General features: G+C 35.0%; 1 long non-coding RNA gene across 1 annotated transcript; it reads right to left on the reverse strand.

Moving 5' to 3' along the window:
• Positions 1-1,779: 1,779 nt before the first annotated feature.
• LOC136040223 (uncharacterized) lies at positions 1,780-48,093 on the reverse strand. The gene is made up of 3 exons (XR_010620646.1): positions 48,022-48,093; positions 17,841-17,921; positions 1,780-2,029 (listed from the first exon to the last, which is right to left on the reverse strand). It is a non-coding gene; the product is annotated as an uncharacterized LOC136040223 (long non-coding RNA).
• Positions 48,094-72,089: the final 23,996 nt, after the last annotated feature.

Below are 72,089 nucleotides of genomic sequence, written 5' to 3' on the forward strand. Positions count from 1 at the left end.
TAAAAAGGGATACTGACGAGGGGAAGAACCCACTGATATACGTCATAATTTCTATTCGTTTAAGTTTTAATATTGTTCCTTATTTTCAGCTGAAAAAAAAACTTTTTTCACCTCTTTTTTACACTTCCTTAATGGAAAATTCTATTCCTCCGTGAAAAGATCCTCCCACGTAATCTCTTCTTCCCGACCCCCCACGAGAAAAAAATTCCCCTTAAAAACGTCTGTATACGTCCCGATAACCAATATTATATGTAAACAATGGAGAAAGTTCATAACTTGCAGCCCTTCCGCTAAGGACTATGGGAAATTAAGTCGTCCTTAAAAACGTTGTTATTCGATTTTTCGACTATGTAGAACAAAATGGCTATCTCAAAATTTGACTTGGTGTCTAGGAAAAATGAGCGTGGGAAGGGGTCTAGTTGCTCTCCAACTTTTAATCACTTAAAAAGGGCACTAGAACTTTTTATTTACGTGATAATAAGCCCTCTTGCGAGATTCTAGGATCATTGTGTCGATAAGATCACCCCTAAAAAAAAACACGCATCCGTGATCTGAATTCTGGAAAAAAAAATACAAAATTCCACATTTTTGTAAATAGGAGATTGAAACCTCTTTAGTAAGGTTTTGTGATACGCTGAATCTGATAGCGTGATCTTTATTAAGCTTCTATGACTTTCGGGGTGTTTTCTCCTTTTTTCAAAATAAGGCACATTTTCTCAGGCTCGTAACTTTTGATTGGTAAGACGAAACTTGATGAAACTTATATATTTAAACTCAGGATAAACATCCGCTTCTTTTAATATATTTATTGGTATTAAAGTTCCATGTTTTAGAGGTTCGGCTACTACTGAGCCTTGTCGCTCCTTACTTACAGTTTGCACTACGAACTGTTTCATAGTATAGACAATGTACTTACTACGTAATCAGAAATATCAAAATTAGAATTTTTTTCTGTTTTAAAAAGTGAATGCTCTTTTCAGGAATGCCTACAATACAAAAGCTTTTTAATAATTTTTCTAACTTTTTCTAACTTTTCTAACTTTTGTTTCTGCAGACCACTCTCTTCTTTTTTTTTATTATCAAAGCGCAAGAAAAGTTTAGTACGCATATACACTCCCCGTGGTTATCTAAATCGGTATAGGGTTATACACAGGCCATTTCTACTAGTGCTGCATTTTATTTTGCCAATTTTAAAATTTCATCAGTTTGCCTTAAGCCTTTGGTGCTAATTGCAATGCACAAACATAATAGTCAGGTTAAACATCACCACGAAAAGTGCAGTAAGAGTCACGTGGTGTCTATATTGTAATTTGTTGTACACAAATTGTGGAGAACAGATCCTGCCTTGTTTTATTTCATGCATAAGATGATTGGAAGAGTCCTTTATCATACTCGCCCCTTCTTAGCATTCTTATTACCTGTGTTTTCTTTATTGTTGTTTCCTCTATTACTTTTCTCCCTTTTCTCTCTCCTTTACGTCCAAGACAATCTTTATCCGTCAATTAAAACTAGCCATAATACCTACTACAGAGGGCTTTTAGCTGTTGGAAAACTTTTATTAGCCTCTTTCACTGGCACTGAGTCGCTTAAGCCTTGAACATAAATAATAAGAAAATGTATGCCTTGAACAATTATGTTTTGTTTCGTTAGCTTAAAATTTTTCACTTTTATTTCAAAATAATGATGTAAGTATAGCTTTTATTATCACTGGTTAAACAAATTAAAAGTGTCACTGTATCGTTAGCACGTACATTGAAACACATTCCATGGGTTTCGAAACATACCTTTTTTGTGTATTCGTAAAAAACAAAAAAACAGTAAAATTGTTGCCTTCCTCCATTTTCGTGAATGGGTGCCCCTGGAAACTCTTAAAATTATTATTAGACGGATCTACCTAGGATACGTACCTTGCTGGGTAACAGAAAACCGTTGAAGCTTAACTCTTGCCCATTACATTTTCCTCTCTTGCCCCTTCTATTACAGAGACTTATCTGAATATTCTGGAACAAGGGTTTCCATACGATCACTCCTGAAAAAAAAAAAAAAATACAAATGAGCATGAATGTCTCATCATCTTTCCCTGGAAAACACAGAATTTCACATTTATGTACACAGGAATTTGTAATCTCTATTGTTGAGTTCTCTAATATGCTGAATTCGATGGCATAAAATTCATCTCGTGACTTTTGGTGGGTACCTATAGACTCAATCAGTATGTTTGGAATAACCATTAAAAGTGAATTCTTTTAATGTATCCATTGTTATGCAAACTAATTTCTTTGAGTTTTGCTAACTGTTAGCATGACTCACTTCTTCTTTATGCGAACTGTTTAATTCACAAAAAAAGCCATAAAACCTAATACATCAAAATTAAACGTTGATAAATAAACAAAGTTTCATGCAACTGTTACTTTGTCCCTCCTGGGAACCTCCCTTACGGCACGCATGATGGAATTTTCCACCTTTTGTACTCGGAATCATATCAATAGATCCTTTTCTGTTATAACAAAACATATTTCTGCAATAAGAGGAAAGCTATAACCCCACAACACCCATATTCTGGCTCAGTCCAATTGAAGGGAGACTGGTGATTAGTTCCCCTACCTCAGACAACATGTGTTTTAAGGTTTACCGAGAGTTAGAAAACTTTTGCACAAAAGTGTTCCTTTGAGGCATGAGGTACACCACCTCACTCACTTTCAAAATGATAAACTGACCCTCCTCCATAATGGCTAAAACCGAAGCATGCTTAACAGTAAATAATTTCTTCCAGTATCAAGTGAATCAACCTAGTTAAATGACGGTTTAAAAATTAGTGCCTACATTAACCGTTTATTTTATATGGACTTCGTTACACTTAGGCACAAATGAACCCTCGTACGGCTTGAACTTATACTTTTGTATATACTTTTTCAATAATTTTGAATCAATTGGCTACCTCAGAATTTTCAAGCGATAGTAATGTGGCCCTCTTTGAGGCAAAATTGTAGTTTTGTACCGCAAAACGGTAAACAATACCGCTTTGCTGAGGCGAAGAATCCAGTGGGCAGAACGCTCCTTGACTTCCCCCTCCAATTCGTTCTACTGTGTCGTTTACTTTTAGTCTGAGTATCTCCTTCGTTGATGTGTAGTGTTCGAAAATCAATCAGGACTTCAACTTATAACTACATAAAACATTGTGCTATTGATCTGGTGCAGAATCGGTTTACGCACAATTGCAGTGTGAACTTTTGAAGAAACTTAAACTAACCGCTGGAATCAATATTGAAATCAACAAAAAAAAAAAAAAAAAAAAAAAAAAAAAAAAAAAAAAAAAAAAAAAAAAAAAGTAAAAAATCTGAGGCGCAAAAACTGAACATGTAAAATATTTATTAGTCTGAGTAAAGTTTTTTTGCGTTCAAGCTGGCTTTTTTCTTTTTACGATTCTGGCCAAATCAGGAACTATGGCTTTCGTGTTAGCTTTCCTTATAAAGAAATACTTGCTTGATTGATTGGATGTAGTAGCTTTTCTGAAATGTCAATCACTAGCTTTGAACCTATGAATAACGATTGCAGCTTACGCTCTCACGGTTTTCACCTTAGAACAATCAGGGTAATGTTTGTAAAGCTAGAAAAGGAAGTTAATGTACATGACAAAATACATGAATATTCATAATAAAAAGAAGTTTTTAATGAGTGATTACGGCTCATCAGTTACCACTTAACAGACAGAAGGCAGTTTGAATAACTGGCTTTCCAATCACACATCACTTGTTGTTTTGATTACATGTCAGCTTTCAGATGCCTATTAATTACTAAGTGTTTAAAAACATAACAAATGCAACGGATGTAGCTTAGGAGGTGAAAAAACCGCAGAAAAGAAGAGTGTAGCCCCGATTAATTTTGGACGGGGTCATACTTTTAAGCCAAAACGTGTTCAAAGAGAGGTATTAATAGACAGTTATCCCTCTTTTCGTTGGAAATATGGATCTTCCTGTTTCAACTTAGGATTTCTCTTTGATGAGAAGTGACAAGAAAGAATATTTTAAGAGATATTTAATGCTTGACGTCTTATTACTTGACGAAAGCGTTATAAAGGCCGAACAGAAACTTAAAATTTCGAAAGGTGATCAACTTAGTCTGACAAAAAAAATTATGATTTTAACCTGAGTGAGACCCATAATACACAATAGCTTACATAAACGACATTACGGTATCTACTTACCCTATCACGCTAAGGTTTTTCCACATTTTAAAAAAGGTTAATTATTGTTCTAATTAAATAACCCTTGTGTTTCAGGAGTCGTTTTTGAAGAATTAGAACACATTTAAACTTTAGCGTAAAGAGTGAAGTGCTGAAGAGGGACCCCTCGCATTCGTAATAATTTCTGTTCGTTTTAAGTTTTAATATTGCTCATTACTTTCAGTTGAAAAAACTTGTTTATTTTATTTAATGTCTGATCTTTTTTCAAATAATGCCAGGAAATCTGGCTCCACCTCCACGGGAAAATCCCCCTCCCGCGGAGGTGTCCTCTGGACAATTCAATCTAGGTGAAGATTTATCCCTGACAATTACCCTTAACAGCTCCACGTGCAAAATTGTTTCTCTAAAAACAAAGCAAGACATTTAAAGAAATTTCGTATAGAGATTCTGGCAAATTCCCCCAGTTTACAATTTCTCTTGAAAAGTTAACCACACAGATAATTCCCTCTCCATGTAAAATTCTCCCCGTGCAAAGTCCCTCCGGCAAAAAATTTGTCTTCCCTTCCTCACCCCAAAAATATATGCATACTTTCCAAAATACTAATACTATACAAATACTATTCGTAAACTCAGTATGAATCAGTATGAGTTTAGTATCTGAACAGTATAAGTTTAGTATCTGAACTAAAAGGAACTAGCTTATGAACCTAATCGGATTACTTTTTGTACTGTATTGTGTTAGATTGCGCAATTAACTTGCGGACTTAATTGTGAGGGATTGCTCACTTCATACAAAGTGAGTTATTATTAGTGTATAATTGAATATATTGGTGTTATCGCTGATTAAGACTGATTAACAGTTTGTGAATCTGCAGTATCTCGTCGGAATAAATGACGGGGAAAAAAGCCCCTAAGGCTACCACCCGAGAAGGATACTCCCACTGAAACCCTTAGCCGGTCGCCATTCCAACCTACCTATAAAACTCTTCCTAGAACCCCCCCAACTACGTGATCCAAAACTGTTAACCACTTGTCAGGAATTCAGGCCTTAGCCGAAACTAACTCTAATGAAAGAGGTGAGACGCCTGGCAAAAAGAGGAAAAAGGATGAAGCTCGCTCACCAACGATAGTGCAACCCCTCTCTTCAAGTGTCCCAGAAACAAGTGCTAACGATCACCCCAATTATTATACTGTCTCAATCAAGAAAACCAATGGCCAACCCTTTTCAATAGATCGAATAATGCAAATTAGGAAAGCTGTTTTCTGATCACCAAGGTGAATTTTGAACTTGTTTTCAAGCAGGACGAGTCTATTGATATTTACTTTATGTCTTCTCAGGCGGCAGACCATGTCCTGTCAAAATCCAAAGAAATAATTCTTGATGGCTCAAAAATTTTAGCCACAAAAAAAGATGTGGAAAAGTTACACAAGTATGTGCTGTATGGTGTTGATACCAATGTAAAAGTGGAGGAAATACAAACTGAACTAATAGATTCTTCAGGTCTTCTCATCAATCCTTCAACTGCTATAAGGCTAAGTTTAAACAAAGAAGGTTTTCTTCATCCTAGCCGTTCAATCCTCATTTCCTGCAAAGTTGAGCTAAGTGGAGAAATTTTCTTGTACGGTATGTCTCTTTTTTACAAGATTTATAAGCCTAAGCCCCTACAATGCTCCACTTGTCTGGCCCTTGTCTGGCCTTGTCTGACCACAGCAAAAAACACTGCAAACAGTCCCATCCGTTTTGCCTTAAGTGTGGGAAAACAGGCCACGCAATTAGTGAATGCCCTGAGTCAGACCCTTTCTGTAGAAATTGTAACCGTAAGGGACACACAGCCCTCCAAATACAATCTTTCCCAGCTCACCAAAAGCGAGTTGTAATCCTTAGAACATCTGATAAAATGAACCTACCCTACTCAGTTGTAGCTGCAAGAATCCCTTGGCAACCCACACCCCATCGGCCCAGTAGAAGCCAAGCAACAGTTGCTGTAGCAGATGCAAAGACAGTATCATTTCCAAAAGAGGCAAATAATGTTCATACTCAAGGTTCTAGTCATTCCCCCCATCCCTTACCTAAGTTTACTTCAACATCCTGCCCTCCAAAAGATTCATCTAAAAATAGCCAAGAATGGCAAAGGCTTGCAACTTATCTCACAGTCAGTCACTTAATTGAGGTTAGTAATGAAGCTGAGGAAACCAAAAATATTCTCAAGAAGAAAACTATCACTAGACTCCTAGGTGATGACATATTAGAAACAGCTATGGCTCAATTATCCTCCATGAAAAAGGACATAGATTCCACATCAAAGCTAGTTAAGCCTGTAGACTCAACTGCAAATCAAATCAATGCAGGCTCTGAAATTGCCACAACCACCAAGACGGTAGTCAATGCCACTGCCCTAGTCAAAGGCAAGAAATCTAAGAAAAAAACGGCAAACTTTCCATCCCAGTCCAAAATTACCACCAATGATATTTCGTTGGCTGAAGAAGATTTCCAATATTCTAATCAAGGAGATGATGAAACTCAGACCACAATGGATGTTTAAACGTGCACCGTACAAGATTTTACGTTTCTCACGAATTTATCACTGTGTAATAATGTTGTTTTTAACTATTACGATGACGAAAATAATTTGCCCACCAGCCCCTTAGCTAGCCCCGATAGCCCTTTAAACCAAATTAACTGTGAATATCTCGACACTTTTGATTTTGTGAAAAATATGAAACCTAAGCTAATGGAAGAGACCAAACTTAATGTAATTTGCTTTAACATCAGAAGTATACGGGATAAGTGGGCTAATTTTAAAGACTTAGTTTTAATTAATAGTTACTGCCCTTTCGACGTAATTGGAATAACGGAAACGTGGCTTTCAGAAATTGATGATAAGAATGAATTTTCCCTCCCTGGTTTTCAAGCAATTCATATTGAAAGAAAATTAACCAAGTCCTCTGGCGGCATTTCTCTCTACATCCGGTCAAGTCTGAAATTCACCAGGCTATTAGACTGTGAATCCTTATTCTCGCAACCTATAAATAATAGATGCATTTATTCAATAATCGTAGACATAAGTGTTGACGAAAATTCTTTTATTTTTTCATTATTTTATAAGCCCCCCTCATTTCCGACCCCTTTCTTTTGTAACCTGTTTGATGATTTTTCTAGTTTTATTAATTTACCACAAAAGAAGGCAATAGTTTTTGGGGACTTCAATTGTAATTTACTAAATGTTAGCAATAATAATGATTGTGATACCTTTTTTGAAACATTCACCTCAAGTGGTCTTCTTCCCACAATCCTTTTTCCTACTAGAGTTGATCCTGTGAGGTCTACAACTGTAATTGACAACATTTTTGTATCCACTTCCCTGGGAAACCACCTGTCCTCCAAAATAGTATTTTCTGACCTGTCAGATCACTTTCCAATCTATCTCTCGCTACCCTACCTACCAACTACTCAGCCCTCTAGAACTAAAACCCCTACGTATAATAGAATATATAATACTGTGAATATGAACAGGTTCACGGATCGTTTGAAATCCTTCGACCGGTCCAAGGTTTTGGATTGTCAGGATGTTAATTCAGCCACGAATGGTTTTACACAGGGACTGAGTGATCTTATCAGTTCAACCTTTCCAGTTCGTAAATCAAACCAAAAAACTACCCATATACGCCCCTGGATGTCTAATAGCCTGATAATCTCATCATACCGAAAAGATGACCTATATATGTTAGCTTGCAAAACCAGTAACGTTATTGACCTGACTAATTATAAAAATACAAAAATTTATATACCAAACTTGTCCGGGAAGCAAAAAAAAAATTATTATTATTCGAAAATCTCTCATTGCAAAGGGAACTTGCAAAAAATTTGGTCAACAATAAATGAAATTCTTTTAAAAAAAAGAAATTCAAGATCTGCACCTCTTAACCTTAAGGACATCAGTGGCAGATTAATTGACCCAAGTTCAGTACCGGATGCTTTTAATAATTATTTCACTAATATTCCAAATGCTAACTCCTGTTCCTTCTCCCAGTCAGTACAGCCTAGCAAGAATCCTGGATCCATGTTTTTCTCTCCAACTGATCGTAAAGAGGTGCTTCAAGTTATCAAATGTCTCTCTAATAGTAGTACATCTGACTTCTTTGGCATAAGTGATAAGCTTCTTAGGACCGTATCTTCCTATGTTTGTGAACCCATTGTGCACATAGCAAACCTGTCTATGACCAATGGAGTCTTCCCAGAAATATTTAAATCAGCAATTGTTATGCCGATTCATAAAAAAGGCGATCCGTCTGAGATAATTAATTATCGTCCAATCTCACTTCTCCCAGTTATATCTAAAGTGCTCGAGAGAATTATATTCCGATGTGTTTCTCCCTTTTTATTTGGGATTCATTCTTCAGATTCGTTGATTTCTCCTCATCAATATGGCTTCCGTTCCAAATTTTCAACTGCTCATGCACTAATAGACGCCACACAGTTTATACGTTCCCAACTTGACCTTAAAAATACTGTATTGGGCTTATTTCTGGACTTTTCTAAGGCCTTTGATATGGTTGATCACAGTGTTCTATTAAGTAAACTCAACAACTCAGGGATTCGTGGAGTTCCTTTCTCATGGTTTGGCTCTTATCTCTCTGGTAGAGTACAGAGTGTGAGTCTGGGCGGGTTGACTTCACATCCCCTACCTGTCCGAGGGGGCGTCCCACAAGGCTCTGTTCTTGGTCCAATACTTTTTCTCCTTTACATTAATGATTTGGTTACGGACCTGGGTCCATCAGTGCACCCAGTACTTTTTGCTGACGATAGCAACTTTTTCATCACCGGTCCTAATTTACCATCCGTCGTCGCCTCTACTCAAACCCTTCTGAATAGAGTACAGGAGTGGTGTCTAGTTAACTGCATGACCATTAACATCAAGAAAAGTCAGGTTGTATTATTTCGAACCCCTTACAAAAAAAATGAAGCTCAGCAAGCACTTGGCCTAAAATATTCTACCAATCTCCTCTCACAGGTCGAAGTTGCCAAGTTTCTTGGTGTCCACATAGACTCCTCCCTATCATTTGCAACACACGTGTCCTACATTAGAGCCATAATTTTGCGACAGGTAAGTATGATTAATCGTGCGAATTATTTTCTTCCTCCCGATATCCTTGTCACCCTTTATTACTCTTTTATTTACCCATATATCTCATACTGTGGATCTGTTTGGGGCAACACTTTTCCTTCAGTTACCAATAAATTAAAATCTGCCCAAAACCGTGCCATCAAAGCAGTTTTTCGGCTGCCCCTACTATATCCCACCCAGGACTTGTACTCCGATTTTGGTATTATCCCTTTTGAACAAATCATCCAAAAATTAAATCTATACCTTGCATACTCCGCTTACCATAAAAATCTTCCTCCTCAATTATTATCTTATTTTAATATTAATAATTCTGAAGGCCTCTGTCTCCGTTCATCCAACCATTCCTTCATTGTCCCCAAGTGTGTCTCTAGTTCCGCCCAGCGATCCCCCATTTATAAATCTACTAGCTGTTGGGGTGGCGCTTCGCGCCACCCCAACACCTAGTTGGTGGGGGCGCTTCGCGCCCCCCCAAGCCCCCCCGCGCGCGTAAGTCGTTACGCGCCATATTAGTTACGCGCCATTGTAGTTGTGTCCCTATGTCCCACCTGTGAATATTGATAGATATATTATATATATGTTTTTAACTACGTAAAACTTGCGAATATACAACATTCTTTGCTGTCCCATTGTCTGTGCATATAAATAGATTGTCAGGTTTACCGACTCTTGAACATGCAACATATAATGGTCCATGGGAAAACAATCCGTATTCAGATCTATACCTCATGATTCTAATGATTGCCCTTGAGCTTTGTTGATGGTGATTGCTAATCGACCATTCCCTGTCCCGGTGTCCTGATCGTCATTTATATCCCCCTGTGCCCCCCGGCGTCCCCGTTGTAGTTGTGTCCCTGTGTCCCGGTCGTCATTTATATTTTTTACTTATGTCCTGGTCATTATGGCTTATGTATGGTCATTTATATTCCCTGTGTCCAGGTCGTCATTTGTATCCCGGTGTCCCGGTCTGTATATACATTCGTTTTTTAGTTTTGTTTTTCTCCTTTATTTTTTTCCTTTTTTATTTTTTTTATTTTTTAGTTTATTTAGATTTTTAGATTTTTAGTTTTTTTATTAGTTTTTGTTTTTTTTTTTCTTTTTAGTTTTTTCGTAGTTTTTACCTTCTTTTTAGTTTTTTTAGTTTTTTTTTTACTTATGTCCTGGTCGTCATTTATACTCCCTGTGTCCCGGTGCTTTGTTGATTGCTAATCGAACATTCCTTTTGTCCCGGTCGCTTTCTCTTTGAGTGTCGTCATTTATTTTTTTCTTTTTTAGTTCTTACCTTTTTTTAGTTTTTTTTTAGTTTTTTAGATGAAATTTTTTTTTAGTTTTTTTCCTTTTTTTCTTTTTAGTTTTTTATTGGTTTTTACCTTTTTTTTTAGCTTTTTTAGTTTTTTTTCGTTTTTTCTTTTTACTTTTTTTTTAGTTTTTATCTTTTTATTTTTTTTTATTTTTATTCTTAATTTTATTAGTTTTCTTTTTCTCTTCTATTTTTCAGTTTTTTCCTTTTTTTTAGTTTTTAGTTTTTTTATTTTTTTACCTTTTTTTTAGTTTTTTTTAGTTTTTTAGCTTTTTTATTTTTTTTATTAGTTTTTAGTTTTTTTTGTAGTTTTTGCCTTTTTTTAGTTTTTTCAGTTTTTTGTTTAGTTTTTAGTTTTTTACCTTTTTTAGCCTAACCAGGATTTGAACCTGGGACCTTCATTCTCCGTTCTGACACCCTCTCTCACCGAGTGATTACTCCAGCATGTTCATTTTGGTGTTTTAAATGGTATATTATTAACCAAATTAATGTGTTTTACAATATACTAAGCATCGTCATAACAAAAATGATGGCAACTAATTTCATGACGTCTGCCGAAACATGACGTCACCTGATCCATCCACAGATCCACACACAGACAACTTATTTTTATATATATAGATACTTCAATGGAACATAATACCCTCCAGTGTCGAGCTATCCACAAGTTTTCGCACGCTGTATAACAATGTACTAAAATTTTGATATTATAACTCTCTAAATTCTTATTCAATTTGCTTTAGTTACCCATGTTTTCTCTTTTCTTTTTTTTTCTCTCATCTTCATTTTCAATTTTTTGTGGTTATGGTCCTCAACAAGTTCGCTTCCAGGATCTTTATTATTATTAAATAAAAAAAACAAGTTTTTTTAAATGAAAGTAAGGAGCGACATTAAAACTTAAAACGAACAGAAATTACTCCGTATATGAAAGGGGCTTTTCCTCCTCGACACCTCGCTCCTTACGCTAAAGTTTTTTATTGTTTTAAAAAGTAGAGTTACGAGAAAGAATCAAACTTTAGCGCAAGGAGCGGGGTGTCGAGGAGGAAAAGCCCCTTTAATATACGGAGTAATTTCTGTTCGTTTTAAGTTTTAATGTCGCTACTTACTTTCATTTAAAAAAACTTGTTTTTTTTATTTAATTTCTGAAAGTTTTTGAATTAATACATGTCTGATTTTGGCTCTCCGTACATAAATTATTAAAATGAAATTTGCATATTAATTATTTTTTTGGCTAAATGGCTTTCTCTTAGTTTTGATCAGACGATTTTGAGAAATAAGGGGTGGGGAAGGAGGTCTAGTTGCCCTCCAATTTTTGGTTACTTAAAAAGGCAACTAGATCTTTTATTTTTAACGAACGTTTTTATTAGTAAAAAAAAAATACGTAACTTAAGAATTAACTTACGTAACAAACTTTTATATTCTTATATTTTTGATTATATATATGAGGGGGTTGGTCCCCTCGTTAATACCTCGCTCTTCACACTAAATCTTGTTTTATCCCAATTCTTTAAGAATGACCCCTGAATCAGAAAGGCCGTAGAATAAATAGTTGAAATTATTTAAAAAAAATTTTAGCATAAAGAGTGAAGTGTTTATCTCCTCCTAAATACCTCGCTCTTTATGCTAAAGTATTTTTAGAACCCCTCATATGCGTAATAATCTCTGTTCCTTTTTAAGTTTTAATGCTTCTCCTTACTTTCAATTGAAAAAAACTTTTTCATGTTTATATTTTCATTGTTTTTTTTATAGTAATGCTAGAAAGTCCTGCGCCCTTTTCATTGAATTTCTCTTCCCCCATGAAATATTCCTCCAAGGAAAGATCCTCCCATATACCCCCCTCCCCTGAACCCCACACCCAAACCAAAAAAATCCCCCTGATAACGTCGGTACACTTCCCAGTAACCATTACTGTATGTAAACATTGGTCAAAGTTTGTAACTTGCAGCCCCTCCCCCAGGGACTGTGGGGGGTAAGTCATCCCCAAAGACATAGTTATAATGGTTTTCGACTATGCGGAACAAAATGGTTATCTCAAAATTTTGATCCGTTGACTTTGGGAAAAAAATGAGCGTGGGAGGGGGCCTAGGTGCCCTCCAATTTTTTGGTCACTTAAAAAGGGCACTAGAACTTTTCATTTCCGTTAGACTGAGCCCTCTTGCAACACTCTAGGACCACTTGGTCGATACGATGACCCCTGGGAAAAAAAAAACAAAAAAACAAAAAAACAAATAAACACGCACCCGTGATTTATCTTCTGGCAAAAAATACGAAATTCCACATTTTTGTAGATTGGACCTTGAAATTTTTGCTATAGGGTTCTCTGATACGCTGAATGCGATGGTGTAATTTTCGTTAAGATCTTATGACTTTTAGGAGGTGTTACCCCCTATTTTCCAAAATAAGGCAAATTTTCTCAGGCTCGTAACTTTTGATGACAAAGACTAAATTTGATGAAACTTATATATTTGAAATCAGCATAAAAATCCAATTCCTTTGATATATCTTTTAGCATCGAAATTCCGTTTTTTAGAGTTTCGTTTACTATTGAGCCGGGTCGCTCCTTACTACAGTTCGTTACCACGAACTGTTTGATTAGTGTTATATTTTAGTTTTATTTGAATAAATTGAATTGAATTGAAATTGAGACAATGGGCAAATTTTAAAATATAAAGACTTTTTCCCAAGGGCTATGAAGGGTCGTGTCATCTCCAGAAACATAGTTACTAGGCCTTTCAACTATGCTAAACAAAATGGCAATCTCAGAATTTTGGTCGGACGATTTTGGGAAAAAAGTGGCGTGGGAGTGGGCGTAGTTGCCCCCCTTTATCTGGTCACTTAAGAGGGGCACCATAACTTATAATTTCCGTTAGAATGAGCCGTTTCCTGATATTCTAGGCCCACTGAGTCGATACGATCGTCCCTGGGAAAAAATAATAATAAAAAAATAAAAATAAACACGCATCCGTGATCTTTCTTCTTGGAAAAAGTACAACATTCCACATTTTTGCAGATAGGAGCTTGAAACCTCTACGGTAGAGTTCTCTGATACGCTATATCTGATGGTGTGATTTTCATTGATATTCTATGAATCTTAGGAGGTCTTTCCCCCTTTTTCTCGAAAATAAAGCAAATTTTCTCAGGCTCGTAACCTTTGACGAGTATAGCTAAATATAACAAAACTTTAACAAAATTCCGTTTTTTAGAGTTCCGGTTACTATTGAGCCCGGTTCTCCTTATTTAGAGTTCGTTCGCACGAACTGTTTCATTATTTTTTACTGTGAATCATAGTAGGGGAGTATTTTCAACAAGTGTCGACAACAACAGGCATTAGGTTTGTGACCTTTGGATCAAAGGGCATTGCTGGCTGTTGCTCACTTTTTGCTCACCCAATGCGCTGATTGATATTGTAGGGATAACCATGGAAAAGATAGCACCCATGCTCTGTTTGCATGGAAAGCAAACAAACCCCCTTTTCTTCCTCGCTCACTACTCTGGATCGGGAGGAATTATAACCGTGTTTCCTCGTCATCAGTTAGTTCGTCTAGTATGTAGACAGCGTCTTTATCAGATAAGCATCATTTGGAAGCAATCTACAAACTAAAATATACCATCAGTTTTATATCTACAAGACATTTCGTGGTACCAAGACATCTAACGTTCCCATTTGGAAACACTTAGTTATCCGATACTGTGTCCTTACTCTGTGGGTATTTTAATAAAAGCTCTTCATAAATTCTAAGGAAGGTAAGGATAGAGCTTTAAAACACCAAAGTAACATTGTTCAAACGCTATTTTCGGTGGTATTTCACACCCAAAACTATGGTAAAAAAAGAACTGAAATTTAGCTAGATTTAAAAAAAATCCTGAAAACTCAACCGATTGTTTACACATAGTATTGGTTATTGGGCAGTGTACACACAATTTTCAGGGGGATTTTCTGGTGGAGGGGGAGTTAGGCTGGAGGATCATTTTGCGGAGGATTTTTTCATGAAGGAAGGGAATTTTCAATGGAGGGGGATCCGTGTTTCCCAGGATTATTTAAAAAATGGTCAGAAATTAAATAAGAAAAACGAGTTTTTTCAACTGAAAGTAGGAGCAACATTAAAACTTAAACGAATATAAATTATTATGTACATGAGGGGGTTATTTTCTACTCAACACCTCACTCTTTACGCTAAAGTTTGATTTTTGAAAATTCGATTCTCTTAATGTATCTATTGTAACCAAAAGTCTGTTTCTTAGAGTTTCTGTAGCTATTGAGCGACATCGCTCCTTACTTACACTTCTTTACCACAAACTGTGTGACTATGAGCAGTATGGTCGCATGGGAAACATCACGATATTTTTCTTAGAATGGTGACATCAGCTTCACAGTGACATTTGAAGAACTTGACTGTTTTCTTGCGAATTATGCTACTATCAGAATATCATCGCTTTCCAATTGGTCACCGTCAGACAACCTAGTTATTCCTATAGGTGGACAAGTCATGAGGCGCAGCATATTTCTAAGACCTGAACTTTGTAAATAATAATGAGCTATAGGAAAGTGACGAAATGGCTGAAGCGAGGTCATTTTTAGGTACCATGAACAATTAAATTTAGCAAAGTTTCCATGGGTGTAGTTTTTTCCCTGAAGTTTTATTTTAATACCCTTAGCCTTTTCTGCATCACTCAGGATCAAACATAACCGCTACCTCCCGATGATAAATTCTGTAAGCAAACATTGGGTCAATTGCACAATTTAAAACCTTTTCTGAAGGGGCTATGGGCAGCATTATATTCCCAGATGCAAATTCAGTGAATCTATCAGCTAATATGAACAAAGAGGCTATTTTATAATGTTGGCCAGTATTTAGGTGGGTCTGAAAAGGACAAGGTGGGCCCATTGCCCTCTAAGCCCTGTTCAATATGCCCTGAAAGTTTCAATTTAATGCCTCATTCGTTCTTGAAACGATGCTGATGCGCGATTTTGATACACATAATGCACGCAGTGTGTTTTAATTTTGTTCAACATTTGCCTAAATATGCCCTGAAAGTGGTAACAAGTAGATCTAATAGCAGTTGCAAGCTGTCGTAGTCAGAAGTAGTTACAGTCGCAGTGGCAACGAGCCGCATTTGCAGCCGTAATAGTTGTAGAAGTAATAACACTGAAAGTTTCAAGTTAATACCATTACTCATTCCAAAGCTAATGCAGATATGCCTTTTTTATTAATTGGATGCAAATAATATCTTTTGATATAGTTTAATATACCATTTAACATTCCCAAAATTTTACGTCTAGTAACCCTAGCCTTTTTGGACACAACAAGGGCCAAACATTTCCCTTTTCCCAATGGTAAAACCTGCATTTGTAAAAAAGGATAAAAATTGCACAATTTACGTTCCTTACCCCGGGATTATGGAGGCATGGCTTCCCCAGATGTAAAACTATTAGACGTTGTGAGTATTTTGAATGAAATGGCCATTTAAGCTTTCTATCAGCGTTAAGGGGCCATCTATAAGGGCAAGAGAGGGGGGCTGTTGTTCCTCCGTTCCTTTTTCAACTTCCCTATCAAAATGTATGTAAAGTCTCAACTTAATGCCCTTTGCCGTCCCTTAGATATTACTGCAGTGTCCTTTGGACAACCCCTATACATATAGTGCGCTTTGATTTTGTTTGAGATTTCCCTGAATATTTTCTGAAACTTTTACCTTAACATCCTTAGTCTTTTTGGAGATTCAGGATCATGTATATAGCTTTTAATAATGACCAACTTTGTATATAAGCAATAAGCAATATATATAACTCACAGAGGCATTTTCCCCAGAGGCTGTGGGAGGTTTTGTCATTTTTCTTTGTGTTTGCCACAGCAAAAAAATTTGACTGTTTACCACAATTCTACTTTTTAAAACAATTAAAAACTTTAGCGTAAAGAGCGAGGGATTGCGGAGGGGACAACCCATTTCATATACGGAGTAATTTCTGTTAATTTTAAGTTCTAATGTCGCTTGTTACTTTCAGTTAAAAAACTAGTTTTTTTATTTAATTTCTGAACGTTTTTGAATTAATGCATGTTTGATTTTGGCTCTCCACACATAAATTATTAAAATGAAATTTGCATATTAATTCTTTTTTTGGCTAATAACACAAAGAAAAAACAACTCCAAACAAAATTAGTTCAAAGGAAAGTGAAGATAACGAAAAAAAAAAAAAACAGCTATGTTTGAACAATAGAGAAGAGTCCGTCAAATAAGTTAACAGGAAAACCATCAAAGAAATTCCTAAATCACAGCATTCTACACAAAGTGTCTTCATAAATATAGTCTCTATTCTATTAAAAGGAAAGATGTCACACGAATTTTGCACGGTTTTGGGTAACTACTAATAGACTAAGCTATTGTAAAAACGAAACCCGTTGCAAAGATAGACATTGAAGTCAGGACAAAAAGAAGTGTCAAATGTTTGAATGGCATGTTTATGCAAATATAGTCATTGACATCCTTTAGATAAATCTTGTGAAAACTTTAAGATGGTAGTAGTACTTTGTAACATTAGTTCAGGTATAGAACTGAAATTCCACAACATTGACACATTCTAGTTACTTGTGTGTAAATATGTGAAAACAAACTAGTAACAAAAAGTTAGTCTACTTATGATTCCATTTAAATTTGACTTATTCATTCATATTTTTCATAAGTGACGCAAGAAATATCTGTGAATATATTTTCAAGTGATAACTTTTTGACCGATGAAAAAAGAAAACCAATATTATAGCTCAATCCATCAAAATTTAGTATAATTGTCAGAGCATTCAGCATTTTGTAGAGGAAAAAAGAATGTTATTTTTTTTAGTTTCCATTCTTTTATTTACAACAAAAGGAAAAATCGGTTCCACGTTTATCTTCAAATGCTTTTTTTTATCTTAAAATGAAGATTTTAGGAATTAGAGTGGGTGCTACAGTTTATTTTTTTCACCTACCAATGATAATTTATGGGAAAAAAAATAATATGATCATATTTGTTTGTCCTGCTCACGAATAAAAATATACAAGTCATTACTAAATGTGTATATTACTGGGATTCATATAGGGAATTGTTTAAGAAAAAAAAGCATTGCATCAAAACCAATGGATATTCGCCTTGATAAAAGCATCGTATCTAATTTTTTTTTTTAATCCTAGCCTCGTCATAGACCATATGGTCCTAACAAGTTTCGAGAACAATCGTTAGATCGTGGAATAAAATTTCCAGTACCTTTTTTAGGAGCTCCAAACAGAAGAATGGCAAGCATCAACCATGTCAACACCTTTCGTGTGATACGGTGCCCTCACGGTCCTAAATTACAATGAGACAAAATTTGAATACACACATCTTAATCAAAACAAAGCAAAAAAGTCGAAAGACTGCTCACTTGGGGAAAAATTATTCCCATAGCCCCTGGGCAAGGACTCATAATCCTTATAACTGCGTGATAAAAGGAAAATCTGAGAAATTCATTTTAACAAAAATGTGGATTGGTTGCACCTTTTCAAACAGTTCGTAGTAACGAAATGCAAGTAAGGAGTGACACGGCTCAATATTAACCAAAACTCTAAAAAAAAACAGAATTTAATATCAATAAGTATATTAAAAGAATCGACTTATTATGCTGATCGCGAAATGCAGATTTATTATGCTTAGTCTTGCCAATAAAAGGCCACGAGCCTGAGAAAATTTGCCTGATTTTCAAAAAAGGGAAAAAACACCACTAAGAGTCAAAGAATCATAATGAAAATCATACTCTCAAATTCAGTGAATTAGAGAACCGTACTGTAGTTTCAAGCTCCTATCTGCAATAATGTGGAATTTTGTATTTTTTGCCAGAAGAAAAATCACGGATATGCATTTGTTTTCTTTTTTGTTTCTTTTTTTTCTCCCTAACCAATGATCCTAGTACACCGATAGAGGGCTCATTTGAACGGAAATTAAAAGTCACAGTGCCCTTTTTAAGTGACAAAAAATATTGGAGGGCAGCTCCCCACGCCATATTTTACCCCAAAATCATCCAATCAAAAGTTTTTTGATAGCCATTTTATTCAGCACAGTAAGTCCCAAAATTATACCTTTAAAGATAAAATGACCCCCCTATCCTCTGGGGATAAGTCTGTAAGTTATAAGGTTTGCCAATTGTTTACGCATAGTATTTGTTATTGGGAAGTATACAGACATATTTCGATGGGGGACTTTCTGTTTGGATGGGTTTCCATGAGGTCAATTTTTCATGTGGAGAGAAATTTCCGGGGGGTGAACTTTCCATGGGAGATTTTACACTGGGGGATTTGACAGATTTCCTTTACGAGATTATTTTTATTTATCTTACTTTCTCTTTACCTACTCAATTGTGTATGTGAAGATGTTCGACGGGAATTGTCCGGGGGAAATTTTCAGCGTGTTTAGATTTTGGGAAATAGTTTGCACGGAAGGGAGATACCTAGAGCGATTGGAAAAACGATTAAAACTTAGTCTTTTTCAAATGAAAGCATGCTAACAAAAACTTTTCAGGCTTGATTATCTGGAAGAAATTTTACGGAGGGGGGGATTTTCAGCGAGGTGGAATTTTTCGAAAGGGATTTTACAGAAGGGGGATCGTATTTTATGTGGGGAAAGCTCTATATGGAGGAGTTTACCGGGCCGCTAGGGGAGGGAATTTTCATGGAGGGTGATCCAGATTTACTGGCGCCATTTAAAAAACGTTCAGAAATTTATTTAAAAAAATGGCCGTTTAATTAGAATAGGAAGCTATGTTAAAAGTCTTTAAAATTTTAGCGTGAAGAGCAAGGTATTGACAAGGTGGGAACCCCTTCATATTCGGAATAATTTCTTTTCGGTTTGAGTTTTAATGTTGCTCCTTACTTTTAGTTGAAACAAACTTTTTTATTTAATTGAGATCAGAGTCAAGCCAATATATTGAAATCTGTGTCGTTGAAGGACCACGATTATATGCACAATCCAACATCCCTTCTTTCAGTCACTGAAAAATACTGTTGGTACTCTAAAGTATTTCAGACCATCGTTTTCGGCCAAATCCTCGCCTGCAGCCTCCAGGTCAAGGCCCAATTAATTCAAACAGCTTATTTTAAGGCAATGACTAATTAATAAATCCTTCAAAAATCACCACTTGAAATTCATATTTTTTATTTTTACAAGTCCGCTTTCGACATTCTTCGATGACCAATTTGATTCAACTACTGCCTATGAAAAGAAAATCAAACTTATGACTATCAGTTGGGTTTACTTTTTGATAGCGTAAATGCTTTATGTAAAGTACTAGCAAGAGGTTAACACAAAGAACGGGGCTAGAGGAGGGCTGGATACCCCCTTCCACATACCCTAGACCTCCCATTGTTTACACTAAGTATTACTTTCTCGCGCCTGTGCCTCAAGGACGAATGTACTCTAATGTCTAACGCAAGAGCAATGTGATAAAAGATTAATTAATTGTTTTCACGTTGTCTCAAAAATGGGGCTGACTTGCTCAGTCATAATTGTTAATAACAATAATATTTTTTAATCCAATCGTTTTGAAAGGCAATCGGTAAATAATATACATGATTGTCAATTGCCTTAAATTAAGAAAATAAAGAAAGAAAAAATCAACAAGAAATCGACGGATACGAATTAGTGACGAAAGTAACAAACGACAATTTTTGGAATAATAAAGTAAAAAAAAAATAACGAAAATTGTTTTTATTTTTTAATTTATTTACTACCTTAGAAATATTTTAGCTAAAACTGTTTATCACCAAAATTGTCTAATATTGACAAATTACAGAATACATTGCAAATTCCCAAAGCAAGCTAACCTTTGATAAGAAAATTGCTCCTTATGTAGATCGTTACAGGGAACCAAAAGGGTTGTTATTATAACTCTTGTAGCTTGACAATTTGACAACTATGTAGAAATGAATAGTTAAATAAAGTTTCCTTGACACGTTTACTACCAACGAACAATACCTTATACAACATTTTAAAGAAATATATCCTTTTCTTCTACTAGCAATGAACATTTAGGCCTTTACCCTTAATTTCTATATGCAAATCTTGGCAAAAGCAGTTAATCTCAGGTAAAAGTAAAAAAGAATTACAAGTCATAAAACGTACTATCTTTATGAATCATAACATTTAAAAGCTGAAGTAATCAATTACACATAAGTGGTGCCATTAGCATTTGACGAAAAAACATACATCGAACAGTTCGTGGTAACGAACTGTAGTAAGGAGCGAACCGGCTGAATAGTAAACGAAACTCTAAAATACGGAATTCTGATACTAATAGATAAATCAAAAGAAGCATATTTGTATGCTAATTTGAAATATATAAGTTTCATCAAATTTAATCTTACCCATCAAAAGTTACGAGCTTTTGAAAATTTGCCTTATTTTGGAAAATAGGGGAAATCACCCCTCAAAAGTCCCAAAATCTTAACGACAATCACACCATCACATTCAGCATATCAGCGAACCCTACTATAGAAGTTTCAAGCTCTTATCTAGAAAAATATGGAACTTGGTATTTTTTGCCAGAAGACCGACCACGGGTGGGTGTTTATTTGTTTGTTTGTTTTTTGTTTAATTTTCCCCAATGGCCATCGTATCGACCCAGTGGTCCTAGAATGTCGCAAGAGGGCTAATTCTGACGAAAATTAAAACTTATAGTGCCCTATTTCAGTGATCAAAAAATTGGAGGGCACCTAGGCCCCCTCCCACTCTCATTTTTTCCCAAAGTCAACGGATCAAAATTTTGAAATAGCCCTTTCGTTCAAGATAGTCAAAAACATAATAACAGGGGTATTTTTTTTGGTTGGGGGCTGAGGGGAGGGGGATACATGGGAGGTTCTTTCCATGAAGAAATTTGTCATGGGTGAAGAGAAACTCCATAAAGGGGGCACAGGATTATCTTGCATTATTTAAAAAATGAAAAAATAAATATGAAAAAGTTTTTTCAACTGAAGGTAAGCAGCAGCATTAAAACTTAAATTGAACAGAAATAATTACGCATATGAGGGGTTCATCTCCTCCTAAATACCTCGCTCTTTACACTAAAGTATTTTTGGTAAATTTAACTATTTATTCTACGGCTTTTTGTGATTCAGGGGTCATTCTTAAAGAATTGGGACAAAATTTAAGCTTTAGTGTAAAGAGCGAGGTATTAACGAGGGTGGAAACCCCTCATATGCGTAATAAAAATATACGAATATTGACGTTCGTTACGTAAGTTAATTGGTGTGTTGCGTATATTTTTTACTAATAAAAACGTCCGTACAAAATTTGAAGTTCTAGATGCCATTTTAAGTAACAAAAAAATTGGAGGGCAACTAGGCCTCCTCCCCCACCCCTTTTTTCTCAAAATCGTCGGATCAAAACTAAGAGGAAGCCATTTATCCAAAAAAAATTAGTATGCAAATTCGTTTTAATTATTCATGTGCGGAGAGCCAAAATCAAACATGCATTAATTAAAAAACATTCAGAAATTAAATTTACAAAATAAGATTTTAACTGCAAGTAAGGAGCGATATTATAACTTAAAACGAACAGAAATTATTCCATATAAGAAAGGGGTTGTCCCCTCCTCAACGTCTCGCTTTTTACGCTAAAGTTTTTTTTTATTGTCTTAAATAGCAGAACTGTGACAAAGAGTCAAACTCTAGCGTAAAGAGCGAGACGTTGAGGAGGGTACAACACCTTTCATATACGGAGTAATTTCTGTTTGTTTCAAGTTTTAATGTCGCTTCATACTTGCAGTTAAAAAAAACTTGTTTTTTTTGTTTAATATAGAGAACAAAGACAGACACCTAGAGACTAACTTCTACAGCTTACCAAACAAATAATGATTTTACTCATTAACCTTTCCAAAAATAATCTAGACCACGCTGCTTTTCATACAATTCGTTGCAAGTGAACTGTAAGTAAGAAGAAAACTTTTATTACATACACAGGTTTTTTGTAGATTGGTTTTTCAATAAATAAATTAGTTTAAAAAAGCAACTTCCGATACACCAATTCAATATAAAAAGCAAATCAGTTTCTCTGCTAATCCTGCCGGATCAATTTACCATTCTTGACAATTTTGTGCCAGAAAACAACGATTTGGCTAATATTTTGGCAGCCAAACTGGTTCTTCTGGGATTCTGTAATAGTTTTACTTTATTCGTTGTAAGTTTTGGAAGTTTTAGGTTTGATTTCTTAATTCATGGCTATTTTTGCAAGCCACACTAGCACTCGTGGGGCAAGCAGAGTAGAGCATTTCTGCCTCATGTTTTTTTGAAGGTTTTTTGAAGAGCACTCTTGTAATAAGAAACTCGTTTTATACCAATTCAGTATACTCTTGAAAATGTCACTCACTTTCTACAAAGTAAAACGCAGCCCAGTCAAAATTTTAAATTATCTCCGAAAAAGTATATTAGGTTGAATAAAAATGTACTGATCAAGCTATTGATACAATGCGTTACATAAGTTTGATCCTGGCTGAGACCTTTTAAGTGCCAAAAAGTAATGAAAGAAAGATTAGAAATTAATTGACAATTTAATAGCAGAGGCTTGGACCGATGAATAATAATATCTTTAGAAAAATTTATTCTTGTTTATACATACTGCATAATTCTTTGCATAAATTTAATGTTCGTACAGGTAATGTGGGATCTTTACCACCCTGTCTTATTAATTTTTACTCGAAAAATCCAATTTCTATAAATTCTAAACATTTTCCTGTCATAACGTAAAAGACCCATTTTCAATATTACACAGCTGGTAAAATACAAAGGGAACTTCCATCCGCTCTATTTTATAATAACGGCAGTATATCGATCCCTCCTGTGAGAGGTAAGTTAAACCACGAAAGGACAATAAAACACCTTAGCGGGGTTTTGTTAATAGAATTCTCTATCTGTCTCCTGCTTCAACGCTCCTGAAAAATAATATCTAATTCTATACAATTGTGTAATAGGCTGAAACACTTTATATCAACAAGAATGGGTGTTCACTTTATTCATTCAAGAAAAACAGGAAACCAAAACTCTGGTTCACAAAAATAAGAATATCAAGTATTTTTCAACTGAAGGTGTGGAACAGCATTAAAACGTAAAATGGCCAGAAATTATTGGCAGTCCTGAAAGTCTTAACTCAATACCCTGCGTCGTTTTTCAGATGTTGCTGAGACGTCTCATAGGCAACCAGCATACACATACAGCCTTTTGATTTAGTCTTAAAGTAACGTAAGCTTTCAGTGAAAGTTTCTATTTTATACTCAATCCTTTATACTATTCCTGCCTGGATATCTTGAAATCCTGGTTGTACTTAATCTATTTTGATTTACTCCGATAGTAGCAATAATACTAGCAATAGTAGCAGTAAAAGTAGCAGCAAAAGTGAGAGTAATATTGGCACCCCTGGGAGTTTGAGATTAATACCCTATGTCGTTGCTGGAATGTTGCTAACACACCCCTTCAATAACCCATATGTGCACAGTGTGTTTCGATTTAGCTCTACACCACCATCACCGTTCTTCGAAAGTTTGACTTGTAACCATAGCATTAGCATTTGTAGAAGGCACAGTAGCAAAAGAAATAGTATGAGCAACAGGAGTATTATTAGGGATAGCAGTAAATAGTATGAGTAGTAAGCAGGCACAATAGTATTCTTAGCATCAGTAGAAATAGCAGTAGTCTTCGTCGTAGTTGCAGCAGTAATAGTCCAAATAGTAGTAGTAGCTGCAGTTATAGAAGAAGTCCTTGTCGCAGCTCCAGTAGTAGTACCAGTTGTAGTAGTAATAGTCAGATTCGCATTTAGCTTTTTCAACGTTCCCCTTAACATGCCCTGAAAGATTCTACTCAATACCTTAGATCATACATGGGATATTGCTTATAGGCAATGCAACATGCATGCACAGGGTATGTTTTGATTCAGTTCAACATTCCCTCAAACATTCCCTGAAAGTTTCACCCTCCTACCCTCAGCCACAGTAGTTGTGGTCTCAGTAATAGTTGTAATAGTAGCACAAATAGCAGCAGAAGTAGTAGTAGCAGTGTGTACAGAGTACCTTTTAGTACCTGTACCTGTTAGTACCTGTTAGCTCATCATCCTTCTTAACACGTTCAGAAATTTTTAACTTAATACTCTAAGCTGTTCCTAAAACATTACTCATACATTTTTTTTGACAACCTGAATGCACACTATGGGCTTCAATTTAGTTGAACATCCTCTGAAATATTCCCTGCAAGTTTCACCTTAATACCCTTAGCCTCATAGATAACTTCGAAGACCACACTGCCTTTCCATGACGAAAGTAAAACAGTTCAAAATAGGGATGATACCTTTTTATTGACAGTGAATAGATATAAAATTATTTAACTGGATATTTCGAACACATATACTGTGTTCATCATCAGCAGTAAAACTCTGCTGATGATGAACACTGTATATGTGTTCGAAATATCCAGTTAAATAATTTTATATCGATTCACTGTTAATAAAAAGGTATCATCCCTATTTTGAACTGTTTTACTTTTACCCTTAGCCTCAGTAATAGTAGTTGTCACAGCAATCGTGATGGTAGCAATAGTGGTAACATGCACATATTGCCTTTTGGCTAGTTCAATATCCCTCTCGCCATACCAGTAAATTTTAAGCCTAATATGGCTAAATTCCAACTTTGTACCCTGAGGCATTCCTGGAAGACACCCTTTTGACAACCTGCATGCATATAGTGTCTTTTGATGAGTTCAACTTTGTCCTAAATATTTTCTTAAATATTTACCTTTATACCTTTAGCCTTAGTAGTAATAGTATCATATTAGTTGTAGTAGTAGGAGGGGGAGTAGAGTAGTAGAAGTAGTAGTGGTAGTATTGTACTAGCTGTAGTAGTAACGGTAGTAGCAGTATCATTTGTAACAGTAGTAGTGTGTATATATTGCCTTTTCATCAGTTGAACATCCTCCTCGTAATGCCCTGAAAGTTTCAGCTTGATACGCTAAGCGGTTCCTAAGATATTGCTGATGCACCATTTGAAAATCTGTATGCGCATAGTTTGTTTTGATTTAGATCGACTTTACCCTTAACAGTACCTCATATTTTACCTCAATATCCTCAGTCTTCGTAATAATAGCTAAAGAAGCATTAGTTTTAGTAGCAGTAGTAGTAGTGGTAATAATAGTAGTTGTAGTAGTAGCGTACAAATGTTGCGTTTTGGTCAATTGATCATTCCCTGAAAGTCTTAACTTAATACCCGTGGTCAATCCTTAGTTACACTCGTTTTACAACCTGTATGCGCATAATTTTTCTGATTTAGCTCAACACTTTCCTCAACATTCTCTAAGAGCCTCGCCTGAATTTCCTTAGCCTTTTTGAGCATCAAAGGTGAAACTTGTCCATCTTTCCCAAAAACAATTTCATAACTAACAGCCCTTGCCGTGAGGGCTGCAGGGGGCTGATATCCCCAAAGACATAGTTTTTGGACCTTTCAACTATGCTGAACAAAACAGCAGTCACGGAATTTTGATTTGATGTGTTTGGAGGATAAAAGAATGTGATAGGAGTGTTGATTGACCTCCAATCACTTTTGATTCTTAAAAAGGCCATCAAAACTTTTAGTTACCAATCAAATGAGCTCCTTCTAAAGTTTTGTACGACAGCTCCTTCTAGACAGAGCTCCTTGGTGAAAAATAAATAAATAAATGAAAAAAAAAATAATACATTATGCATACTTCACTCTTTTATTTGATTACCTTTTTGTTAGTTCAGCATCTCCCACAACAATCCCCGTAAGTTTCAATTTCACATTTCAAGCCGTTTCTAAGATAATGTTAATACACCCTTTTGGCAACTTGCATGCACACATCGTGTTTTGATTCTTTTCAGCTTCTCCGTCAATATTCTTTAGGGTTTTCATTTTCATACCCTTAGCCTTATTTGTAGTAGTAGTTGTAATAGCAGTAGCAGGAGTACTAGCAGTAGTAGTAGCTGTAGGATTAGTAACAGCAGTAGCTGTAGTAGTATACTCATAATTCCTTTTACTTAGTTGAAGATCCCCCTCACCAAGTCCAGGAAGTTTCAACTTAATACAATTTGCCGTTGCAATGATAGTGCCGATATGCCCTTTTGTTAACCTGCATACCCATAATGTTTTTTAATTTAGTTCTAGTTCCTCCTCAACATTTCGTAAAATTCTCATCTTAATACTATTTGCAATAGTAGCAATTGCAATAAAATTAGTCGTTGGAGTAGTAGTATTTGAGGTTTGGCAGTATTAGTACCCTATTGTTTTTGGTCAATTTATCTTCCCCCCAGATTTTCGTTCAAAGTTTCAACTTGATACCCTAAGCCATTCCTTACATACGTCTTTTTGACAACCTCTGTGCCAATAGTGTGTTTTTAATTAGTTCAACATTCCCCACAACATTCTCTTAAATCTTCAACATCATACGCTTAGCTGTAGTAGTGCTAGTATCATAGCGGTAACAGTAGTAGTAGTAGTAGAAGTAGTAGTAGTAGTAGTAGTAGTAGTAGTAGTAGTAGTAGTAGTAGTAGTAGTAGTAGTAGTAGTAGTAGTAGTAGTAGTAGTAGTAGTAGTAATAGTAGTAGCAGCAGCAGCAGCAGCAGTAGTAGTAGTAGTAGTAGTAGTCGCAGTAGTCGTAGTAGTCGTAGTAGCAGCAGTAGTAGTAGTAGTAGTAATAGTAGTAGTAGTAGTAGTAGTAGTAGTAGTAGTAGTAGTAGTAGTAGTAGTAGTAGTAGTAGTAGTAGTAGTAGTAGTAGTAGTAGTAGTAGTAGTAGTAGCAGCAGTAGTAGTAGTAGTAGTAGTAGTAGTAGTAGTAGTAGTAGTAGTAGTAGTAGTAGTAGTAGTAGTAGTAGTAGTAGTAGTAGTAGTAGTAGCAGTAGTAGTAGTAGTAGTAGTAGTAGTAGTAGTAGTAGTAGTAGTAGTAGTAGTAATATTAGTACTAGTAGTTGTAGCAGAAGTAATAGCATTAGTAGTAGTAACAGTAGTATTCCTGAGTTGCACCCTTTTGACATCCTGTATGCAAGTAATGCGCTTTGATTTAGTTCAACATTCTCTCAAAGTTTCAGCTGAATTCCCCTGATAAGGTTTTTATGGAAGGATCTTTAAAATAGTCCAAAAATCAGATAAGGCATACCCCCCCCCCCCACACACACACACTCAGAAAACTTATTAAAAATATATATTCCTAAAGTTAAGGGAGCTGACCCCCCGGCCCTCGCTGCATGGCCTAGCCTTCCCCCTCCAAAAACAGCTTATTAGCGACATTTTATTCTAAAAGGAAGAATATCGTTATTTTTTGTTATAATTTCTGTAATACTGCTATTACAAAAAAATTAATAGCAGTAGTAGAAGTAGCTGCAGTAGTAGTAGCAGTAGTAGCAATAGTAGTGTTGTATAGTAGCAGTAGTAGTGTGCACATATTGTTTTTTGGTCAATTGATCATCCCCCTCATCAATCTCTGAGAGTTCCAACTTAATAGCATCAGTCATTCCTGAGTTCTACCCTTTTGACATCCTGTATGCTAGTAATGCGCTTTGATTTAGTTCAACATTCGCTGAAAGCTTCACCTGAATTCCCCTGATAAGGTTTTTATGGAAGGATCTTTAAAATAGTCAAAAGATCAGATAAGGTAGAACCCCACCCCCACCCCCACACTCAGAAAACTTATTAAAAATATATATTCCTAAAGTTAAGGGAGCCGACCCCCCGGGCCCTGCTGCATGGCCTGGCCTCGACCTCCAAAAAATAACTTATTAGCAATATCTTATTCTAAAAATTAAAGGAGCTGACCTAAGACCCGCGAGGCCCCTCTCCCCCCCCCCAAAAAAAAAAAACATTAAAAATATTTTATTCCAAAACTTATGCAAGCTGACCATCAGAGCTCCATGGTCCGATCCCTCTCTCCCCAAAAAACTTATTAATGATAGTTTATTCCAAAGTTTAAGGGAGCTGACCCCACTTCCCCCCAAAAAACAAAAAATTACTAACGATAATTTATTTCAAAACTTATGGGAGAGTAGTTCTAGCCCTCCATGACCCAATCCCTCACTAAAAAACACTATTTGATGATATTTTATTCAAAAACTTAAGAGAGCTGACTCCTGGGCCTAAATCGATATAACGATTTATTATTCAAGTACTTCTTGGACTAAACTATTCTTGCCCTCAATGAACTCCCCCCCCCTCAAAAAAAAGAAGCTAGTTAACCATGTTTTATTTCAAAACTTATGGGAGATGAGCCCTGGTCTAAATCTTATGGGAACTGATCGCTGTTCCTCCTTGCCCCCCCCAAAATAAAAACAATTCTGAGCTATATTTTATCATAAGAGTTTCGGGAGCTCACCCCCTGCCATCTATGGCCCATCTTTCCCCAAAAAGTGTTAGCGGTAATTTATTTCAAAACTCATGGGAGCTGATTCTCGGCCCTCCATGGCCCAACCTCCCCTAAAAATTATTAACGATCATTTATTCCAAATATCACGGGAGCTAACCCCTTGCCATCCACGGTAAGACCCCCCCCCCAAAAAAAAAAAATCTCAACAGCATAAATATTCCAAACTTGTGGGAGCTGACCACTGGCCCTCCAGGGCCTAACCCTGCCCCACCACCCCCAAAAAAATTTATCAATATTTTCTTCCAAAACTTAAGGAGAATAACCCCAGACCCTTTATGGCCCAAAACTCCCCCCACCTTATCCCCAAAAAATATTAACGATATTTTATTCTAAAACTTATGTGACCTGATCCCTGACACTCCATGTCCCTACCCCCCTTCCCCCTGTCTTCCAACAAAAATATATATTTATGCCCCCCCCCCCCCAAAAAAAAAATATTAAAAAAGTTATGGGAGCTGAACCCTGGCCGTTCATGGTCCGACCCCCTCCTTTCCCCAAAAAATTATTAACGATATCTTATTCAGAAACTTATGGGAGCTGACTCCTGGCCCGCCATGGCCTGACCCCCCCCCCCCAAAAAAAAAAAAACAACAAATATCGGGGATGGGCCAATTGCGAGACATACTAATTGAGACAACTTCACTCTTTTCAGCATTAGGCTCAAGCCCTATTTTCCTGTATTCGGAACATAAAATCTCAAATTTTCCTCAATACCAGAAATGGTCCAACTAAGGTTCATGACATCGTCAGCCTAATTTGAAGAATGTCAAATCAAGGTCTCGAAAAATAAACGATGTCTGAACTTTCTTCTGACCCTCTAGCACACTGTCATTATAAAATGGAGGTGATGATACCCTGCCCTGCCAAATACCTTTCCAAACGCGAATTATAGCTTTTGAAACAAAACAATCTTTTTGAGTAGGCACTTTGACAAAAACATCAGGTTTACTATACATATGTTTGTGGACACGTAGGATTGAGCTATCAAGCCCATGGTGGCTGGTACTATGCAGTAACTGAAGATGCATTCCCGAATCAATATCCTTATATTCTTCCACGTCTAACAGAACATTTGCAATAACTTGATGGATATGTTCACGACTGTAGCTTTTTTTAAAAGGGAAACTAATTGTCTGGTTTAGAACAAACTCGGGTAATATCATCAATTACAAACAGCTCTAATAATTTAAATATACTGGTGAAACAGTTATAGGTCGGTACGAACTGCACTTATTTTTAACTTTTCCTTTCTTAAGCACAGGGGTCACAACAGCAGCACAAAAAACATGAGGAACTAACCCACTATTAAAAATTATCTGGAACAGTATTCCCAGATTGTGTAAGAGATCTAAATGTCCATATACTAGATGCATGCCACACAACTGGTCAGTTACACGTGAATATTTCTTTTAAGTTTCACAATACGTTGACTAATTTTCTATAGGTTTATCATGAACCCTGGACGAGATTCATAGTCGTCCAAGGCCATGTCCAGCGCTGAGAAAAATTCATCTTGTAAAGTAGTATCAGGGGGTGAGGACTTACTTGTGTAATATTTGACCCATTTATGTTCAGAGGGTGAGGTATACTCATTTGAGTCCCATTGGGTATTCATTTTGCCAATGAACCACCATATCTCATTAGGGTTTCTTAACAGCCTATCACTATATTTATTTATAACACCTGCATGCTTACTAAGGATCGTAGAAAAATAACGCGTAGTATAAAGCCTAACATCGTTAACACACCAAACTGAGGTCTGCCACAATCGTTCCCAATGAGATGCTAAAATTTAGAAGTTTCACATTCTCGTACAAGTTTGGAGTTAAGTACCATTTAGGAACTTCAGATGCAACGCGTCCTTTACGTTTAGGTACAGCAGCAGCTTCTGCGCATTACATGGTATGGGTAAGCTCAGAACAGTGTATGTTTAAGAGAATCTGTTTCTCACAAGGTAATATTTCTGCATTCTGATGAAGGAGCTGGAATGGAATTTTAATTTTCGTCAAAATACTGTCAAGAACACTTGATTATGAAGTTAAGTCAGTTTTGTTCCATTCAGACTTAGAATACCACTTTTTTACTTGGGGACCTATTCTCAACATGAGTGATTTCGAATGGACAGGTAATTGGAAAATAATCAGAAACTAATGCGCCAATGTCAACGTGACAATTATCGAGCGCTTTTATATTGATAGAGTAGAGAAAGAAATCCAAAGAGCTAGTAGAGCCTGAATTATGGACATAGGTGAAGCAGCAATCGTTCAATACAGGTTGCAGATCAGCAAAAGCAGGTAAAAGGATTTGAGTCCTTGCCTTAGCATTATCATTCAGATCACAATTAAAGTGTCCCAAGACGATCACCTAACCATGCTTATCTAAACATTCCCTGACAGAGCGCACTAGGTTGAAACATGCAGCAGTAAATCGCTCTTCTGAGGCAAGGTCACGGTAGTCGGTTGGGTAGACGGAGAAAACATAAGTATGCCCATTTCCCAGCTATGTAATGTTTGTCTTTGCCAACCAGCTGGGTGGCAAGGGGAGAGTTGACAAGAATGGCAACCTCACCTTACGGTCTCCCTCTTCCCGAATTGATAGCAGGCACAGCAAATAGTTGGATGTAGTCAGTTAATTTCAGTAGAGAGACAGAGGAAGCTGTAAGGAAATGCTCCTGTAAACACAGCACATCATTACAGCATAGGGAACTTTCAAAAATGGGAAGTTTTTCAATTACATTGCCATTTACATTCCACAAGCACACCTTTAGCTGAGGAGCTACCATTTATTTGACATTAGCTTCATTTCTACTGGAAATTTTACACTATAGCGGGGATGGTCATAAGAACCACACAATGCATATTTTACACCCTTAGAGCAAGGGTTCTCTCTTGAGTTCTTGTGGTCATCTGCGCAGCGAGAACATAGAATAATGTTTTTACAGGTTTGAGATAATTATAACATCGCATTAGTAAATATCTGTACTCCTGAATTCGATGTTCCTCATAGCCGAAGGTCAAAGGCTTTTCGAGACTTTTCAGTAAATCAGCCTTACTTTCGAAAAACAAATTAAACGAATGAGTGTTTCGTATCCTCTCTGCTTTCAAACAGTTCTCAATCATACTGGAAAGATCCATGACTGTGTCATCATCAGGAATGTGGCGTACAATGCCAAAGTGCAAGGGGCATTTTATTTTTGCATCCTTCACAGCATTAACAAGAGTAGCAACATTCTTGTCATCAAGAATATGTATATGTATACTAACATATAGTATATGTTAGGCACAATTATTCTGCATATTACGAAGTAAGAATTGGTTTTTTACTTCAAACTGTCCAAATACTTTACCCCTCCCCCTCTCCCCCCTTATGTGCAAATAGATAGCCCAAATTATATATTTCCCGTATATTCTGTCGCCTGTATTTGTCTTGTGTCACGCCAAGCTGAAAGGAACTAACTAAGAAACCGGTTTGTTCTCAGTATTTTCCGCTGGGGATATTTTCCAGGGGGGAGGGTATTTTCCACGGGATGTATTTTCCACGGGGGTATTATCTGGGGGGGGGTATATTCCGGGGCGTATTTTCCGTGGGGGTGTGTGTGTTTTTCGGGGGGTAAACGCCAGAATGGTAAACGCTGACCACCAGAATTCAGTTACCATAGTTATTTTCCATTTTAGGTAGGATTTGAGGATTCATGTTGGGGATCCAACAGGGCCCTTTTTTAGCTTTATTTACAGCTCTGGCCCAAGTATACATAGTTGCCCCCTAAACAGAGCCTTACCCCCTCTTGGGATTTAGGATCACAACAATGTTAGGATTTCACCTGTTGTGAAATCGCAGGTACGAATACTGTATTTTGGCACATTTTAAGACTGAGGGATTCCAACTATTGAAACCCCCTGCTTGCACACTTTCTGTGTCCCCTTAGTGCCTCCTATTACAAATACTATCAACCATCTTATCATATAGATAATAGAGCATAAGCCATAAAATAGAAAATATCAATAGATAATATAAAATAGAAAATAGAAAGAAGTATGCTATACCTAGTATAGATATCACATCACAGGCATAAACAAAGAACTACGTTTTGTGAGGTTATGCCGTACTGATGGCTTAATATGGAGGTAACCAATGCGTATTATTGATTCCATACGACAGGCTCTCACGCAGAAATTGATTCCTGCTGATTCCTGCTTAGGACAACTGAAACACAATAAATGCGCAATAAATGGCATATGCATCACGCTCCCAAGTTAATACTAATTCATAGATTCTGAATCAATTTATTAATAAACTTGCAAATAGAAACGGCTATAGAAGACAGGAGAAGAATAAAATAAAATCAGGTACATTGCTTTTTGCAGCTGAAATTTCAGTCCAAAGTTTGTATAATATCATTGTTGCTAACAATGAAAAGTAAATCTATATATATATATATAAATAAGTTGTTTGTTTGTGTGTCTGTCTGTCTGTCCGCATCAAGCCGAAGTAGCTGAGTTGGTAAAGCGTTATGTTCCAGGTTCTTGGTCCGAGAGGTTCCAGGTTCGAACATTGGCTTTAGCATTAATACAAAAGAAGAAAAAAACTAAAAAAGGTAAAAACTACAAAAAACTAAAAAGAAAACACTAAAAAAACTAAAAAAGCTAAAAAACTAAAAAAAAACTAAAAAAGGTAAAAACTAAAAACTAAAAAAGAAAAAAACTAAAAAAGGTAAAAACTACAAAAAAAAACAAAAAAGAAAAAAAAACTAAAAACTAATAAAAAAAAACTAAAAATACTAAAAACTGAAAAAGAAAAAAAACTAAAAAAAGGAAAAAACTGAAAAATAAAAGAAAAAAAACTAAAAAAATAAAAATTAAAATTAAAAAAACTAAAAAAGGTAAATGTATTCAAGCCGAAGTAGCTGAGTTGGTAAAGCGTTATGTTCCAGGTTCTAGGTCCGAGAGGTTCCAGGTTCGAACCTTGGCTTTAGCATTAATAAAAAAAAACTAAAAAAGGTAAAAACTACAAAAAAAAACTAAAAAGGAAAAAAAAAAAATTATTTCCTAAAAAAACTAAAAAAAGGTAAAAGCTACAAAAAACTAAAAGAGAAAAAACTAATAAAAAAACAAAAAACTAAAAACAGAAAAAGAAAAAAAACTAAAAAAAGGAAAAAAACTGAAAATTAAAGGAGAAAAAGAAAAAAAAATATAAATAAAAAAAACTAAAAAAGGTAAAAACTACAAAAAAAAACTAAAAAGAAAAAAGAAAAAAAAAACTAAAAAAGCTAAAAAAAGGTAAAAACCAAAAAAAAAACTAAAAAGAAAAAAAAGGAAAAAAACAAAAATTTATTTCATCATATACCAATTCAAAAACGAATGTATATACAGACCGGGACACAGGGAATATAAATGACGACCGGGACACTCAAAGAGAAATTACAGACAGGGACACCGGGACACAAATGACGACTGGGACGTGTGTGTCGACTGACGTCATGTTTGTGCGTCGACTGATGTCATGTTTGTCGACTATAAATGACGACTAGGAGTCAGGGACACAACTACAACGGGGACGCCGGGGGCACAGGGGGGATAAATAAATGACGATGGGGACACAGGGAACGTTTGATTAGCAATCACCATCAACAAAGCTCAAGGGCAATCATTAGAATAATGAGGTAGAGATCTGAATACGGATTGTTTTTCCCATGGACAATTATATGTTGCATGTTCAAGAGTCGGTAAATCTTACAATCTATTTATATGTACAGACAATGGGACAGCGAAGACTGTTGTATATTCGCAAGTTTTACGTAGTTAAAAACATATATATATATATATATATATATATATATATATATATATATATATATATATATATATATATATATATATATATATATATATATATATACTAGCTGTTGGGGTGGCGCTTCGCGCCACCCCAACACCTAGTTGGTGGGGGCGCTTCGCGCCCCCCCCCAAGCCCCCCCGCGCGCGTAAGTCGTTACGCGCCATAATAGTTACGCGCCATTGTAGTTGTGTCCCTATGTCCCACCTGTGAATATAGATATATATATATATATATGGTTTTAACTACGTAAAACTTGCGAATATACAACATTCTTTGCTGTCCCATTGTCTTTGCATATAAATAGATTGTCAGGTTATCACCCTGTTTCCCCCGGTGTCCCCGTTGTAGTTGTGTCCCTGTGTCCCGGTCGTCATTTATATTCCCTGTGTCCCGGGTCCCGGTCATCATTTGTATCCCGGTGTCCCGGTCTGTATATACATTCGTTTTTTAGTTTTGTTTTTCTCCTTTATTTTTTTCCTTTTTTTTTCTTTTTTAGCTTATTTAGATTTTTAGATTTTTTAGTTTTTTTTATTAGTTTTTAGTTTTTATTTCTTTTTAGTTTTTTTGTCCCGGTCGTCATTTATATCCCCCTGTTTCCCCCGGTGTCCCAGTTGTAGTTGTGTCCCTGTGTCCCGGTCGTTATTTATATTCCCTGTGTCCCGGTCGTCATTTGTATCCCGGTGTACCGGTCTGTATATACATTCGTTTTTTAGTTTTGTTTTTCTCCTTTATTTTTTTCCTTTTTTTTTCTTTTTTAGTTTATTTAGATTTTTAGATTTTTTAGTTTTTTTATTAGTTTTTAGTTTTTTTTTCTTTTTAGTTTTTTTGTAGTTTTTACCTTCTTTTTAGTTTTGTTAATTTTTTTTTTTACTTGTGTCCTGGTCGTCATTTATACTCCCTGTGTCCCGGTGCTTTGTTGATTGCTAATCGAACATTCCTTTTGTCCTGGTCGCTTTCTCTTTGAGTGTCGTCATTTATTTTTTTCTTTTTTAGTTCTTTTAGTTTTTACCTTTTTTAGTTTTTTTTTAGTTTTTAGTTTTTTTAGTTTTTTACCTTTTTTTTAGTTTTTTTAGTTTTTTAGCTTTTTTATTTTTTTTATTAGTTTTTAGTTTTTTTGTAGCTTTTGCCTTTTTTTTTAGTTTTTTGTCCTGGTCGCTTTCTCTTTGAGTGTCGTCATTTATTAGTTTTTTCCTTTTTTTTTTTAGTTTTTTATTGGTTTTTACCTTTATTTTAGCTTATTTTTCAGTTTTTTCCTTTTTTTTAGTTTTTTTTTATTTTTTATTTTTTTTAGTTTTTTACCTTTTTTTAGTTTTTTTAGTTTTTTTAGTTTTTTAGCTTTTTTACTTTTTTTATTAGTTTTTAGTTTTTTTTTTGTAGTTTTTGCCTTTTTTTAGTTTTTTCAGTTTTTTTTTTAGTTTTTTATTGGTTTTTACCTTTATAGTTTTTTTAGTTTTTTAGCTTTTTTATTTTTTTTATTAGTTTTTAGTTTTTTTTGTAGTTTTTGCCTTTTTTTAGTTTTTTCAGTTTTGACGTCACCTAATCCAGTTTTTTCAGGTGACGTCACCTGACACATCCATCCACACATCCATCCACACATCCACAGACAGACAACTTATTTTTATATATATAAGATAGATATATATATATATATATATATATATATATATATATATATACTAACTGTTGGGGTGGCGCTTCGCGCCACCCCAGCACCTAGTTGGTGGGGGCGCTTCGCGCCACCCCCAAGCCCCCCCGCGCGCGTAAGTCGTTACGTGCCATATTAGTTACGCGCCATTGTATGTCCCACCTGTGAATATAGATAGATATATGTATATATATATATATATATATATATATATATATATATATATATATATATATATATATATATATATATATATATATATATATATATATATATATATATATATATATATATATATATATATATATATATATATGTTTTTAACTACGTAAAACTTGCGAATATACAACATTCTTTGCTGTCCCATTGTCTGTGCATATAAATAGATTGTCAGGTTTACCGACTCTTGAACATGCAACATACAATGGTCCATGGGAAAACAATCCGTATTCAGATCTATACCTCATGATTCTAATGATTGCCCTTGAGCTTTGTTGATGGTGATTGCTAAGCGACCATTCCCTGTGTCGCCATCGTCATTTATATATCCCCCTGTGCCCCCCGGCGTCCCCTTTGTAGTTGTGTCCCTGTGTCCCGGTCGTCATTTATATTCCCTGTGTCCCGGTCGTCATTTGTGTCCCGGTGTCCCAGTCTGTGATTTCTCTTTGAGTGTCCCGGGTGTCATTTATATTCCTTGTGTCCCGTTGTCCCGGTCGTCGTTTATATCCCCCTGTGCCCCCCGGCGTCCCCGTTGTAGTTGTGTCCCTGTGTCCTGGTCGTCATTTATATTCCCTGTGTCCCGGTCGTCATTTGTATCCCGGTGTCCCGGTCTGTATATACATTCGTTTCTTTAGTTTTGTTTTTCTCCTTTATTTTTCATTTTTTTTTCCTTTTTTCTTTTTTTCTTTTTTAGTTTTTTTAGTTTTTTAGCTTTTTTAGTTTTTTTATTAGTTTTTAGTTTTTTTTAACTTATGTCCTGGTCGTCATTTATGCTCCCTGTGTCCCGGTGCTTTGTTGATGGTGATTGCTAATCGAACATTCCTTTTGTCCCGGTCGCTTTCTCTTTGAGTGTCGTCATTTATATTCCCTATGTGCCGGTGTCCCGGTCGTCATTTGTGTCCCGATGTCCCGGTCTGTAATTTCGTCAGTTGAAAACATGACGTCAGTCGACACAAAAACATGACGTCACCCGACAGACAGACCCACACACACACAGACAACTTATTTATATATATATATATATATATATATATATATATATATATATATATATATATATATATATATATATATATATATATATATATATATATATATATATATATATATATATATATATATATATATATATATATATATATATATATATATATATATATATATATATATATATATATATATATATATTTATATATATATATATATATATATATATATATATATATATATATATATATATATATATATATATATATATATATATATATATATATATATATATATTCACAGGTGGGACACAGGGGCACAACTACAATGGCGCGTAACTAATATGGCGCGTAACGACTTACGCGCGCGCGGGTTCTGGGGGGGGGGCGAAGCACCGCGACCAACTAGGTTTTGGGGTGGCACGAAGCGCCACCCCAACAGCTAGTTAAAAATAAAATAAAAATTTGACACGCACAATAGATAAAAAATCAATTACTTCTACATTAGAAAATTAAGCTTCTACTCCCTAGAGTAAAAGATATAGAAAATCTTGCTAAAGGAGTTTCGCCCGATACGATAAAAGAGTACTTGGCCGATTTTTTCGAGTCTTCTTCTCTTGGTGAGACCCGTAAATTGCTTTTTTTAAATCTTTTTCCGAATGAAGTCCCTTTTTTCTTCCCGATTAAGGGCCCAGGAATATTTCCAAGATTTTTTGTGTCTATTTTTAAGGACAATATCATTTGAAAAAAGAGCATGCTTATTCTAAAGCTCCCAAATCAGAAACTAGATGATAAGGTGATTAATTAATAATCTGTCTTCATTGTTATGAATTTTCCTACCCTGAGAGTCGGCGGAAAGGAGCATCTCATCAAGATGTAGTGATGTTGGGGCGGGTCAGTTTGTTGGCAGATGATAGATGAAAGCAAATGATTATGCTTGAACATTGTTCATGTTCCGTCAAGTACTCTTTGAAAAGGTTAAAGTGAATAGTCACTTTTCTTTTTGAAAACACGAAAAGTTGCGGTCACGAACAGGCTGTAATAGTTGCTGATTCACAGGTCTTTCTTCAATGAATAAAACAAAATGTTTTTTTGTTTTTTTTTCAAATGAGGCAAAGAGTAATCTTGAAGTATGAAATCCACACAACTTATCCCATTAGTAAAAGGGGAATACCCCTCCTCATTCCCCCTTATGTATTTACAATATGGTTTGAATAATGCTTTCATGTAAAAATTTTAAAATGAAAAAAGGTATAGCTATCAAGTAATGTGAAAGTATTATGTTTATCGATTGCATTTTAAAACAATTTTACTGAAAACGTTATTGCATAGAACAAATTTTCAGTAATAATCAAACAATTGTAAACACAAGTTTTTCAAGAGGTAATTTCAAATTTTAAAGCAGCTAATCCAGATGTTGCTGTTACTAGATGAATTACTAAATATAACCGATTAATTGTTAGAAATATTAAAGAAGCGTCATATCTCTTCCAATAATAATTTTTTCTTCGCTTGTTTTGCTTTGTGTAATTTATTGTTATCGACTTGGCCTTGTTATTATAATGAGCTTCATATTCATTTAGTATTTAGTGCCATCATTTTGTAGAATTGCAACTTATTTAGTTGCTTTCTTTTTTAAGTGATTGCTATTTTTACTAGTGTTTACTGATTTGCTGATTAAATTCCTATCGAATTCCTTCCCTAAATCAATTTCTAAAATTAAGCACATTTATAGCTTTAACAATTTTGGGTGGGTTAGTTTATAAATCAAGGTTTTGCCTACTTAGAATCATTCAAAAAATATTTGGATGTACATATTGTTATCATAGTTGAAGTTTTTTGAAGTTTTCTATTTGTATTAGCAAGGGTCGCTCTTTACTTCTGGAGCTTAACCTTGCATGGCTTGAAACCATTTGTCTATGAGAAAAAATTAATTTTGTTCCAATCATGACTTGAAAGGATTACCTATTTCATTAGTTTCAGCCTTAAAAAATCTAACAAAGTTTTGATATCCATCAGAAAGTTTTGTAACTGTTTTCTATATTATTAAGTACACTATTTTCTATATTTATAAATAATAATAACTATTTCACTTGTGCGTTGACCAAACCGTTCATGATAATGATGACCCTAAGTTATTAATATCAGGGGAAATATTCCTCTGTAAATGTATTCATGGCACAGCTCTTGCTAGTGTAACTCCTAAAATTAGGATGCTCAGGGAAACAGCCTTTTGAAAATATTTCCTCTATGCAAGTAAAGAAAAACGGCAAGATGACGGTGAAAATGAAAGGTTGTCCTTTATAATTGAGGATAGCCTATCTCGTTTCACCCTCAAGCCAAACGTTGCACAAATTTTTAAAGAAATTGAAGCATTTTCTTCCTCTTAAGAAAAATTACCATGTTTTAAGTTTAAACATTACTATTTGATCGTATTACAAAGAAGCTTGTGTTCTATTTGTTAAATAACTTATGTTAACAAACTGTAGTTAAGAGCGACTTGCATTAATAGTAAGTGAAACTCTAAAAAGTAGAACTTCAACACCATTATATTTACTAAAATTGCCTCGTTTTATAATGATTCCAGATATACCAAATTCTTTTAGTTCAAAGAATTAAAACTTTCATAATTTTAGAAAATAGATAGAGCACCCCTAAAAAGCGAAGTGATTGTGACGGAAGTAAGGCCTAAAATTTAGAACATCAAAGAACCTCCATTTACCAAAGTGCGACATTTTTTCAGAATTGATGCGTTTTTTCTTTATGGATTAGATCGTGTTGGACCGCTTATCAAGGAATTTTAGAGGAGAGTTCATTCGAACGAGATTTAAAATCTCTAGTGCACTTTTTAAGTAACAAAAGAGGCAACGCAATAGTAAAATGGTGTTTTATTTCATTTTCTTGCGGACAACAATAATTTTGGCCCAAAGAAGGCCAAAATACTTTGGGCTATAAAATTTTGGATACTGAACGGTGAATATTACCTGAAAATTATACATTAGGTCTCTCATTTTAAAAGAATTATATGTCACACGGTAGCAAAATCACTTCTAAAAATACATGGAGTATCTTAATAAAATAAAAGGTTAATGTAGACAGTTATTTTAAGCATCAAATATGGCATGCAGTTGAGGCCGAAAAAGAAAGTGTTTAGGGTCAAATTTTCAAAGCTTTAGTGGGAGAGGACTATCAAATAAACACGGACGAACAGGAATGGACCGCTTCACCCATCCCTAGTACCTTGTCAAACTTAAAAAAACATTGTTGGAACAAGCCTGTAATACTGGTGCAGTGGATTAGTAGCCCAGCTCCAATTACAGAATTTTCTTTAATAGTAGTATAAAAGACCATCTGCATTTTGTTGCCTGCAAATCAGGAGATGGGTTAGGGAAGTAACCCCATAGAATATTTATTTTAAGAACTGCAATATTTCAGACTTTTTAATATTTCACACACTCTAAAGGCAGGTTTTAGTGGTGCCATTTTTAAGGGATGATTATCCTTCTCTTAGCACTGTCATGCTAATAGTAAACATATACACAAACAGGGGGGGGAGTTGGGTGAAAATGGTGCCAGCCTTTCGTGAATTTAGGAGAGCACTGACTCAAGCATTTTTATGTACCAAAGGGTAATTGATAATCGAACTTTGTCAATAGAAACCGAGATTCTAATAAAAAGACAACATTTTGATTATAATATATGTGTCAACAGAATTGTAATAAATAAACTTCATTAATTTTCAATTTCATCATTAGAGGCTGTTAGGTTAAGTAATTTTTTATACTCTTATAAAAGGGCTTAAGCGCCTCCAAAAAGGGATAAGACTCTGACAAAAACTGTGGAATGAAATTCAATACGTCTATAAGGCCTTTAGTCAATATCAATTAAAATATATAATTTAGCATTTTTTCAAAGAAGTATGGACTCGCAAATGTGCTTGTTTTTCCCCGACATGACCATGTCGAATCAATGGCTGTTGATCGTCGAAAGGGTGTTATTCGAACAAAAACTTAAAAATTAATTACCATTAAAAATAATTAAAAAATTAATTAAAAACTTAAAAATTAATTTTTGATACAAAAAAGGAGGCTACACCACACCAGAGTGCTAATTTTTGGTAACTTGGACTTTATAACAAAATGTTGGTCAGAACTGGCCAGAAATTTTATCAAGCAAAAATTATTAGACATCCAAAAGATTTTTACTAAAAAGATAATAAATACCTTCACAATTTCATAGGTCATGTTGGTGCGTGGTATAGCATTCGGTCCTAAAAACACTTGCGATACGGAACAAATGGATCTTTATTATAAAATGAGTACTGCATAGCTGTGCAGAAGCCGTTGAGACGGACGAAATTGGCATTTCTTATAGGGACAAGGTACATGATGATTCAAAAGTAAAGATCTGCCCATGTTTTTCATCTTTCTAGGAGGGATGCCTTAGATGAATAAGGTGCATTTAAACCCGAAGAAGGGAAGGGGGTATTAATGTGCATTTGCCTTAAAGAATAATATTTTCATTTCAATTTTTTGACAATTAGATCGAGAAAGAACCACTTGGAATTACCTAATGACTATGCTTGCTGCATACAAAATACTTTCATTAATGCATTAATAAAACGTCATTATGAGCAGTGGAGGTGGGGCAGCTCCACTCATATACAGAGTAATTTCTCTGCGTTTAAATCTTTAATATCGCCCTTTGCGTTCATTATAAAAAAAATGCGTTTCCTTTAATTTCACATAGAGATAAACTAAATCTGAACAAAAATTCAAAAACTAAAAGCAGAAAATCCTAAAAGTGCATTCTTGCAACGAGTTAATGTGCTCCCTTTTTACTCAGCATCCTTGATTAATGTAGAACTGGTGTTACTATTAACATTTATAAACTACCGCCTTTGCGGCGAGTTACCCCCTGCAGCAAAAGCTATGAAATAGCGTTGCTCGGGACTTTTGAAGACCATTACTGTTGACAGTTTAACTAACAGACCAATGAAATATGCTAAAACCATTTAAGGCATTTTTCTAAGCATTTGATTTTTTTCCGTGCAGCATTGAATGTTACTCTCTACCGGCTCTTGAAGTTACGCCAATCATCGTTATTGTTATCGCTACTTTATTTTTAGTTTAGGCTATAAAAGAAAGACAGCATAACCATATCTTAATTGTTTGAGGTTTTTGAACATTTGCTAAATAATTTATAGAAACTTAAGGCCCCTCAGAAAGATTTAGAATAAAATACTTAGGGTAAATTCTAATACCCGTTTTGGTTAATGTATGCTCATATTTTCAGATTTCAAGTTCTTGGAGCACCAGGAGCAAGATCTTCAAACACAAAAGTGCAACACTTTGACAAAGCGAGACAGGCGTATTTTTTAATTTATTGTTAGTTGGTTAGAAATATGTGCTTGAGGTCAAGCTTCGTCAATTTATTAATTCATTTTTTTAATCTTGGCTAGCTGTACAACATTATTTGTACAAACTTTCCATTTTATTTGTAGAATTGTTGAATTATTTATCAGAAATGGTATATGCTACTATTTTAATTTAGTTTTGAATAGCAACCACGTCCCTTGGTGATTCAGAGCATAACACAGGTTTAAACCGCTCCTTTCTATTCGCTATAAATAATATTACCCCGGTGATTTACTTATACACGCGAGGGAGGGAAGAAGGACTTAGCAGCCCCAAATCTCCAATCTTACAACTATACGACTTCATTAGCATAGTTGTGAAGTCGTATTTTTTACTCGTTCGACCAAGTCTTCCCTAAAAATATGTTTTTTGGCTATTATAGTTTAGTTGGAACGATTGTGAGTAGAAAGAAGGAGGGAGAGAAGTGGTTCGGCCCCGTCCTTCTTCAGCTCCAGATAAAATTAGATTTGTATGCGTCTTGCCATATATTCGCCCGAAAATAAGAGATAAAAGTCTAAGTAGGTCCCATTCGCACAGATTATGTTTATTTTTGTTGATACGCTTACCGCAAGAATCCACGGAAGCTTAGAAACTGCACCAGCTATCGGGGTAACGATTAGTTTATAAATCGTTAAAGACTTCTGAAAATTTTAACATACCGCATTAGTTGTGATCAACCACAGAACAAATTTCCATCATGAACCCGTAAGACAACTTTTATACCAGATATGAACCTTGCATTTCTATACTCATTAACTAAGGCGCCAAACTTCCAATTTAATTCTCTGGATTCTTTATGGTTTCTATTAGCAGCTTTCCGTTTCGTTTTAACGCAGTCTTCACGAGCAAGCCTAAAATTCAGCAATTATATGGATATATGAGCTGCTGATTGAATTAGCAATGCTAATTAACAGAACCCGGCTAATAGCTTCAGAACAAAATTCCGACCAACATACCTCTGAGTAGCATGATATAAATTATAATAAGAAATCAAGCCTTCAACACTCCGATGTGATATTTTATAGGCTCAAACGCGTGCCTGTCACTCCAGTCACAGCTAGTGTACATATGGATGTTAGCACATTAAAATTAGAAAGAAAAGTAAAATCAGATTAAAGCAAAGAGTGACTAAAACATATATGCGAACAAAAATTATTCCATATATGAGGGAGCTGCCCCCTACTCTTTAGACTAAACTTTATAGTGCTACCGTGAAAAATAGTGCAATGGATTTTTTTTAACATTTCAGCAGAAAATTGTGTTGTTTAAAACAAATATACATCAATTCGCCCACTCTTGAAATGTAGTAAAAAATAAATTTTTATTTCGCTTCAATCGCCCGTGTGCTTGAGCAATCGCTATCAAAGCATTGAGAACAATCATCACGCTAAGAGCGTAAAGAGCGAGGGTTTGAAGGGAGGGCAACTCCCTTCATATACGAAATAATTTCTGTTCGAGACAGTACTAAAAGGATTAAAAAAAGGCAGCAGGTGCTGATATTGTACTAAATGAGTGTATGAAATATGGTAGCTGTAAAGATAGAGGTGAATTATTGAAGATTATGCAGATGATATTTGAAAAGAGGAAGTACCTTGTGATTTAAGGGTATTTTCTGTAGGTAAGGAGCAACTCGACTCAGTATTAACCGCTGCTCTAAGAAACAAAATGTAGATATCATTAGATGGATCAAAATAATTGCTTTTTATACTGTTTCCAAGCATATAAGATTCATTAGGTTTAGTGTTAATCATCATAATGTATGAGCCTGAGAAAAACGGCCTCATTTTCGAAAAAGGAAGAAACTCCCACGAAAAGTAAAAGAATCTTAATGAAAATTGCACCATCAAATTCAGCGTATCAGAGAACCCTAGCGTAGAGGTTACAAACACCTATCAGCAAAAACGTTGAATTTCATATTTTTACCGGAATAAAGATCACGAATGCAAGTTTATTTATTGATATTTTTTTCCAAGGTTGATCATATCGAACTAATAATCCTAAAAGATCGGGAGAGGTGGCATTCGAACAAAAATTAAAAGTTATAGTGTCCTTTTTAAGTGACCAAACAGATTGGAGCGTAGTTATTCCCCCTTCTACATCCTTTTTTCCCAGAGGCTCCATTTGGGGGGGGGGGGGTCAGGGGTGGGTAAATGCCCACCCCAGATTTTCCAGGGGGCCCAAGGTTCCACCACAAAGGGCCCTTTGCCGGCCGTAATAATCCATTCTGTCCAATTGATTTGAAATTACTGCACGCCTATTAACCAAAGAGCGTAATTACTTGATGACCCTTGGGGTAATTATGCTATTTGCTATTAATCATTGTAAACTTTGAAAGTAGGTTAGATACATAATAAAATTCTCGAGTTCTGTCAAATGCCCATTTCCTAGATGATTACGCGACACGAAGTGATTCGGGGGAGGGGGCAAGATGGAGTTCATGCCCACCCCAAGATTTGGTCCAAATGGCGCCTCTGTTTTTTCCCCAAAGCTGTCCAATAAAAATTTGAGACAGCCTTTTCGTTCCACAAAGTTGAAAGATCTAACAGCTATACCTTTGGGGGTAACATCAACCACCACGGCCAGTGGGGAAAGGGCTGTAAGTTATAGAATTTCCAAGTCGTTTGCATATAGTACTTGTTATTGGGAAATGTAGAGACATTTTTTGCGAAGGGGGGGTGGCCTTGTGCTTCGGACGGGTTTCCATGATGAGAATTTTTCATTGGAAGGGAAACTTCCAGGGGTGAATTTTAAAAGGGAAATTTTACGCTGGGATGATTTGACAAAATTCCTATAGATTTTTTTTTTATTTGTCTTACTTTATTCTTTGCTTACTCAGTTTTTCATTCGGGGATGTTCAGGGGCAAATGTACGGGGGAAATTTTTAGTGGGTTTGGATTTCCAGAAAAAAAAATCCACAGAAGGAGGGATTTCGGCATAATAGTAAAATATTTTAATGGCATGTTAATAAATTGAGTGGGAGTGGTCAATTCGGACTTGTCGCAGTTAAAGATTGGAACGAGGACACAATTAGTGATAAAAAAAGAGTTAAAGAGAGATTGTTAGAACATTTTGAGAATTTGCAGAGCCAATATAGAGTTGCAGGAGGAGATATAGAGGAAAATTAAAAAGTTTGTGATACTTTCGATGTGAAAGAAGATTTTTTTCGTTAGGAAGAATTAGCAACATCACTAAAAGGATTAACAAATGATAAGGCTCCAGACGCTCATAGTGTGGTAAATGAGTTTCTTAAATATGGGGGCTCTAAGGTTTGAAATAAGTTACTGAAGATTATGAATATGATTTTGCAAAAAGGGAAGTACCTAGCGATTTTAGAAAAACCTAAATTAAACCACTGTATAAGAAAGGAGATAAGATTGAGTGTGGTAATTATCGAGGTATGAGTCAGGTCTCTTTAGGTAGCATATTACTCAGTTACATGATAGTTTTTAGACTGAGAGATGCTGTAGACAAAATTTTAAGAGAAGAACAGTGTGGTTTTAGAAAAGGTAGAGGATGTGTCGACCAGGTATTCACTTTTGATTAATAATTGAGAAGTGCCTGAGTTATCAAACACCTGTGGTCCTCATTTTTATAGATTATGAGCAAGCGTTTGATTCTGTTGATAGAAGAGTTTTAGCAAAGGTCTTATCCTTCTATGGTATTCCAGACAAATAGACTAAAGTGATTAGTGCTATGTACCGGAAATAATACTGCTGCGGTTAAGGTAGGAAATTAGGTCAGCAGCTAGTTTCGCTTTAAATTGGGAGTAAAGCAAGGCTGTGTTCTATCCTCCTTTGTATTGATCATTTTGATGGATTTTGCCTTAACAGGCACAGGAAAGGCAATTGGAGACAACAGAATCAAATGGGGAGGAAAACCTCTTCTTGCCTTAGATTATCCTGATGGTTTAAGCATCCTAGATGAAAGTGTGAGCAAAATGAATGAACTTTTAGAGGTTTCGCAATTTCAGGGTGCTAGAATAGGTTGAAAATAAATGTTAAGAAGACAAAGTCACTAAGCCTAGGAACAAGTGAAGATGAAAAGGTGGCGTTGGGTAACGAAAAGATTGATCAGGTGGACTGCTTCACCTACCTTGGTAGTATTATTAGTAAAGTCGGTGGGAGCAGTGAAGATGATAAAAGTAGAATAGCCAAGGCTCAGGGTATTTTTTCACCGTTAAAAAAAAAGTTTGGAAGAATAGGAAGATAAGTGTGCAAACCAAGATTAGGATATTGGAAGCTATTGTGATAACAGTGGTTAAATATGGCTCTGAAGCAGGGGCGCTCCGAAAAACAGATGGAGATTCGCTACATGTTTTCCGGAGATATTGCCTACGAATTGTTCTGGGTACCCGCCTGACTGACCGTATTTTAAACAGTCGGCTGTGCGAGAAGTGTGGATCAATCACACTTTCTAAGGCTATAATGAGGGATAGTTTGAGATTGCTAGGGCACTTTCGGCGGACGAAGGATGATAGATTGTCCTTTTCGGCCAACCGTCTTTGGCTAAACCGAAAGCAGGTTGTCCGCGGTTGGGGTGGGAGGATGTCATAAATAAAGATTAAAGGAAATTGAAACTTTGTGGGAGGGTTGAAAAAGGAAGGCTTTCAATAGATTAAAATGGAGGAGGATTTTGCGTAGCTGTTTTGGCCTCAGGTGGCTTAGTGCTGCGGTGAGTTATTAGTAGAAGTAGTCGTAGATTTGAAATTAAAGTCTTTTTCAAATGAAAGTGTGATAAAGGGAAATTAATAGCGACGAAGACCACACAGCCTTTCCATCACAAACACCAAAAACCAGAAGAACAATAGGGAATTTCTCAGGACAAAGGGAAATAAATTGGAATGAATATTTCGGCCCTATGTCCAAGGGCCGTCGTCAATAATACAAAAATATACAAGAAGAAAAAACTTACAACAGGATAAAATCAATCCGACTAAAATTAAAATTTTTTCAAAACAGTCCCAGCATCCTTACCACAGTGAAGTTCAACCAGGACTGATCAATAAATTGTGATACAACGAGGCAATTCATTGAGTTGAAAGAGAATGATTTAAAACACATTTTTAATGCCAGCCTTGCTTTTTTGGCTGGGAAGGTTCTGTGATAATATCTATTGGTTTTTATAATATTTCGTAAGGTCATTTTTAATTCAACTTGTGTATAGAGCATTTAGTGAATATTCTCCCAAGTCCCTATTTAAGGAAACATTAATGTTAATCTTAAATCTGATTTCAATTGCTTTTCGAACTACTTGCTTTATGCCTAGGTCATTGCTGATAATGGCAGATTCTTCAAACAGTATTTTGTGGCTAAGATTATCTAAAACATTGCTGCTTAGACTAGAATCAAAAGAAAAAGAACAAATTTTAGAATTCAGAGCTTTGTTGATATCATCCTTATGCTATTGTAGGCGTTTCTCGAAATTCAGGTGAGTCCTCCCTGTATAGAATTTGCCACAGTCGCATGGTATTTAATAGACACCTCTTGGCGAGTAACTGGAATTTTATCTTTACCAGAATTTAGGAGATTTATGATTTTCAAATTATTGGTAAATACAACATACAGATTATTTTGTGTGCATACTTTTTTAAGATTCCTAGTGATTTTGGGATATATGGGAAGCAAATTATGTTTTGGGGCTTATCAGGATTCTTACATGGTAAATTATCGTTGATTCTACGGGAGTGTCTTTTCAGTCTACGGTTAATTGTATTAACAATAAATCAAAAGATAATACCCATTTCCAAAAAAGTATGTCTCTGATAAAGTCTAGTTCTGCTATGATGTAGGAATCACAACAAATGTTTAGGGCAGGATTGATGAGATATCTTACGACAGCTCTTTTACCTTCTGGGGCGTGGTTTGATTTAAAATGTAAATATCTATTGTTTTGTGTTGGTTTTTCTGTATATAGTAAAATTGAGTTGATCTAAGTTACGAATAATTAGCACATCTAAGAATCAGATTTCATTTGCAATTTTTATTTCTAAGGTAAACTGTAAATTCGTATCATGTATATTAAAGTGATCTGAACAACCCCTAAGTTCATTTTCCCCATAGTTCCAAAGTGAAATCTCTCGTCGATCGTGCCCTAAACATTTATTCTGATTCCTACATCTTAGCAGAACTAGACTTTATCAGGAACATACTTTTTGGAAATGGGTATAGTCTTTTATTTATTAATAATACAATTAACTGCAGACTAAAAAAGACACTCCCGTGAAATCAACGATAATTTACCATGTGAGAATCCTGATAAGCCCCGAAACATAATTTACCTCAAATATATCCCAAAAATCACTAGGAATCTTATAAAAGTATACAAACAAAATAATCTGTATTTTGTATTTACCAATAATTTAGAAATCACAAATCTCCAAAATTCTGGTAAAGATAAAACTCCAGTTACTTGCCAAGAGATGTCTATCAAGTAAAATACTGTTTGAAGAATCTGCCATTATTAGCAAGTAGTTCGAGAAGCCATTGATGTATACTTCATTCTTGACTATATTAAAAGGAATAATAATTAATTGCATTAAAAAACCCTTATATGGAAGCCATTTTCCAAAAGAGGGAATCCACATCTATAATTCAGTATCTCCTAGAAAGTTGACAAATCCCTGTCTTGCCCCACATTTGCTTTTCAACTCAAGGAATGAATTATTGTTGGTTCGCATCATTGCAAAATATACAATCAATAACGTATAACAATGGTTATTTATTTAATGAGGGGGCAACCCAGATTTTGTATAGATACAAATAATACAAATTTACATTTCAACCATATGTCCATTCATTGAACTTACTTCATTAGATATACTGCTGAATTTTCTTTTTTTCTCTACAGTAAATTATATCTTTAACTACATTCGATGATTTTTTCACATATGACTGATTATGCATCAATTGGCATAAAAAGACCTATTAATTAAAAACTTTTGTTTTTATATATTTTTAACTATTTTAAATGACTTTATAAAATATTTTACTAATTTAATAGCATTTGCCTTTCAGTTACTGACAATTTATTTAAGTCGAAATTTACTCTAATTTTCATTGTTACATCGGTCCTCGCTATGGCCTCTAATTCCTTTATTACTGCAGAATCATTTTCCAATTTGACAAAGTTCAGCACTTTAGTATATAAATGCTCCTCAAATTCCATTTTGTTCATCACACACATTTGGCATATTGCGTACATAAACTATTTTTTTTTAATTTATTCAATTGAATACTTCAAAACTAAAATTCGAACTTTCTAAAACAACACAACACTTAATTCAGCAAATCAGTTCGCAAACTAACTAATTTCTTTTCCAATTTCTTACTGCTTGAAGCAGGCATGTTTCCGTAGGCATAAATAATATGGTATGAATAATTACGCTAATTCATATCATTCTTAAATGGAACTTTTTGAAACTTGTGTTTAAATTTTTAAATATTAATATGATTCCTTCCAAAATCAGGCTTTAAACATTCGGAACTATAACATTTTTAGAAAAACGTTTTAATGATTACCTTTTTCTCTTCCAATCGGCCAAAACAATTTGATTGAGATAGGGCTAAAATCTCCTCATCAATCGGACTTCTTTGGCCAGATTGAAGGAAATCTTCTATTAATTGTAAATTCATTTCTTCGTTGGAAGCATCCTACAAATTATAACATATTGATTAGCTACTTTAAGGATGCGACAATCCTTAATGCTTAATCATGCGTTTCGTTCTATAGGAATTCTCTAACGGGGGGAAGGGTCTCGGGTCTCCAGTCATTTATTTTTCTTTTAATATTAAATTATAGAATTTATAAAATTATTCCCAATTTGAATGTGATACCCATTATTGTAGCTCGCAAAATCATGGGATATTTTCTATATGTTTTGGAATTGGGGGTTACTTTACTCGTATTATTAAAAATTTTAACTTTTCCTTCATAATATTAACCATTATACAAATAAAACAATTAAATGTTAAATAAACTAGGTCAAAGTCCCGACCCCACTCATTAAGTGACGTTATTAAACACTTATTACTTATTAATATACAGAATAATCGTAGCTGTCGAATTTTGCATGCAGTCCAACTATACTTTTCCCCAAACTCCCCTATGGTGCAATATATAATTCTTATTTTTTATTTTTCATGTATTCGCGTGTTGCGTCTCTCTTACACATTTACCTGTTAGCTGATTCAACTGAGATGAAACAAAGATTCAACATAATTTACGGGTCTCAACATTTATTGACAATATATTAAACGATCTACATAAACATTGTATATTTCGTTTTTAAACATAATTAAATAATTTATATGATTTATACGAGAAAATCTAACATTGTAAGGGCAAGCGTATGATTTGACGCCAAGGATAAACCAACAAAGTATTAACTTTTACTTTGGGTACCTTAAATAAACATAAGATATAAACACTGCTACATCAGTTCATAAACTGAATTCATTCCATATAAGTATATTAGGTATTAAAAATCATTTCCTATTGATAAAAGACGAATTTGTCATATTTAATTTAGCGGGGAGAAGGGGTTTGTCCACTTACATAATGTACAACTGTAACATTATAAAGAAAATTTATAATTTTTACACACTATGAACAGGTCAATAGGTATTTACGTATGAGACCAAAAGCAATCCAGAATTCGAATCTGCGAAAAACATGTTTACCCTCCTATATTCGGTACAGTTCACTTGTCTCAGAGACATAAACTATGAGGTTGGTATATTTATATTAAATAGTTAATGTATAAATTTAGTATATTGGTTTGCTTTTTGTTGTAGTTTCCATTATTTTCTTACTACTATTTATGTTTCCATCATATTTTATTATATTTCTTTTTGATTTACCTTTATTCACTTCTTGAATGTGTTTGGTGTAATGCGTATGAGCCACCAAATAAATTGAAAATACATTACCATTGAATTTACTGTAGCCATTTTTCTTTTAATTTTCCCCCGAAAAGCACTATGTATAACTATCAACGCCTATTCTTGAAATGAGTTGGAGAGGGGGAAGATCTTTTCTTTCATTCATTCATTCATTTGAGAATTGCACATATTACAAGTATCAACCTCTTTCGCGTTCTGTTACTATGCCTTTAAATGTTTTAAAATTTTGAGTTGTGAGAAAGAGTTTCACTTTAGCATAAAGAGCGAGGGTCGAGGAGGTTGCAGCCCCATTTATATACGGAACAAACAAAAACATAAAACATAATTAACGAGCTCATTATATATATTTTCAATGAGTTTTGACACTCGTTAATTATGTTTTATGTTTTTGTTTGTTCCGTATATAAATGGGGCTGCAACCGTCTCGACCCCTCGCTCTTTATGCTAAAGTGAAACTCTTCCTCACAACTCAAAATTTTAAAACAGTAAAAAACTTTAGTGTAAAAAGTGGGGCGTTTGATTTAGTTGAAAAACTCAAAAACTCAGAAGAAACAAACTCAAAAACTGAGAAAAAACAATTATCAGTAGCTTTGACATTGTGTCTATGTTTACAATTATTAATGTAGCAGAATTCGAGCAATTATTAGAACAACAAAAACAATTATCAGTAGGTTTGATATTTTGTCTATGTATACAATTATTAATGTAGCAGTTGGAATCAGACTTTAAATTAATAATAATATTTCCTTAAACAGGGACTTGGGAGAATTTTTACTAAATGCTCTATACACAAATCTAATTAAAAATGACCTTACGAAATATTATAAAAAACCAATAGATATTTACACACAACCTTTCAAAAATAGAGCTATGAGATCAGCAGCCAAAAAAACCAGGCTGGCATTAAGAACGTGTTTTTAAATCATTCTCTTTCATTTCAGTGAATTTTCTCGTTTTATCACAATTTATTTATCAATCCTGGTTGATCTTCTCTGAGTTAAGGATGCTGGGACTGTTTTGAATTTTTTTTTATTTAGATTTTGGATTTAGATTGATTTCATTCTATTGTAAGTTTTTTCTTCTTTTGTATTTTTGTATTGCCGAGGACAGCCCTTGGAAATAGGGCCGAAATATTCATTCTAATGTCTTTCTCACTGTCTTGAGAAACTCCCTATTGTTCATCTTGTTTTTGGAGTTTCTGAGGTGAAGTTTCAGGCGGAATCGTCCACAAGAAATTTTACAGTGGGAGTGAATTTTCAGCAAAGATGGATTTGTCCAGTGGGACTTGTACAGGGGGGGGGGTGTATTTTAGTTGGAAGGAACTTTCAGAAGAAGTTTTCTTCTGTAAGGAAAAGGAATTTTTCATGGAGGGTGAGCAAGATTTATCGGCAATATTCGGGAAACAATCAGGAATTAAGTAAAAAACAAGGTTTTTTTTTACCTGAAAGTAAGGAGCAATGTTAAAATTTTAGATGAAAAGAAAATATTCTGTATATGATGGGATTACCTCCTCCTCAATATCTTTCTCCTTACATTAAAATTTGACTGCTTGTTCCATTTTCTTTAGAGCGATACTAAAAACAAAAGGGCCATGAAATTAGAATACAAAGCTTTTTAAAAATGCTAAAAACTTAGAAACTTAACTTAGAAACTTGAAAAATTCAAAAAAGTGGGAATAGAAATTTCAAAAGCCAGAAACATACAAAAAGAATTTTCAAAAAACTCGAACACGTGAACGGAAGACTTGAAAATGTCGAAAACAAGGGAACAGGATTGTCAAAAAGTAAGGAACAAGTAAAAGGACTTTCTAGGAAGTCAGAAACGCGTGAACAGAAACTTCAAAAAGGCAAAAAACTTGTAAACAGATCTTTCTAAGCGTCAGAAATAATCAAAAGACGGAAAAAAGGGAACGAATTTCAAAAAGTAAGTAACAAGCGAACAGAATTTCTAAGTCAGTAAAACGAGAACAAAACTTTAGAATGGCAAACAACATGCGAACAGGTCTTTCAAAACGTCAAAAACAAGCGAATAGAAACATAAAAAAGCAAAAAAAACACACAAACACAGTTTCGAAAAAGTTAGAAAAACGCGTGAACATAATCAAACAGTTAATGTAAGGTTCATTGACCTAGTTGATTTAGGTTAAATTGTCAAGCCAACTCACGAATTTCTCGCTTTTTGAGAGTTCTGTCCCTGTGTTTCCTACTTTCCAAGTTTGTTATCCCATGTTTGAAATTTTTGAAAATTCCATCCACATATTTCTAAGAAAATTCTTTCCGCATGCTTCTGTGAATTTTTTCAGTTTCTGCTCATTTGTTTTTGACATGAATTAAATTTCTTTTTCCCGTTTATCTTTCACAGACGACAAAGTAACTTCATTCCATTTCTGGGAGGTTAAGAAATTCAGATTTGGAATATTTTCTCCTTCCTGGGTGAAAAATGATGAATTTTTAATTGTTTATTTGATTTCATTGATTTACACAAATTAAAAGAAAATATCTCCTCCCTTTTCCCTAGGCTCCTTGGCCGGGAAACAGGGAAGAAAAGAGAAAAAATAATAACTTCAAATAAATGAAATAAATAACTATTAAATAAATCGTAAAATAATACATAGCCTATAATTAACTTGAGAACCTTTGTCCTTAAGAACAGGAGGTTGAGTCCTGGTGTCACTGGTTATTTGGCCTGAACGAGGGTCAGTGGCGTGACCCTGTAAGCTCAGCCAGAGTCAATCTAGCTCTAAATGGAAGCGTGGAGAAATCAGTGGAATATAAATAAAAAGGGCCTACAAAAGCATAGAATGGCTGACTACCAGCCAATTAAGTCTCTAAATCATTTTTTCAAAAACAATCCCAGGATAGCAATTTTTAAATATGGTGGTTTTCTAGATCAAGGATGCATGTTTGTTTTATTTGATTGTTTTTTTCCTCCTCTGTTCTTCCCAGGGATGATCGTAACGAGCCCTTGGACATTGGAAGAGGGCTCATTTGAAGCTCGGCTGAGCAGACTTCAAGTTCAGTGTAATTAAAAGGTCTAATGTCTTTGGGGATGCCATGACCCTTCCAAAACCCTTGGAGGAAGGACCAAAACTTATTAAAATTGCCCTTTGTTTGCGTATAGTGTTTGGTATTAGGAAGTATACCGACGTTTTCAGGGGGATTTTCTGGGGATGGATTTTCTACGGGAAGAATTTCCCATTGGGATGGAAGTTTTCAGGGTTTCCAGGGGAAATTTTACACGAGGGGAATTCGTCAGAATTCATATACGAATTTTTTTTTTTTTTTTCTTATTTTTTTTTTTTTGTTGGCGACCCTATTTTACATATGGAGATATTCTGGCAGCTTTGTCCGCAGAGTTGGAATTCTCTGGGGAATTTCTATGTGGGGGAGATTCTCCAGTTGGAATTCTCTGGAGGATTTTTACGTGGGTGGATTTTCCACGGGAGAAATTTTCCGTGGGGGAGCTGTCACCTGAAAAATTTGCCATGCAGAAATTTTTCGTGGAAGAAAAACTTTTCATTTGGGGGGAAGATTACCGGGATAAATGTTCCACATGGGGGGGGGAGATTCTGCCATAGTCTAAAAAATGATCAGAAATTAAATAAGAACAAGTCTCTTTTTTCAAACGAAAGTATGCTAAGGACAGGCACGTAAGCAGGAATTTGTTTCGGGGGGGGCCCAAAAACTTCGAAACAGCAGATATAAAGTAGCACTTTTTTTTATTTAGTAATGCAAAAAGCACGTATATCGGAAAACAAGATAAACTTTAATCTGTAGTATTGTAGTGGATGGGGGGAAGAAGACTTAAGTCTCAAAAGTACGTTTTAGGTTCAGGTTATGTTCATAGCGATATAGAACCAGTGATTAATCTATTATATCCCACTGAAAGGTTAATTTCAGGGTTAACAGTGCAAAATGGGTGCCGTTGGGGATAGTTCTTCTATTGCAAAAACGTAGATTTTAATGAAAAATGATAGTTTCCAAACTTGATCCATTAAAAGCTGTACTTTATCCTGAAAAGGGGGGATAAACGCCCCAATGTCAAGGATAATTCTATTTTGCTGTAGAAAGCAAACTCTCTTTACAAAAAAAATAACAGTACAATTGCTAATTACTTCAAAGAGGGTAAAAAGTTAGACAGAAAATGGGTTAATAATTGGGCAGTGACTTGACCGGATAATTGTATGCTGTAAAATCTCCCAAAAAAGGCTTCAAACATGTATCTAGATTCTTAATAAATGTCCTACTTTTGCCAGAAATCCCAAGAAAACATGGGGAAATTAGACATTTCATAAAATTTGTCTGCAAGAAATTTGCAAGTTGGAATTCGCAGCGAGGATGGAATTGTCCTGGCGTAATTTCTTGTGAAAAAGAATTTTGCGTGGAAGAACGGTCTGTGGAAGACTTTTTCGTGGGGGGATGTTCAATAAAGGGGGAGGTGGATTTTCTGGGATTATTAGAAAAGCGATCTGAAATTAAAAAAGAAAACAAGTTTTTCTACTGAAAGTAAGGAAAAACATTAAAACTTAAAATGAACGGATATTATTCTGTATGTGAGGGACAGACCCTTCATCAATACCCCGCTCTTTAGGCTAAAGTTTGATTTTTGTCCCGATTATTTAAGAGTGATTCTTCAAACACAATGGCCAAATAATTAGAATCAGGACCTTTTTCAAAAGTACTTAAAACTTTGGCGTGAAGAGAAGGGTAGTAAGGAGGGGACAGCTCCCTAATATACAGAATGATTTCTGTTACCATAGCTTACTCATACCTTACTTTCAGTAGAAAAAACTCGTTTTTTTTTATCTAATTTCAAAAAGAGAAGCTAAATTTACCGTCACTTTATGGCAAGGAATGTGAATCTATCGATCCGTACAAGGCAGGCTTTTTCTAGTAAATTTTGTTTAGTCCAAAGTAAAACAAGACGGTTAAAATCTGTGAATCTATACTGAGTTAACACTGAACGCTCGTAAAACCTACAATTAAAACCTATCTAGAGCGATATTCAACTAGTCGGCAAAAATACTATTTTTCATTCCATATATGGATCGTTAAGCTGGATGTCTGGCGCCGTAAGTGCGTTAGTTGGTACTGACGCTCAATTTTCATTTTTGGACGTGAAGACAACTTAATCAACACAATGAAAGGAACAGTGGCTACCGCCGTTAGCCGCTAGACATCCCACAGTGCTTCTAATCTCTGGTCAATTACGTTTTTAATTATTGTTTTGTAGATTGATTATATCAGGTAAGCAAATTTAGACTAATTGTAAAGAATAATAGACCGCCATTTTCGCGTACTTCAAGTTCTAAAAAAAAAAAAATGCAGGATTTAATCTTGAGGCAGTTTTATTTTCGTGTTTATAAGGCTATTAAAGAAGAGATTTAAAATAAGTAACTTGAACCGTGGCATGCAAACAGTAACTAACCTCACACAGCAATTTACACCAACAATTTCTCTTGGACTTCCTTCTGATCCAAACAAGAAAGAAAACTGGGCATTCTAGAAACTAGAAAATGGATTTCATATATATATATATATATATATATATATATATATATATATAGATGATAAATCTTTAAAAAAAATTGTAATAGATTTTTGACTTAGCCATATGAGTATATATATATACATATATATATATATATATATATATATATATATATATATATATATATATATATATATATATATATATATATATATATATATAGAATTAGCGCCTTTGTAAAATTATGTTTTTCTTGTGATTGGACCCTTAACTTATGCCCTGGTTTGTCTTTTGTCATTATGAAAAAACTTAACGCCGATCCTCTGTCTTTTTAACAAAGGCTAATGCAGTGTCAGGTTCTTGGCTAAGGTCCTTATAAACTCCAATGTCTATATTTATAGCTATCTCATCGCTTGGAGCTTTTGTAAAATACGAAAACATATGAAATATGGCAATATGAAAAACATATTGCCAAAACATTATTTTTAGCAAAGGCATGGTAAGCATTGATGATCTTATAATGTCAAAATCTTAAACCCAATCATCATAACTATTACTTTAAATTTTGACACGTTTTGATTCTCCCTGTCACTTATCTTTTAACCCTATTTTCCATTCTTCTTCATTTTGGATTTTCGTTACTTCAAACAATTTTTAAATGCCCTTTAAGTCTAGTTTTACATGATGCTTCAGGTTGTAGATTTGTTAATTTTTCAGGTTGTGGGACAAAAACTTATTTTTCTTTCAAAGAATTATCATTAATAAAACATGTAAATTTTGTTTTTTTTTTGGGTCTTGTCTCATTTGATAATCTAGGTTGTTAATTTTCACCCATTTTAAACTTAATTTGTTCGGGGTATTCTCTTGGTCTCATCAAGTGTTGTAGTTCAATTGATTCCAAAGAATCATCATTGTGTTGCGAGAGCAACACTTTGGTTTTGTCCCGTTTTTTTTTTATTTTCCTGTGCCGCCGATCTCAGCTTATTTTTTTTTTTTTAATTTTATCTTGAATTTTACACAATGTGTTTTCCTGAAAATTGGCATATTGTTATTTTCCCGTGTGGAAAACTGATTTAAATACGCCACGACCTTTGAAAAATTAGTTTAAGGCCTTAATTCTAAAAAAAAAAAACTTTTCCATATGAATGACGCCATAATTATCTGAAGGGTTATAATAAATATTACTGAAGATAAATATCTGCGATAAATATTTTAAAAGTGCATCACTATTGAATTTCATTGTCGACTGTATCGTATAATTTGGCGATATAAAATTGCAAAGAGGTTTGCCGAACAAAATAAAATGAAAATAATATTTTTTCGAAAGAGATTTTTTTCGAAGAGAATTGCGGATGTGTATCTATCCTTAGTACACCCCCTGGGAGAAGATTTCGGAACGCCCTGTCCCAATCACTTTATTTAGATCATACACTAGCATTTCAGAAATCAAAATACCCTCATATTTTGCTTTTGCAAGAACAAATGGCAAATTATCTATTTTATTGTATGAAATTTTACTATGAGTTAAGTAATTGTAAAAAAGTGTTACCATTTAAGCACCTTAATAACATGCTGACCAGCCTGATCCTCAATATCATCTTCAATCAGACTCTTCATAACTGAGAATAATTTAATCTTAGAAACTATTAATTACCCGCATAACTCAATAAATACCTCATGCAAAGTTGATAAATATTTTGCAGCAATGAACAGGAAGTATAGAATCAAATTTAACGCTGAACATCACTCAAAGTTTAGACATGGCTCGATATTCCCACGACTTATGTTGCACCATGTTTCGTATCTGTTATAATCCATATCCCTGCTCATTCCAACAAATTAGAACGTATAAATGTTATTTCTCAATCAACAGAAAGTCTCTGGAGTTTTTTTTTTTTTTTTTTTTTTTTTTTATAACGTATAAAGTAAGTCAAATCAGGCAGTGCCGACTCAAAGTTTAAGATGAGAATGTTTTAACACTAGAGCTAGTCACAAATCAAGTGGGAGGGATGATGGAGCAAAAAAAAAATCACTAAAGCCACAACAATAAACTAAATGTAGCCTACTGAATTAGCAGCCCCTTTACACTATTAAAAAAAATAGCAGCAGTACGAAGAGCATACACAATCTTTCTTTTAATTACATTATATAAACAAAAAACAAGTTTTTTCAAATGAAAGTATGGAGCAACATTAAAACTCAAAATGAACAAAAATTATACCATATATGAAGGGGTTGCCCCACTCCTCAATAATTTACTCTTCATGCTAAGGTTTTTTAGCATTTATAAAGAAACTTCTTATTCAATTAAATGACCATTACGTTTTAGTTGTAGTTCTTAAGAAACTGGGACAAACAGTCAAGGTTTAGCATAAAGAGTAAGGTATTGAGGAGGGGTGCAAACCCTTCACATGCGGAACAATTTCCCACCTTTAAATACAATCCTCACTGAAAAATATATTCATGTATAAAATTGAATAAATTTTGTAAATTACAGCCCAGTCCCCAGGGACCGTGGAGGGTAATATTACCCCCTAAGGCATAGTTATTGAACCTTTTAACTATGCTGAACAAAATGTCTATGTCACAATTTCGATCAAACGACTTTGGAGAAAAAGGCGTGGGACTGGGGCTAGCTGCCCTCCAATCTTTTTGGTCTCTTACAACGGGCACAACAAATTTTGATTTCCGATTAAATGAGCCCTCTCCCGATCTTCTATAATAATCGCTTCCATACGTTCACCCCTGAGAAAAATATACAAAAAAATGAAAACAAATAAACACCCATCCGTGGCCTTTCTTCTGGCAAAAAGAAAAATGCAAAATTCCACATTTTTGTATACAGGAGCTTGAAGCCTCTTCAGTAGAGTTCTCTCATACGCTTAATCTGATGGTGCGATTTTCGTTAAGTTCATTTGATGTTCTGAGAATTTTCATAAATGACCAAATTTTCTCAGGCTCATAAGTTTTTATTGGTAACATTAAACTCAATAAGTTTTATTTATTTGAATAAGCATCAAAATTCAATCTTTTTGATGTATCTATTGTTACCAAGACTCTGTTTCTTAGAGTTTCAGTTATCATTAAGCCGTGTCACTCCTTTCTTACAGTGCGTTACCGTGAACTATTTGATTTGAGGAATGGAAAGCCCGCCTCATATTCAAAATAATTTTTGTTCGTTTTAAGTTTTAGTGTTGCTCCTTACTTTCAGTTGAAAAAATTTGTTTTAAATTTAGTTTTTGACCGTTTTTCAAATCATGCTGGTAAATCCCCTCCCCTCACCCTGTGTTACATATATCACGAAAAATTTTCCCTGGAAACCTTCCTCCTCCTGGAAAATTTTCCCCTGGAAACCTTCCTCCCCACAAAAAGTTCTCCATGTGGAAAATCCTCCCCCCCCCGTAGCAAATTATCCTGGAAATTCTCTGCATATTTCCCAACAACAGATACTATACATATAAATATATATATATATAATATATATATATATATATATATATATATATATATATATATATATATATATATATATATATATATATATATATATATATATATATATATATATATATATATATTTTGATCAGATGTTTTTGGAGAAAAATCGGTTTGATAGGGAGGTTAATTGTCTTGCAATTGTTTTATCACTTAAAAAGGGCACTAGAACTTTTGATTTCCCTCTAAATGAGTTATCTTAAGATTTTCTAGAATTATTGTCTCAATACGATCACCCTTGGAAAAAAAAAAAAGAAGAATAAATAAATAAACAAACATGCATCCGTGATCTTTGTTTTACCAAAAGAAAAAAATACAAAATTCCACATATTTGCAGATAGGAGCTTGAAGCCTCATCAGTAGGGTTTTCTGATATGTTGAATTTGATGATGTATTTTTCATTGGGGTCACCGGACTTTTTGGGGGTGTTTTCCCTTTTTTTGAAAATCAGGCAAATTTTCTCTGGCTCGTAGTTTTTGATTGGCATCATCAAACTTAATTAATTTTATATATTTAAAATCAGTATAAAAAGTAAATTCTTTTGAGATGTCTATAATGTTCTTAAAATTCTGTTTTATTGAAGTTTCATTTACAATCGGGTCGAGTCGTTTCTATCAAAGTTTGTTACCATGAACTGTTTGATTACGTTTCTCGCACATAAACCAAATAATTTAATGGATAAATTTGCGGTAGGCCCAAGCTGAGTTTTCATTTTGAATTGGCTACGCCCATTCTAAACAAAATTTTTCCACAGTCTAAAAACGGAATAGGCATACCATGGGAAGGAGAATTTGCCATATAAAAAATTATCAATGGACTGTTAATATTCAAACATTCACTCCGTTTAGAGGCAATGCTTCTTCAGCTATTCAATGCATCTCGGAGTTTTTTTTTACGGCACATTATGTTTTGACAAGAATAAACACACCCAAGGTTTCAATGAAGTCGTTGAAATTATTGATGCTATAGAAGAATATCCATAGAGCATGAAATGCATTAAATAATTTAGAAAGAGTACTCTAGCAGTTTTTATAATTAAACGAAAATTACTTAAACCGTCAAATATTCTTGAGTAAAATAAATAAAGTGCTGAAAATTCCAGGGTTAAACCAAACAGAACAACACACCTTGTCTAACAAACTCAAAACACTGCCATGTTTTCCTTATTTTCCCCTCTGCAAAATAATTATTCGTCTTATTTAAAAAAAAATGTTCTCGACAAATCCTTTGAAAATTTTTAAATTTATTCAACATATATTAACTTATCCAAGATAAAAACTTATTCAACAGTTTACTACAGTAGTGGTATCTTGAAAAATGCGACCCCTATTCCCAAATGAGTGAAAACAAAAAATGGTAGCGATGAGAAATTAAACAGGAGCCATTTAGGTTAAAAGGTAAATCGAGACTACGTAAGTACTAACAGAATGCAAATGTGCTGACACGTCAAAGTAATTGTATCCTTGGTTTTCGTGTATTTTCCATTCATTAAGGTAAAAAGGAAAAGTATAAAACCATATTAAGACACAAATTTAACACTCAACAAAAATGTATAATGACTAATGAAGTCTAACTTCAAGCGGGTGGAAATTTTCAGAGGCAACGCAATAGCATCTACCCGACTTGTATTATTTAGTTCTATTACCAAACCCCTCCCCCTCCTCCTGGCTTCTTTAAATGGAAGGTGTCGTAGTAAAAATTTGAATGTAGGCTCATTCGATCGGAATTAGAATTTTCAGGAGCCCTTTGTATGGGCTGAAAGTGGATAGAGGGTAACCAACCCCCTCCCTGGCTATTTTCGCCTCAGCCAACTCCAAGCCTTTCCCAAAGCGTTTGATCAAATTTTGAGATTGACATTTATTATGAATAAATCTAAAAATATAACAAACATGCCTCCGGACTCAACATGACCCTTCCCCCAGCCCCTGGGGCAATTCAATAAATTATGCGATTGCACATTGTTCACACATAGGATTTAGTAGAAAAGAGAAAGCGGAAGGAGAAAGGCATGGTTGGAATGAATTGTTCAGTCAGCTAGTAGCTACTAGGGATCTTTTGCTAAGCCAAGGTGTCCCAGAGTTTTCCAAGAGTATACGCCTTAAACGCAAACTTACCAGAGCAAAGCAAAAAATGTTAGATACAATATTATATGAATAGCTAGGATTTCGAGTGTAAGCTTTCAGAGAAAGAGGGGAGGGGCATCAAATCAACCTCAAACTTAACTTGACGGAGGTACACTGAAAGACCCTTTGTGTATCCAGGATATGCAAATAGCACATTCACAGAATCCTGGGAACGGCTTGAGGAATGGTGTTGGAATTTCTTAGCTAGTGTTTGGGAAAGGAAAGCGAGGAGGTGGGTGCAGAGGGACTCCAAACTTTGTGTTGAGAAGGGTGAAAAATATGAATAACATTTTGAAACATAGCAGGTTTTTGTGTCAAAAATAATTGAATTTTCTATGTGCGCCTTCTTAAAAATTAAATAAAAAAAAACAAGTTTTTTAAACTGAAAGTAAGGAGCAAAATTAAAACTTAAAACGAACAGAAATTACTTCGTATATGAAAGGGGCTGCTTCCTCACCAACATCCCGCTCTTGACGCTAAAGTTTGACTCTTTCTCTCAACTCTTCTTTTTAAAACAGTAAAAAACTTTAGCGTAAAGAGCGGGATGTTGGTGAGGAAGCAGCCCCTTTCATATACGAAGTAATTTCTGTTCGTTTTAAGTTTTAATTTTGCTCCTTACTTTCAGTTTAAAAAACTTGTTTTTTTTTATTTAATTTCTGAACGTTTTTCAATTAATGCATGTTTTGATTTTGGCTCTCCGCAGAGGAATAATTAAAACGAAATTTGCATATTTATTATTTTTGTTTTGCTAAATGACTTTCTCATAATTTTGATTGAATGATTTTGAGAAAAAAGAGCGGGGGAGGAAGCCTAGTTGCCCTCCGATTTTTTGGTTAATTAAGATAAAGGCAACTAGAACTTTTAATTTTTTACGAATCTTTTTTTTAGTAAAAGATATACGTAACTTATAAATTAGCTTACGTAAAGAAGTTTTGTATTCTCATGTTTTTATTACATATATGAGGGGGTTCGCCCCCTCGTCAGTACCTCGCTCTTTACACTAAAGCTTAGATTTTGTCCCAATTCATTAAGAATGACCCCTGAATCACCAAAGCCGTAAAATAAATAGTTGAAATTACTAAAAATACTTTAGCGTAAAGATCGGGGTATTAGGAGGAGGTGAGCTCCTCATATGGGTAATAATTTCCGTTCTTTTTAAGTTTTAATGCTGCTCTTTACTTCCAGCTGAAAAAAACTTTTTCATATTTCTTTTTTCATTGTTTTTTTTTTTTAATAATGCTAGTAAATCCTGCGCTCCCTTCATGGAAACTTTCTTCTACCATGACAAATTCCTCGATGGAAAGCTCCCCCAGCCTATCCCCCTATTCTCAACCCCTCCCCCCAACCAAAAAATCCTACTGAAAACGCCTACACACTTCCCAATTACCATTACTATATGTAAGCACTTGTCAAATTTTGTAACTTGTAGCCCCTCCCCCAGGGACTGTGGGGGAGTAAGTCATCCCAAAGACATAGTTTTTATGGTTTTTGACTATGCTGAACAAAATGGCTATCTCAAAATTTTGATCCGTTGACTTTAGGAAAAAAATGAGCGCGGGAAGGGGCCTAGATGCCCTCCAATTTTTTTGGTCACTTAAAAAGGGCACTAGAACTTTTCATTTCCGTTAGAATGAGCCCTCTTGCGACATTCTAGGACCACTTGGTCGATACGATGACCCCTGAAAAAAAAAAAAACAAAAAAAAAACAAACAAATAAACACGCACCCGTGATTTGTCTTCTGGCAAAAAATACAAAATTACACATTTTTGTAGATAGGAGCTTGAAACTTCTACAGCAGGGTTCTCTGAGACGCTGAATCTGATGGTGTCATTTTCGTTAAGATCCTACGACTTTTAGGGGGTGTTTCCCCCTATTTTCCTAAATAAGGCAAATTTTCTCAGGTTCGTTACTTTGTATTTAAAATCAGCATTAAAATGCGATTCTTTTGATGTAGCTATTGATATCAAAATTCAATTTTTTAGAGTTTTGGTTACTATTGAGCCGGATCGCTCCTTACTACAGTTCGTTACCACGAACTGTTTGATAATTGTGATAATATTACCCTTAGGATTCTTATCAAACAGTCCTTAGCAACAAACTGTAAGTAAGGAGCGGCACGGATAATTAGTAACCGAATCCCTGAAAAACAAATTTTGACAATAATAGATACATCAAATTTCTATGCTGATTCGAAATACATTAAGTTTATTAGTACCCATCAAAAGTTACATGCTTTAGTGTATTTGACCAATTTTTCAAAAAGAAGGGAAACACCCCCAAAACGACGAACAATCCTCCATCAGAATTCCATCAAAATCCATCAGATTACCGTCCATTACCAGATTACCATACTGTTAGATTTAGCACATTAGAGAACCATACTGTAGGTGTTTCAAGCTCCTATGTACAAAAATGTGTAATTTTACACCCCCCCTTTTTTTACCAGAAGAAAAGATCACGGATGCATGTTCATCGTTTTTTTTTTGTTTGCTGTTTTTTTTTTCCAGAGGGGATCGTATAAAAACAGGAATCCTAGAAGATCGGGAGAGGGCTCATTTGATTGGAAATCAAAAGTTATATTGCCCTTTTTAAGTTACCAAATAAATTGCCCTCCTCCCACGCCCAATTTTTCCCCAAAGTCATCCGATCAAAATTTTGAGAGAGCCAGTTTGTTCAGCATAGTTGAAAGGTCCGTTAACTATGCATTTAGGGATAACATGACCCCCAACAGCCCCTAGGGAAATGGCTGTAAGTTTCAAAACTTAACCTTTATTTTCGTATTGCTTTTTTTTATTTGGAAGTATACAGAGTTTTTTGGTGAGGAGGGTGGAATTTTCACTTGGGAGGATTTTCTACGTTGAGAATTCTCAGCGGGTAAGGAAGTTCCCAGAGGGTGAGCTTTCCAGGAGATATTTTACACTGGGAGAATTTTCCCTAATTCCTATACGAAATTCTTTTCGTAGGGGGAATTTTCAGTGGGGTTGGTATTGTGTCGAGGATGTTCCCACGAGAAGGTGGAGAGATCTTCCGCGGTAGAAATTCTCCATTGGGGATTTTCCGTGGAAGAAATTCTCCATGGGGAATTTTCCGTGGGAGCAACTTTCCACTGAGGGTGGAGGTATTTCAAACTGAAAATTTTCCATGGATGGGTATTTTCGACATGATTTGAGAAACTAACAGAAATTAATGTCTTTTCATTTGAAAGTATGTTAAGGAAAATTTTTCAAGCGGAGTCGTCCCTGAGAAAATTTCCTGGAGGATTTTCAGTAAGGATGGAATCGTCTGAGTTTTTTTACAGGTGGTAGTGTGGTAATTTACGAGGAACGAGCTTTAATTTGATGAATTTTCGATGGAAGGGAGAGGGAAATTCCCATAAAGGGAAGCTTGATTTCCTAGAAATTATTTGAAAAACGACCAGATATTAAGTCAAAAACAAGTTTTTTTTTAAACTGAAAGTAAGGAGCTACATTAAAACTTAAACGAAAAGAAATTATTCTGTATATTAGGGGGGTTGACCCCCTTCTGAATACCTCATTCTTTATGCTAAAGTTTGACTTTTTTTCTCTTCAGGAACGGCTCCTGAAACACAATTAGAATTACAAGCTTTTTTAAAAGTAATAAAGAACTTTAGCTTGAAGAGCGAGGCATGGAAGAGGGGGCAATCCCCCTAGCATACGGAATAATTTCAGTTTGTTTTAATTTTTAATCTTGCTCCTTACTTTCAGTTGAAAAACTATTTTTTTTTAATTTAATCTACATGACAATGTGGTAAGAGTTTCATGGGAGGTTTCAGGGAGGTATGGCGTAAAACCTATGTCCAATGCTCTGTTCTTACAAAAAAAATAACGTTGCTCTTTTTTGTAAACAAAAAAACAAGTTTTTTTAAATGAAAGTAAGGAGCGACATTAAAACTTGAAACGAACAGAAATTACTCCGTATATGAAAAAGGCTTTTCCTCCTCAATGCCTCGCTCTTTACGCTAAAGTTTGACTCTTTCTCTTAACTCTACTTATTAAAACAGTAAAAAAACATGCGTAAAAAAGTTAGTGCCAAAAAAACCAGCTTTTCAATGGATGTAGTTGAAATCTAAAACGAACAAAAATTATTGTTTCATGGCATACGGTATACATATGTATGAAATTAGCTCATGTAAACCAGCTCATGATATATCAAAATAAACTTTTAAAGGAAAAGTAAAAAGCTACATCAAATTTAAGACGAGCGGAAATAAAGCCAAATTGTAAATCAGGAGTAAAGAGAACATAAATTACTATCAATAAATGAGTGAAACCCAAAACAAAAATTAATTACAATAAATACTCAAGTTAAACTTTCTAGGACCAGAAGGTACCACAAACATGAATAGGGCTAATGCCCCATATCATAGGCAGCGCAACAGCACTGCCTAATTACAAAGCGATGTGGGCACAATGTATTATTATTTATTTTATTTTTTGGTTTCTTGGTTTGTTTTAGACCAGGGCATTCATTATCGAAGTAGTTGTTGTAGAAACTTCGAAAAGGGCTAATTCGATTGGAAATTGAAAAGGCTAGTGCCCCTTTTAATAGTCAAAAATGGTTGGAGGGTAACTAACCCCCTCCCATGTCCACAACTTCCCCAAATACCTCCAATAAAAATTTTGATATAGTCATTTTGTTTGAAAGGTCCTTAAATTATGTCTTAGAGGATGACAGCCCCCTCACAGCTCTCAGGGCAAGGGTTGTAAGTTATTACCTGGGCGCACATAATGTTTATACAGAAAGGGTGATCGTATAAACTAGGGAGATGGCTCATTGGAATGGTGATCCGTAGTTTTCGTGTCCTTTTTAAGATTCAGAGTGATCGGAGGTAAGATACCCCCCCCCACACCTCGTATTTTACCGAAATGCATCTTATAAAAATTTTTAAGATGGTATTTTAATGTCGTAGAAACCCATTTTAATAGTCAAAAGAGACTTGAGGACAACTAGCCCCCCTCCCACACCCACTATTTCCCAAACATATTCGATCAAAGTTTTGAATCAGCCATTTCGTTCAGCGTGTTTAAAAGGACTAGAAATTGTGACTTTGAGGATTATAACTCCCTCCCCCCACAGCCCTTAGGGCGAAGGTTGTAAGTTATGCCCTGGGGAAATCTAAGGTTTTTATAGAAAAGGTGGTTGTATAAACTTTGGAGGGGGCTCTTTGAATTGGTAATCAGAATTTCTAGTACCCTTTTTAAGATTAAAATTGATCGAAGGGCGGATACCCCTTCCCACACACATACCACTTATCTTCTCGACATGCATCTGATGGAAATTTTGAGATGGCCATTTGTTGTCATAGAAACTTCAAAAAAGGCTCATTCGGTTGGAAATTGAAAGGGGCTTTTTTAACAGTCAAAGTGATGGGAGGGCAACTAGTCTCCCCCCCCCCTCCAACGCCCATCAATTCCCAAAACACAGCTAATCAAAATTTTGAGATAACCATTTTGTTCAGCGGAATTGAAAGGTCTGGAAATTATGTCTTTGAGGATCCCCCCAGCCCTCAGCGAAATTGCGGTCATTTAAACCCCTGAGGGGGCTCATTGGACTGGAATTCAGATGTTCTAGTTCCCTTCTTAAGAGTCGAAGTGATCAGGGGCAACCGCCCCACCCCCTATGTCGTTTTTTCCACAAATGTATCCGATAAAGATTTTGAGATAGCCATTTGTTTAGAAATAGTCCAAAAATCATATAATAAGACCTTTGGGATGGACGGAATCCCCCAGAGTCAGGGAGGCAAGGGTTGTAAATTATGCCCCAGCGGCATATAAGCTTTATATGGAAAAGGTGGTCCTGTGAACTTTAGACGAGGCTCATTTGATTCGAAATGTATAGTTCTAATTTAATTTTAAGTAATACATGATGGAGAGCAACTATCTTCCTCCCTGACACCCTCTGTTTCCAAAGGCATTCAATTGAAATTGTGAGATAGCCATGTTGTTACCAATGGTCCAAAAATCATTTAGGATGGACACAATCCCCAAGAGACCATGGACAAGGGTTGTAAATTATGCCCGGGGAAAATAAGGTTTTTATGGAAAAACCTCGTATAAACTTTGGATCGTAAGGAGCTCGTTTGATTGGAAGTCGGAAGTTTTGGTGCTCTTTTTAAGAGTCGAAAGTGAATGGAGGGCAATCAGCCCTCCAAGCCAATCATTCCCCAAAACATTGATCGAAATTTTAGGAGAGCTATTTTGCTCGGCATTGTTGAAAGGTCAAGTAATTATATCTCTTGGGACGTCAACCTCAACACAGGCATAACTGAGTATATTAATTTAGAAAATTCAGGAAATGAAAAGGAAGATGATCAAAAAGGCAATATTTACGTGCTACCAATACTACTACAACTACAACCAATACTACTACCACACTGCCACACTGCCACACTACTCCGTTTACAGTATTAAGGGGCAATTTGAACTAAATTAAAAGACGCTATGTGCATGCATACTGTAAAAATAGCGTATCTCAAGAATTAATTTGGTTATTAAGTTGGAACTTTCAGAGAATACTTAAAGGATAAGATCATCTCACCAAATGGTAATATGTGTACACTCCTGCTAATACTGCTGTTACTGCTGCATTTACTACTATTGATACTGCTGCTTCTATTGCAACTTGTAGGGCCAAGAGTAGTGAGATGAAAATTTCAAGAACTATATGAACATACAGGTTACCAAGAGGACATATCAGCAATTTCATAGCAATGGCTAATTGTATTAAGTTGAAACTTCCAGGACTTGATGCGAGGGATGTTCTACTGACCAAAAGGCAATATGGTAATACTACTGCTGCTAGTAGTGCTACCGCTATTCAATACTATTACTAGTAATATCAATACTACTATGCTGACTACTATTACAACTATTCCTAAGAGTATAAAGGTGAAATTTTCAAGAAATTTTGAAGGGGGAAGATAAACTGAATAAGGACGCACCCTCTGTAAGCAGGTTGTCAAAAGGGTGTAACAGCAATATCTTAGGAACAGTTTGGTGTGTGAAGTTGAAACTAACAGTGCTTGTTGTGAGGGATTTTGAAATAACCCAAAGAAAAGTATTTACATCCTAATACTATTGCTTCTACTCATACTACTGCTACTGTTACTATTATTATTACTTCTATTACTACTACTGCCACTAAAGCTTAGCTTACTACAATTAAATCTACTGCTGCTACTACTACTGCTATCAAAACTAAGGATATTAAGAAAAATTTTGGATATATAGAAACGTCTGGAACTAATTAAAAAAACCCTATGCCCACAAAGGTTGTCAAGTGGACGCATCAGAAATGCTTCAGGAACGATTGATGGTATGCATTAACTTGTAACTTTCAGCGTGTGGTGAAGGGGATGTTGAAAAAACCAAAGGTGCAATGTGCATATTGCTACTAAAGCTGCTACAACTATTTGTACTGCGCAAGCTAAGGGTATTAAGGTGTAGCTTTTAATATTTAGGCGGATGTTGAACTAAATCAAAACAAACTATGAGCATGTGAACTTTCAAAAAGTTGACAAAGTAATATCTGATGAACAGCTTATACCATTAATTTAGACCTTTAAGGACAAGTTGTGGGGTATTTTGAACTATCCAGAAGGCACTATATGCATACTCTTAACACTACCAATACAGTTACTCAAACTAATCACGCTATGAGTATTAAGATGAAACTTTTAGGGAAAGCTTAATAGTTTCACTTAAACGAAAAAACAGAATGCATGCTGGTTTTCAAAAGCGCATATAAGCAATACCATAGGTAGCACCACTCTATAATAGCTAGAAATATCATTGCAACTCTTAAAGGAGCTAATTCGATTCAAAATTAAAGGTTCTGGTGTCCTTTTTAAGAGTAACAAGAGATTGGAGGGCAAGCAGCGCTTCCCTTAAGCCCATTAATTTTGAAAACACATCCAGACAAAATTTTGAGGCAGCCATTTTGGTCAGCATAGTAGAACGGTCCAGCAACTATGTCTTTAGGGATATTAGGCATGTCAACCCTCAAAAATTATGCAATTGGCCCATTATGCTTCAAAACTAAATGTTGCTTTAAAATAAATCAAAAGGCATTGTGTTTATAGTTACCAATGAGATATCTCAGCAATATATTCTCAGCTTCTATACCTTGTGTATGCTGATTCAATGCGTTTCTCCTTACCTAAGTGTTTTATTACGACTTTTGGGGATGATACTTCTTTAACTGTGTCTAGTCGATCTGTCGATGATTTGTTGTTGAGAGTAAATAAGGTATTGAAGTCATTTTTTATATTTACAAGTTTGAGCCTTTTGTCAGTGAATGTTAATAAAACTAATTTTATGATATATAGGAGAGTTGGCAAACCTCCATGTGTTGATAAAAAGATATTTTTAACGGTAGACCTCTGTCACACGTGCATGAAGTTCGTTATTTGGGATTCCAGCTTGATTGTAATCTATCTTGGAAGAACCATAGTGATTTTGTTGCAGCTAAAGTTGCTAGAGGTTTGGGAATTTCGCGTCGATTAAAGCGTGTTTTACCATTATCAGTTCTTTTATTATTGTATCACACCATTGTTGCGCCTTATATTTCTTATGGTTGTGTCCTTTGGTCTGGTAATGTCTATGCAAATTCTAAAAGAGTTCAGATCCAACAAAATAAAACAGTACGTCTTCTTGGTAATTGCGTAGAAAATGTAAATGAAACCGCGTCATGTTTCAAAAAATTACGAGTACTTAACATTGGTCAGATTCGAGATTATCAAGCTGCTGCTTTTTGTATCGATGTTGCATTGATGTATGTCCTCCAGTTTTTACCAGTTTTTTTCGTGTAAATCGTTCCACAAGTATGAAACTAGAGAGGCGGATAATTTTATTGTTGAGTACCGAGACACCACACGTGCAGCTTTCGGAAATAGGTATTTAGCTCCGGCTATTTGGAATGATATCCCAGCTGGCATTAGAGAGGCTGAAC

The sequence above is a fragment of the Artemia franciscana genome, chromosome 2 (genome assembly GCF_032884065.1).
Source record: "Artemia franciscana chromosome 2, ASM3288406v1, whole genome shotgun sequence".
Taxonomy (NCBI): Eukaryota; Metazoa; Arthropoda; class Branchiopoda; order Anostraca; family Artemiidae; genus Artemia; species Artemia franciscana.